General features: G+C 36.4%; 3 protein-coding genes across 3 annotated transcripts; all 3 read left to right on the top strand.

Annotated features, from left to right (window-relative positions):
- Positions 1-6,601: 6,601 nt before the first annotated feature.
- LOC113001426 (uncharacterized) lies at positions 6,602-29,085 on the top strand (the record flags this gene model as incomplete). The annotated part of the gene is made up of 4 exons (XM_026128127.1): positions 6,602-7,157; positions 7,320-7,399; positions 7,826-8,209; positions 29,026-29,085. Coding segments are annotated over 4 exons (1,080 nt in total), but the record flags the coding sequence as incomplete, so codon positions are not given.
- Positions 29,086-45,262: 16,177 nt separating this feature from the next.
- On the top strand, positions 45,263-59,188 carry LOC102669082 (transposon Ty3-G Gag-Pol polyprotein). Its single transcript, XM_041014669.1, has 6 exons — positions 45,263-45,805; positions 46,103-47,122; positions 47,261-48,839; positions 57,063-57,213; positions 57,908-57,989; positions 59,114-59,188. Exons 1-6 carry the CDS (start codon positions 45,263-45,265, stop codon positions 59,186-59,188), a joined length of 3,450 nt encoding a protein of 1,149 aa, XP_040870603.1.
- Positions 59,189-59,400: 212 nt separating this feature from the next.
- Positions 59,401-60,899, top strand: LOC121174737 (enolase-like). The gene is made up of 5 exons (XM_041014668.1): positions 59,401-59,496; positions 60,253-60,303; positions 60,373-60,453; positions 60,565-60,759; positions 60,843-60,899. Exons 1-5 carry the CDS (start codon positions 59,401-59,403, stop codon positions 60,897-60,899), a joined length of 480 nt encoding a protein of 159 aa, XP_040870602.1.
- Positions 60,900-64,311: the final 3,412 nt, after the last annotated feature.

Genomic DNA, 64,311 nt, shown 5'->3' with positions numbered 1-64,311 from the left:
GAGTGTGTGTGTGTGTGTGTTTCTCTGTGTGTGTGTGTGTGTGTGTGGGTGTGTGGCTGTGTATGTGTGTGTGTTTCTGTGTGTGTGTGTGAGTAGCTGTGTGTATGTGGGTGTGTGGTTGTGTATGTGTGTGTGTGTATGTGGCTGTGTGTGGGTGTGGCTGTGTGGCTGTGTGTGTGTGTGGTTGTGTGTGTGGGGGGGTGTGTGGCTGTGTATGTGTGTGTGTGTGCTTCTAGGGTGTGTGTGTGTGTGTGTGTTGAAGGTGCAGCCATATCTGGGCTGCAGAAAGGACTTAAAATAAATTATGGGAAGAGCAACTTTGGGGTGTTGGGCCAATCTGAACAATGGAAATTGCAGGCTGCCAGTTATCTGAATTGCAGAATCATGCCTCTGCCTTTCTCTTATTTGGGAATACCAATCGGGGCTAATCTAGAGGAGGTTCCTATGGGGTGGTGGCCTTGATCAGAAGAAAATTGCATGGGTTAAATGGGACTACTGGCTCATGGAACAGGAACCTTTAAGGGAGAAATATCCCAGATTGTATAACATATCCTGTCAACAGCAGAAGCTTATTCAGGATATGGGATGTCAGTCTGCAAATGTTTGGGAATGGAAGCTTGAATGGAGAAGACACCTTTTTGAATGGAGAAGCCAGTTTCTTTGTGTGTGTGCAGAAGCTTGAATCAAGAATCTGTTTAAGTTTAATGCAGCATCCCTAGGTTGCATTAAATCTCATTACAACAGCATCACTACATCCAACAGATGGGAAGTCACAAAGACAATGGGTGGGAGTGGAGCTTTATTTGGAGAAGGCCATTCTTTTGACAATGAAATTGATACGGCTGGTGTTTTTCTCAATGAGGTTCAGGATATGGCCATTCAACAACATGGACCTGATGTGTGGGAATGGACTGCTGACCCTACAGGTCAGTATACAGCAAACAATGCCTATAAGGTAATAATGGGAGGAGCAGCAGCAATAACCCAGGAGGAATGTTTTGTCAAATTATGGAGCATAAAGGTTCCAAGAAAAATAGCAATCTTTGCACGGAGACTAATTAGAAATAGACTTCCGATAAGACAGAGTTTGCAGCGGAGGCAAGTGCAGGTTGCTGACACGTCATGCCAATTTTGCAGGGACAGTGAGGAAGATGCAATTTTCATTCTTTGGACTTGGCTTAGGAACTTTGAGAAAGGCTTCACAGAACATTTTAATAACTGGTGCAGTAGTATTAGACAAGTTTTTCTATACTAGTAGAGGATACAATTTTGGCTACTAGTTTTGTACTTTTCTTAGGTTTCTATAGAGTGGTCCTCTAATCTGGCAGATGCCTTCATGTAATTAGAAAGGGAATGTGCTGGCTGAGACCTCTTCCAAGAGGTGCAACACATATGTACTTAAGTCAGGGGTTGTAACTGGTACTTAATTCATCTTGTGTACCAGCTATGTTCAAAATATATTTGTACTCACAGTACCTCTGGTACTCTTTCATCTATCTAATACATATCTACTTTTGCTGAGCAAAAAAAAAAATTATCTTTGCTGATAAAAAAAAAAACAAAAATAATTACACTGCCCCTAAAATACCAACATTATACTCACTACTGTTCAGCTTGCGATAATTTATATAAAAAACAATATAATCCTCATGCAAATACAATCATGCAAGCATATTTCAAAACTTAAAATAGGAATAAACAACTCTGAACAAATTAACTTATGTAGACTTGGCAAATTTGTTTTCACTAATATTAGTAGGTCATCACCTGATGCAATCCTCCCTAGGAAGGGACCAATCACAAGAACCATGAGCAAGAGGCTCCAAGAAGATTGGGCTAGAGCTGCTGAAGAAGGCCCTAGGGTTCTCATGAACCTTAGGGTAGATTTCTGAGCCCATGGGCCAAGGTTGGGTCCAATTATCTTTGTACATATTAGACTAGGATGTCATTATATTTGGTCCTTGTATATAGGGCTCCATATTGTAGGTAGGGTACCCTAGAAATATAGGATTTTTCAGCCCTTGTATTTTTGGGCACCTAGACTAGTTTTTGTATTAGGGGTAGTTTTGTAATTTCACATGCACTAAGTGGATATTTGATGTGTGTGGCTGGAAATAAATTTAATTGAATTGGTAGAAGCCCAATCCAATTAAATTTTAGAGGGGGAGGTGAGCATTTGCTTACTACACCCCATTGCCACATCATATAGTCACACTTTGTGCATGTCCTTCATGCTTTTCATGCCTCATGACACCTAAGCACACTTAGTGGAGAATCTTGGAATTGATCTTGGATTAGTGGGCTGAACCATAACTAAAATTCACTAATCATAATTAGTGAAATTTTGGCTCCAAAGTTTGGCTCCACAAATTCAATTTCAAATTCAAGTGAAATTTGAATTTCCCTCCAATTTTGTGTGACACTTAGGCTATAAATAGAGGTCATGTGTGTGTATTTTTTTCAACTTTGATCATTTGAATATTAAACTTCAGATTTCAAAGCTCATTTGGAGCACAAAATTTCGTGCTCTTCTCTCCCCCTCCCTTCATTCATCTCCTTCTTCCTCCAAGCTCTTATCCATGGCCTCCTATGGTGGTGAGCTTCTTCTAGACTCATCTTCTCCTTGAAGTGGCGTCTCCTCTCTCTCTTCCTTCTCCATTCCGCTGCCATTCATCTTCCAAGAAGCAAAGGAATCCATTGATGAAGAAGATCCTAGGCCTACAAGCTCCAATGGAGCTTGCATCATGTGGTATCAGAGCATCTTCATCTAGGTGATGTTCTTTTGCTTCCTCTATCTTTTTGTTCGGTGAATTCTCTTTAATTCCTTGTTCTTCATCTTATTCTCCATGTATATCCTCCATTGTCTTGTGGTTTGGTGCTGTTTAGAGTAGATTCAAAAAAAAATAAACCGATTAAATCTTAGATCTACACTTGTTCTTGCATTTCTATGGTTCAAATTTTGTAGATCTACTCTTGAATCTTGTTTTTGTGTTGATTTTAGGTTCTATCATTTTTCATTCATAATATTCTTGTGCTGAACCTTAGATCTAAATTTTCTTCCAAAATATTGATTAAAAAAAAACACAAAAATCTAAGTGTAAATCACTTAATCCATGTTGTCTTAGAGTCATGTTTAGTCATAGTAATTGTCACATTATGTTCTAAGTTTGTGTTGAATTTTATTTTGTTGATTGAATTCTAGATACATTTGTTCATGTATTCTTGTCATTATTAGCCTATCTTTTGAATTTTGAGTCTAATTCATGCATGTTATTTAGTTCATAACATGTTCTAAATCAATTCCTAGAAGTAGTCTTGTTCTTGAACTCTTTTTTGTTTTCTAAGATTCCTACATGATGCCTATGATGAAGTTGAGTTGTGGTGCTGAGTTGTGGCTGGATTTGTGAATCAAATAAGTCTTAAGCTCTCTTGAATTGTGTTATTCAAGATAATTGAGCATAAGCAAACACAAATTGTAACTATCCAAGCCTTAAGCAACATAAACACTACTCTTGATTTCTAGGTTGAAATCGCTGGTGCTGGCAGCTTGAACATACAAAATTGTATAAATTACTGGGAATTGGTCACAACGATTTTTGAGCTGAAAGTTTTACTGAATTTTCTAGACATCTGGAAAAAAATTATAGAAAAAGAACCAAGCGATTTGGATTAAAGGAAAAAATAATAAAAATCACACAAGTTGGCAGAAAAATCAGTGTCCAGAAAAAAAAAAGGAAAAGTGAAAGGAAAGTGTGCTTGCTATTTTGGCTCAAAATTTGTTCTATAATTGGTGCCTATTTTATACCAATCCTAGTTCTGAAATTTCAATTGAAAATTATTGTGAAAACAAGTGCCAAAACTAGAGGTTTCTTGAGTCTTTTTTTTTTTAGAGTTTTTCTACTCTACTCTAGAGCCATTCTAGGTTTCTCTTTGAGTCCTAGCTTGCTTTTTTGTGCTTTTCATTGCTTTAATTGTTGAATAATCTTTGGAAATTTGTCTTGTTAAAACTCTATTGGTTTAGCTTTCATTTCATTTTTTTTGGTCTTTGGTTATTGCTTGTCTCTTTGTTTCCTTGCTTGTGAGTTGCCATATAGGGAATTGGAAAGGAGGATTGGTGCCATATCTTGAAGAATTTGAGTCAAGAAGAAAGGGGCCAACCATATTAAGAGCTATTGGACTAAGAAGCACTACAAATTGAGTGAAATACTAAAGAGAGAATAGCCACCACAATTGAGGACTTTTTTTTTGTAATTTTGTAATTGGCAATTTGTTTTGCTTTCAAATTTTGTAACAAAAAGGCCTTTCATTGGAAGTAAGTTGGGAGCCTCCAATAGGTCACCCTACTTCCATTTGTGTGTAATAATTTTAGGCAATTTTCCCTTAGGATAGTGAGTGTTTTGTTGGGAACCTTAAATGAGGTCATCCAAACACTCTTAGGATCCGCCTAGTTTGCATTTCTTGCACTTTAATTTCTTGCTTACTTTCATAGCTTATTTCTTTTACCCTCCATTGTCAAACCACCTAGATAGCTTGCCTTTTACCAATTAGTTTTTACCTTATCTTTCACACCTCTTTTAGTGTTTATTTTGGCTAGTTTCAACCATAGTTTCTTTTACCTTTTGTTTTCAAACCCCCAACAAGAAAGAACCATAACTTAGGAACCAACATGAGTCTTCATTCTTCATCTAGTGTTAATGGTGAGGGTTCTACTCCTAAGGACCCCTTGTATAAGATATTAGATGAGTTGAGATCCCTTAAGTTGTGGAAAGAAAAACAAGAGAGAAAAGAAAAAGGTAAAAAAAAAGTGGAAGAAATATGTCAAGATGAAAGAGAGAAAATAAGAGAGGAAGAAAGAAGAAAAATAATGAAAGAAATGAAAAGAGAAAAACATGCCTCCTATAGTAGTCATGACTCTTGCAAGAGTTTAAGTGAAGAACTTAGCGACTATTATAGAGGGCGTCATAGTTCACATACTAAACATCACTCCCAAAGAAGAGAAAAGGATAGAAGGCCTCAAGAGGTTAACATTAGCCTCCCATATTTCCATGGAAAAGATAATGTTGAGGCCTACTTAGATTGGGAAATGAAGGTTGAACAACTCTTTGCTTGCCATCATATTAGCGAAGAGAGAAAAGTTCCATTGGCTACCCTTAGCTTTCAAGGGTATGCCCTCTATTGGTGGACTTCCCTTGTTAAAGAACGAAGGATTCATGGGGATCCTCCAGTAGAGTATTGGAATGATCTTAAGAGTTCCCTTAGGAAGAGGCACATTCCCTCCTACTATGAAAGGGAGCTTATGGACAAGCTCCAAAGGCTTAGACAAGGGAGTATGAGCGTTGAAGAATATAGACAACAAATGGAACTACTCCTTTTAAGAGCTGGACTTAGGGAGGAGGAAAGAACAAGCATAGCTAGGTTCCTTAGTGGGCTCAATATGGAAGTGAGGGACAAGGTTGAACTCCTTCCATATAGGGACCTAGATGAGCTAGTCCAACTTTGTATAAGAGTGGAGCAACAACTTAAAAGAAAGCCTTCTTCAAAATCTTATGGCTCTCACTCTTATCCAAGGAAGGACCAAGCCCATGGAATTTTAGGGGCTGCACCTTCAAAACCCAAGGAAGATAAGGGTAAGACCATAGAGAAATACACCCCTAAGACTAGTTCCCAAGAAAGGACTAGCAACATTAAATGTTTCAAATGTCTTGGGAGAGGTCACATTGCCTCTCAATGCCCCACAAAGAAAACCATGATCATGAGGGGTCAAGACATTTATAGTAGTCAAGAGGAGACTACTTCTTGCTCTTCCTCTAGTGGAAGTGAAGATGAAGTAAGGGGTGAAGAGTCTAGTGAGGAAGTCTACCCCCATGAAGAAGGTGACCTCTTAATGGTTAGAAGGCTCCTTGGAGGTCAATCTTGTGATCTATCTCAATCCCAAAGAGAGAACATCTTTCATACAAGATGCAAAATTTTAGATAAAACTTGTTCTCTCATTGTGGATAGTGGATCTTGTTGCAATTGTTGTAGCACAAGATTAGTTTCCAAGTTGAACCTCACTATCATTCCCCACCCAAAACCTTATAAACTTCAATGGCTCAATGAGCAAGGGGAAATGATAGTTAACCAACAAGTGAAGGTACCTTTCTCCATTGGGACATATAAGGATGAAGTTAATTGTGATATAGTTCCCATGGAGGCAAGACATATTCTTTTAGGAAGGCCGTGGCAATTTGATAGGAAGATCATTTATAATGGCCTAACTAATGAGATTACCCTCACCCATCTTGGCACTAAATTTGTGTTGCATCCTCAAACACCTTCACAGGTGGCCAAAGATCAACTAACTATGAAAGATAAGAGGGATGAGGAAGAAAAATTAGAAAAACAAAAGAAAAAGAAGGATAGTAAGGCCTTGTCTTCAAAGGCCAGGGGGAAGGAAAAAGAGGGAAAGGATTCCTCCAAGAAGATTGTTAAGAAGGAAAATCATTTTGCAACAAAAGGTGATATTAAAAGAGCACTCCTTCTTAAACAATCTTTCTACCTTCTCCTATCAAGGGAAACATCCCTTAGCACTGCCACAATTCCTACATTTGAGACCTTACCCCCAAAGGTCCAAGAACTCTTACATGAATTTGGTGATATATTTCCCAAAGAGATACCCCCTGGGCTACCTCCTTTAAGGGGAATAGAACACCAAATAGATTTAGTCCCAGGAGCAAGCCTTCCTAATAGGCCAGCCTATAGGACTAACCCTCAGGAGACTAAGGAGATAGAGTCTCAGGTTAAAGAATTGTTGGAGAAGGGCTGGGTCCAAGAGAGCCTAAGCCCATGTGCTGTGCCAGTGTTGTTGGTGCCCAAAAAGGATGGTACGTGGAGAATGTGTACAGATTGCAGGGCCATCAACAACATCACTGTAAAGTATAGGCACCCCATTCCTAGACTTGATGATTTGCTTGATGAGTTGCATGGTGCCAATATCTTTTCAAAAATTGATCTTAAAAGTGGTTATCACCAAATCAGGATGAAAAAGGGTGATGAGTGGAAAACTGCTTTCAAGACCAAGTTTGGTTTGTATGAATGGCTAGTGATGCCTTTTGGGCTCACTAATGCACCAAGCACCTTTATGAGGCTTATGCATCATGTCTTAAGGGATTTCATAGGTAGATTTGTAGTTGTTTATTTTGATGATATTTTAGTGTATAGTAGGAGGCTAGATGATCACTTAGGACATCTCAGACAAGTTCTTTCAGTCCTTAGGAAAAACACCCTCTATGCAAATATAGAGAAGTGTACCTTTTGTGTAGATAATATAGTTTTCTTAGGTTTTGTAGTTGGTAGAAATGGGGTCCAAGTGGACCCTGAGAAAATCAAGGCCATCCAAGAATGGCCCACCCCAAAAAGTGTGGGAGATATTAGGACCTTCCATGGGTTAGCAAGCTTCTATAGAAGGTTCGTTCCTAATTTCTCTACAATTGCATCACCTCTCAATGAGCTGGTGAAGAAGAATGTGGCATTTACCTGGGGTGAAAAACAAGAGCAAGCCTTTGCTTTGTTCAAAGAAAAGCTTACTAAGGCACCTGTTCTAGCTCTTCCTGACTTTTCTAAAACTTTTGAGCTAGAATGTGATGCCTCTGGAGTGGGAGTTGGAGCTGTATTGTTACAAGGTGGGCACCCTATTGCTTATTTTAGTGAAAAACTTCATAGTGCCACCCTCAACTACCCCACCTATGATAAAGAGCTTTATGCCTTAATAAGAGCCCTCCAAACTTGGGAACATTACCTTGTTTCCAAGGAATTTGTCATTCATAGTGATCATCAATCACTTAAGTACATTAGAGGGCAAAGCAAGTTAAACAAGAGGCATGCAAAATGGGTAGAGTACCTAGAGCAATTTCCATATGTTATCAAATACAAAAAGGGAAAAACAAATGTGGTAGCTGATGCCCTCTCTAGGAGACACACATTGTTTTGCTCCCTAGGAGCTCAAATTTTAGGATTTGATAATATTAGGGACTTGTATGCTTTAGATGAACATTTCTCTCCCATTTATGAGAGTTGTGGGAAAAAGGCCCAAGATGGATTCTATTTGGCTGAGGGGTATTTGTTCAAAGAGGGAAAGCTTTGCATACCCCAAGGATCCATTAGGAAATTACTTGTGAAAGAGAGCCATGAGGGTGGGCTCATGAGCCACTTTGGGATAGACAAGACCCTTGTCTTCCTCAAAGAAAAGTTTTATTGGCCCCATATGAAGAAAGATGTCCATAAGCATTGCACTAGGTGTGTGGCTTGTTTACAAGCCAAGTCTAGGGTGATGCCTCATGGGCTATACACACCCTTACCCATCCCATCTGCACCTTGGGTAGACATTAGTATGGACTTTGTCCTTGGGCTTCCTAGAACCCAAAGAGGTGTAGACTCTATCTTTGTGGTGGTGGATAGGTTTAGCAAGATGGCACACTTTATACCATGCCACAAGGTGGATGATGCTTCCCACATCTCAAAACTCTTTTTCAAGGAAGTTGTGAGACTCCATGGTTTGCCTAGGACCATTGTGTCAGATAGAGATGCTAAGTTCCTTAGCCACTTCTGGAAAACCTTATGGGCTAAGTTAGGAACTAAACTTCTTTTCTCTACCACTTGTCATCCACAAACTGATGGGCAAACAGAGGTAGTGAATAGGTCTTTATCCACCCTTTTAAGGGCTCTTCTGAAAGGCAACCATAAGTCTTGGGATGAATATCTTCCTCATGTAGAATTTGCCTACAACAGGGGGGTTCATAGAACCACCAAGCAGTCCCCTTTTGAGGTTGTCTATGGGTTCAATCCCCTAACACCGTTAGACCTCATTCCCCTCCCACTGGACACTTCTTTTATACATAAAGAAGGGGAATCTAGGTCAGAATTTGTAAAGAAGATGCATGAGAGGGTTAAGAACCAAATAGAGAACCAAACAAAGGTGTATTCAACTAAAGGCAATAGAGGAAGAAAAGAGCTAGTTCTTAATGAGGGTGACTGGGTTTGGCTCCATCTTAGGAAGGATAGATTCCCTACTAAAAGGAAATCCAAGCTTAGCCCTAGAGGGGATGGACCTTTTCAGGTTTTGGAGAGGATCAATAACAATGCCAATAGGTTGGACCTCCCAGAAAAGTATGGAGTCAGCACCACTTTTAACATTTCTGATTTAACTCCTTTTGCAGGTGGAGCTGATATTGAGGAGGAGGAACTAACAGATTTGAGGTCAAATCCTCTTCAAGGGGAAGGGGATGATGTAATCCTCCCTAGGAAGGGACCAATCACAAGAACCATGAGCAAGAGGCTCCAAGAAGATTGGGCTAGAGCTGCTGAAGAAGGCCCTAGGGTTCTCATGAACCTTAGGGTAGATTTCTGAGCCCATGGGCCAAGGTTGGGTCCAATTATCTTTGTACATATTAGACTAGGATGTCATTATATTTGGTCCTTGTATATAGGGCTCCATATTGTAGGTAGGGTACCCTAGAAATATAGGATTTTTCAGCCCTTGTATTTTTGGGCACCTAGACTAGTTTTTGTATTAGGGGTAGTTTTGTAATTTCACATGCACTAAGTGGATATTTGATGTGTGTGGCTGGAAATAAATTTAATTGAATTGGTAGAAGCCCAATCCAATTAAATTTTAGAGGGGGAGGTGAGCATTTGCTTACTACACCCTATTGCCACATCATATAGTCACACTTTGTGCATGTCCTTCATGCTTTTCATGCCTCATGACACCTAAGCACACTTAGTGGAGAATCTTGGAATTGATCTTGGATTAGTGGGCTGAACCATAACTAAAATTCACTAATCATAATTAGTGAAATTTTGGCTCCAAAGTTTGGCTCCACAAATTCAATTTCAAATTCAAGTGAAATTTGAATTTCCCTCCAATTTTGTGTGACACTTAGGCTATAAATAGAGGTCATGTGTGTGTATTTTTTTCAACTTTGATCATTTGAATATTAAACTTCATATTTCAAAGCTCATTTGGAGCACAAAATTTCGTGCTCTTCTCTCCCCCTCCCTTCATTCATCTCCTTCTTCCTCCAAGCTCTTATCCATGGCCTCCTATGGTGGTGAGCTTCTTCTAGACTCATCTTCTCCTTGAAGTGGCGTCTCCTCTCTCTCTTCCTTCTCCATTCCGCTGCCATTCATCTTCCAAGAAGCAAAGGAATCCATTGATGAAGAAGATCCTAGGCCTACAAGCTCCAATGGAGCTTGCATCATCACCACTGCAGTAGAATTTAAGTTAAATTTAGATAAGTACCTTATGAAGAGGCCAGCTACCTTGTCACACCTAATAAGTTATAATGGAAGAAATTTCTGCATGTATAATTGAACAAATTTGTTATCAAACTTCTGTGTGTGTGTGTGTGTGTGTGTGTGTGTGTGTTTGTATGATGAGTGTGTGTGTGTGTGTGTGTGTGTGTCATGAGTGTGTGTGTCTTTGTGTGTTATGTTTCTAATTTAAAGTTCTAAGCTATTTATTTTGTCTCAGGAAAGATATAAATACCTGACTTTGAGGCTTCAAAGATATAATCAAAGCGCTTCCACAACAACGCCAATTAGCAGTAGTAAATGATAGCCCTAAAAAAAACCATACAAAAATTAGCCACAGTGTATTTAAAGCCTTTTATCAACAATATGACTCTCACTTCATGGTGATACATTGACTCTCAAAAGACATTATACTGAGAGTGTATTTAAAGCCTTTTTCAGTCATTCTATCAAACAACTCATGGACAATTTTTTAAGAATACATATCATACTTCTATACAATCAAACTAAAGCAATAAATAATTAATTTAATTAAACAGGGACCAATTTAGATGTGAATCTTTAAAGGTAGATGATGGCATTCAAAGAATGATAGCGCCGGTTCAAATTTTAAGAAGAAAAAAAAAACAATTATACTATAGGAAGGGCTGAGGATGGAATTCCACTCAAAGATCAATTTCCAGATTTGTACTCAAAGATGCCTCAGCAATGTCTTTAGTATTTATTTAACACTATTAGGAAGGGCTGGTTTTATATGCTGTATTTTGTTGGGTGCCTATATGGCTATTTTCTGATGTAATGTCTCTTTGTAATCTGTAGTACCACTGGTACTTCTAATTATCAATATAAATTATCTTTGCAGTTAAAAAAAAATATTAAACAGAATAGTACCACAGGTACTGAAAATAAAAGATACAAGACACAAAAGTGCCACCTTCCAAAAAGCAAAACAAACCCAACAATAACCCAACACAAGGACCCCAATACATATAATCAGAAATTTAACCAAAGGCCATCATAAGATTGGTAGACCAATGGTTAAATGATGTATTGAAACCTTTCTCTCCACATTTTAGCCAGGACCAAGGTAGAATTAAGGCATCATCCAGCACCTTTTGAGGTTCAAAAGGAATGCCATGAAACAGCAAGGAATTCCTAAGCAATCAGCAGACCTTTCTATTTCTATTTTTTACACATTTAAAACTCAAACATATAAAATAAAATATATATAACAAACTAACAAAGATAAAGACAAAAAAAAAAGAAATATAAACTCACCTCAGTTGGTGCTGCTGCCCATCATTTCACTCTCACAACAAATAGGAATCATGTACCTGCATGGAAGAAATAATCACACAACACACAATGATCAGAATAAGAAAATGCATATAATTAAGCATGATACAATATCAATATTCATGGAAGTAACAATGACTTGTCAAAAATTTGGATGAAATTCAATATGTAAATCAAAGCTTTGTCCCTGAAACCCTCTATGTAAATTTGACAGCCTCATCTCTCCCTTCCTGAAAACCCACTAAAAACTGCCTAACCCCCCTGCTGTTACTCCATAATTTATTCTGCAATAACTGCTTAAGGCAGTTACATATGGTCCTAAATCACTACACATTCAGTTACGATTAACCCTTTGTGCCTAACTAGGGTTTCGAAACATCACAACAGAGACAGACCATTGAACAATGGATTTTCATCATTAACATACAACAGAGACATACCTTCGATGGAAGCGCAGACACGAACTCCACAAACGCGAACTCGGCAATGTGGTTGCAGTCACGGAAGCGCAGCCCAGTTTGCGACAAACACGAACTCAGGAAGAAGGAGAAACAACAATAACGCCCTGGGTTAAAACGACGAACGCCTAATGTTAAAACGAAAGGACATACCTCAATGGATAAGTGGCAAAGACGATCTCCACAAACACGATCTCCACAATGTGGTTGCAATCACGGAAGCGCAGGCGACTTTGACACAAGGAGAAAGAAGAAGAACGATAGGGTTCAAGCGCAAGGAGAAAGAAGAAGAACGATAGGGTTCAAGCGCGCGGGTTGTGCAATTTCAGAAGTTTAATATATAATGATAACAACATCGGTTTTTTTAAAATAACCGATGTTAACATCAACTACGTAACATTGGTTATAATAAAACCGATGTTAACATCGACTCGATAACATCGGTTTTTACAAAACCGATGTTAACAACGGCATACTAACATCGGTTTTTTCAAAACCGATGTTAACTAAGTCTACTTATTTACAAAAATGCCACTGCGCTTTCGTTAACATCGGTTTTAGCTATAATCGATGTTAATTGGGCGATGTAGAAAGTTGTTTTTTTAGTAGTGGCTTTTCATACATTCTGTCAAAGCATGTGGCTTGAGTTGAGTCAGCCATAAACACATATTTCCAAAAAGGAATGGGCTGGATACCCTGCAGTTTCAAAATGAATTGTAGGGTGTGCACTTATAATTTCTACCTGTTGGATCGAGTGGCCTCAGAATAATTAAGAAGGGGGATTGAATTAATTATTCCTAAAAATTTACCAATTAAAAAATTACTCTTTTAAGACTTTTACTTATGTTGTTAAGAGAATATGGAGTAGAAGAGAAACTTAACAGAAAGTAAAAGCGGAAATTAAATGCACAGCGGAAAGTAAAAGAGTAAGGAAGAAGGAAACAAACACACAAGGATTTTTATACTGGTTCAGCACAAACCCGTGCCTACCTCCAGTCCCCAAGCAACCAACGGTCCTTGGGATTTCTTTCAACCTTGTAAAAAACCTTTTACAAGCAAAGATCCACAAGGGATGTACCCTCCCTTGTTCTCTTTGAACCTAGTGGATGTACCCTCCACTAGAACTGATCCACAAGAGATGTACCCTTTCTTGTTCTCAATCAAACCCAAGTAGATGTACCCTCTACTTATGCCACAAAGGATGTACCCTCCAATGTGTTAAGACAAAGATCTCAGGCTATTACACCTTTGATACTTTGTGAATGGGGATACAAAAGAATTCTCAGGCGGTTAGACCTTTGAACGCTTTTGTATTAGGGAATGGGAAGAATCAAAAGAATTCTCAGACTGTGTCGTTTTGAATTCTTTGACAAGGGAGAAGGGAGACACAAAAGAATTCAGGCGGTTGGTCCTTCCTTCTTTTGGAAAAGAGAGAAGAGAGACACAAAAAGAATTCAGGCGATTAGTCCTTGGTGAATTCTTTTTGGCAAAGGGAGAAGAGAATGAAAAGGATGAATAGCACAAGTTTTCAAGGTTTAGAAAACCAGAAAACTTCAGAAAACTTTTGGTACAAAGAAGAAGAAGTTCAAAGAGACTCAAGGCTTGTAAAGGATTGTAAGAGATTGTTAGAAAGACTTGGAATAATTGATTTAATATGCAAAACAAAGCCTTGCTTTTATAGACTCTTCATGTCTGGTCAAGAAAGTCATTCAGACGAGTTATATCTTTTAGAAAAGCTTAAAACCCATTTGAAAGAGTCAAAACCTTTTTGAAGAGTTACATCTTTAGATTTTTCAGAAACAAACACTGGTAATCGATTACCAAATATGTGTAATCGATTACACAAAGCTTTTGAATGAAACAATGTGACTCTTCACATTTAAATTTGAATTTCAACGTTCAAGGACACTGGTAATCGATTACCAAAACATTGTAATCGATTACAACCTTTTGAAAATATTTGGAACGTTGTAAATTCAGTTGGAAAACATTTTCAAACTCATTTTGCTACTGGTAATCGATTACAACAATATGGTAATCGATTACCAGAGTGTAAAAACTCTTTGGTAAAGGTTTTGTCAAAAACTCATGTGCTATTCAAAGTTTTGAAAAACTTTTTATTACTTATCTTTATTGAGTCTTTTCTTCATTCTTGAATCTTGAGTCTTGAATCTTGATCTTGAGATCTTGAATCTCTTAAGTCTTGAATCTTGATCTTGATTCTTGAGATCTTGAATCTTGATTCTTGTTTGTAGGCTTTCTTCATGAGTCTTGAATCTTGATCTTGAGATGGATGTTCTTTGATTCACTTGAGCTTTTTGTTCATCATCTTTTGTTGTCATCATTGTTATCATCAAAACACCTTTGAATCATTGTTGATTCATCATGAAGCTTTGCTTCCACAATCTCCCCCTTTTTGATGATGACAATTTCTGAAATCAAGAAACACATACACACTTTTTCCTAGTCGATCACTCTCATAAATTCTCCCCCTTTGTTTTTGAATTTATGCTTATCTTAAAATTAAATTGATTACTCATGTGGGTTCTTGATTTAATCTCATTTCTCTCCCCCTTTGGCATCAACAAAAAGCCAAAGTGTGTATCAAAATTTAAGTATGCAAATATAACTAAACATTCATACAACCATGAAAAACCATCAATCATCAAATCATGAAGTAAGAACCATGAAGCAACAATCATAAATAGATTAATTATGAAATCCACATAGTTAAATAACATACTTGTTCAACCATACCATGCAAATAAGAAAATAGTAAATTGTTCAAATATCATAATAATATAGCCAAAATACATGAGAATAGAAAACAATCAAACAAGATATCATAACTATTCATCACACAAAATATAATACTTCATAGAATGTCATATAATCCAGAAAGTCATTCATAATATTCAAATAAAACATATATAAATAATTAAAAATATAAAACACAATATCAAATGTAAGTACATACCGCTAGTCATATATTATTAAAGTAATTAAGTTTGAAACACACAATCATAAACAACCAAGAGCAAGTCAATATAATAATCATGTTTAGTCATACTAAGCAAGTATTAAAAGAAATACTAAGTGTTCAAATGTCATAAAAAACATAGCCAAATACAAGGTTTAAAAAGACAAAATATAATTATAATCTAAATCTATTATCAGAGAATCAAAACTTAATTCTAAGTAACAAAAATTAGTTATGAACACATACATGGTAACTCATTACTTATCTCAATTATTTTAGCATATTAATATAATTTTGACAAAAATATAATCATGTCAAATTATATAAAAATGAATAAAACATACAATAAATGTATTCATACAAGAGAGAAAAACTTATAAAAATCAAACAAGATAATAAATCATCCTCACATTATAATAGAAGCATATGTGCATAAATAACAAATAAGTCATAAGTCATCAAAACACAAATCATTTGTCTAAGTCACTTGCATCTAGAAGTCCTAATTCTCTTCTAATGGTGTAGAAGAGTATTTGGTTAGTGGTTTTGTAAAGATGTCTGCAAGTTGGATTTTAGTGTCTATAAATTTTTTAAAACACAATCACCTTTTTCCTAAGACTAAGTGCTAATTGACTATCAACACTTACCATGATGAGTTTTTATTATCATAGAAGGTTTTATCATATCAAAATAATTTTATTTGAAATACGATATAATAATTTTGAAAAGCATAAAAAAAATATTTTGAACAATAAATCAAGTAATTCAAACATATCAAACAAGAATTATACAAGGATTGAAAGATTATAGATCACAGGCATTATCAAACATTCAGATTTGTTAAAGATAATTTAAAAACTTAGAAAGTTAAAAGAACTCAATCAATCATGTAATCATTATTTTTTTTTAACCTACATGCTTAATATCTTTATCATGCTCATGCTTGATAACACATTTTTTTTAATCAAAAAGATACTTTATATATGAAAATAAATAAATATAATATAATGGATTTTGAAAAACTTTATGAATGAACCTTAAGCATGTAATTGTCATGTCATATAAAAAAAAATGCAAGAATCATACAAGAGATATAAAACCATGCATAACCATTCATAAATGACTAATCACATATGTCATACCCTAATTTCGTCCGGGGATTATTACTTGATGACATGCAACCTTTGGTTAGCCGCTTTGAGATACTTGGCGTCCTTTGTTGCACAATAAATGAAGTCTCGAGACGTGTCAGAAATCAAAAGGAAGCACGCTAGCGCAATCCGTGAAATTCCGTGATGTGGCGGAAATTGAAAAAAGGTGCTTTTGCGTAATCCGTGAGTTTCCGTAACTCCTTCAAAAGCTAAAAAAGAGTAAATATATATTCCGTAAGGATTCGTAACCTTGCGGAAGGAAAATAAGTATCGTTACAAAATTCGTAAAGTTTCTTAACATTACGAAAAAAGAATTACAAAAAAAAATAGAATGGGGGTGCATTTAGTAAAAAAAAAAGGGGGTACAAATAGCAATCTGGCCCAGTTGGGCCTTCCAGATCCTTCCTCCACCAGAAGGCTGTTGCTTCTGGAGGAAGCAACCTTGCTCACCTGGACGAGCTGAGCTCACCTGGGCGAGCTGGGTGGCAAGCTCCTCCCCTATTTTGCTATAAATAGGAGGAGGAGTGAAGAAGAAAAGGGTTCAGCCTTCTTGGCATTTCGTATTCTCTTAAATTTGTTGAGGAAAATTGTTTCCATGAAGAAAATCCAAGCCGAGGCGCTTCCGTAACGTTTCCGTGAGAAATTACGCGAAGATTCTCGACCGTTCTTCAACATTCATCGTTCGTTCTTCGTTTTCTTCAGTCTTCAACGGGTAAGTACCTCAAACCGAGCTTTTCAATTCATTCTATGTACCCGTGGTGGTCCACATTTTGTTTCATGTATTTTTATTCTCGTTTTCATTCGCTTTTTATACCCCATTTTGACGTGCTTAAGCCATTTATTTAAGTCATTTTTTGCCTAATCTAAAAATAAAATAAATTTCCACCGATCGTTTGAATTGTATCATCCGTTAATTTCGGTTAAAATGAATTCCGACCGTTCGGTTGTGCCGTAACCACGTTGGAAATAAAAAAAAGAGGTAAAATAATAATATAATAATCAAAAATACCTTTTAGTAAAATAAAGCGAAAAATCAATCGGACGTTTTCTCTTTGGGATTTCTCATTCTTAATTGAATTGACTAATAACTAAAGCGAAACTAAGGCTAAAATCAACTCGCCTAGTCAAGCTCGTCCACAAAAATAGGGTTTTGAAAATTTATCATTTCAGTTTCTTACCAAGTAAAATGGATCATTTTTTAAGGTCCAACGCCTTAAAATGATCACCTTTCAAGTAAAAAGAATCACTTGATTCACGTATAAAAAAGAACTACGTAGGTCTGATTTCCTCTTCGATGGAGGGTATGTAGGAGCAAGAGCCCCGCTTTTTTCGACCTCAAAAAATAAAAAGAACTAAAAGTTAAGATAACACAATTTCCACAATTCTGAAAAATAGGCTGTTGTCCTTTGAGACAAACGTGAGAGGTGCTAATACCTTCCTCAAACGTAAATACAACTCCCGAACTTAGAATTTTCATTTTGACCGGTTTTCTTTGGTTTTCCCGACGTTTTCCACAAATAAACGTTGGTGGCGACTCCGTGCATCTTTCCTCCTTTGGAAAGCGCGCCCGTGAGCCTCGCCTTCGCTCGCCCGCAAAAGGGCACGTTGTGACAGTTGGCGACTCCACTTGGGAAATTTTTGTGAGTTAGGCCTATTTTAAGGAATTGTGGATTTGTGAAGCTTTGTGTGTGCATTTATTTGAACTATGTAAACTGTAAATAACTGTTATCTATTTTGCATTCTTTACACTGCATTCTAAGCACCCACGGGTTTGAGTAAAAAGGGGCCCTACACCCGGGTTCATGGGAACTTAAGGAGTGGAGGTGAATCTATCATCATGCTAGGTCTCCGACTTGCTTGATAATAGTGAAACCTCGTCTAGAGATTTCTCTCTTTATAATGTGTTGTCGCTGGTATTCCATACCGCCACAATATTATTATCTTGAGTGATGATACCTCTAGAAAACAGCCGTGTGAGTTATGAATTGTTGGGAGTAGTTATTAGAGACCCCTAGATATTGTCCTATAGGTCCCTAAAATAGGGGCACGGAGCAAACACGCTGCGCGCCATTTTTAACACTGCCATGCATGTAGACCTAAATGTCATGTACGCCTTTGTTGTACAATTATTTATGGATATTGTCGTACTCTGTGCATCCCCCTGTTGCGCTTTTGCGCATCTGCATCATGCCGTCACACATGCGTTGTATGTGGGTCTCGTCTTTTGTCGTGGGAAGTCGAAAGATCCATATCATCTTCTTAACTGCACACATGGGGCACTGCGCCCCCAAATGCGTAGTAAGGAGAGATGATTTTCCGAGCCCTCGTGTCCGTAAATGCATTCATATCATGCACCGCATAAACATCTCTTCAGCATCATAATAAACATATCGTTCCTGCATTTGTCCGTTATCACATTCCCATTTTGCATGAGTCATTGCATCATCATGCATATGCGTTCAACATACTTTTTGTTCTATATGTTTGCTCATACATGATCCTTGTATTTTCCTCTACAAAACAAAAAAAAAAAAAAGGGAAGCATGAAAATTCATGATGCATTCTTAGTTGCATGTGTTAGGTACCATGAGCCAACTATGTTGGGATCATAAACCCATTTCTAAAATTAAAAAAAAAAACACAAACAACAAAACAAAATGATTGAGCATGGTACCTAATGCGTGGTTAATTAAGAAATGATGTCTCTTCGGGCATCTCAACAACAACAACAACGCCTTATCCCACTAGGTGGGGTCGGCTACATGGATCAACTTCCGCCATAATGTTCTATCAAGTACCATACTTCTATCCAAACCATTAATTTCAAGATCCTTTTTTATAACCTCTCTTATAGTCTTTTTGGGTCTTCCTCTGCCTCGAATTGTTTGTCTTCTCTCCATCTGGTCTACTCTCCTCACTACAGAGTCTACCGGTCTTCTCTCTACATGCCCAAACCACCTAAGTCTATTTTCCACCATCTTCTCTACAATAGGCGCTACTCCAACCCTCTCTCTAATAGCTTCGTTTCTAATTTTATCCTGTCGAGTCTTACCACACATCCACCGCAACATCCTCATCTCCGCTACACCTACTTTATTCTCATGTTGGCTCTTGACCGCCCAACATTCTGTTCCGTACAAAATCGCCGGTCTTACCGCAGTCCGATAAAACTTTCCCTTTAGCTTGATCGGTAGCTTTGCATCACATAACACCCCCGATGCTTTTCTCCATTTCATCCATACTGCTTGAATGCGATGATTCACATCCCCTTCAATTTCCCCATCATCCTGTATTACCGACCCAAGATATTTAAACTGTGTGACTTGAGGGATAATATGGTCTCTTATTTTCACCTCTGAGTTAGAAACCCTCCTTCTTTTGTTGAACTTACATTCCATATACTCCGATTTGCTTCTGCTTAGGCGAAAGCCATGTGTTTCTAGAGCTCGTCTCCAAGTTTCCAACCTCTCATTCAACTCCTCCCTCGACTCTCCAAGGAGGACTATGTCATCTGCAAAAAGCATGCATCTCGGCGCTATCTCTTGGATTTGTTCCGTGAGGACATCCAGAATTAAGGTAAAAAGGTAGGGGCATCTCAATCTCATAATTACATTTTCCATGCATAGCATGCGTATTCTCGAGTCTTTCATCCCTATGAAATGTTGTTGAAGTATTGGCGATCAAAATTGCCATTCCTTGGGTTATGGGGTTGAACCAAGCTCGCGCTTTTTCGAAAAGGTTCATCGAGTCAAGTTGAAGCATGGAAGTAACCATCTTGCAAAAATTGGGGCAAAAGATGGATCGTGTTACATCATTGCTTCATCTACTGCCAAACACGTTTAGGATTATTGATATCCTTGTTACTTCCAGCTTCACTTTGACAAAGATGTCATTGACCATGTTGAAAATCTAAATTGATTCAATCCCATGTCTTGCGTAAAAATTCGCAATACTTCAACTATGCATCATTCGCGTACATCCATACTTTTCATTGGTTGCATTGCTCATTACATTCTTTCCTTGAAAAATAAAATAAAAAAAAGAACTTAATCATTGTTATAAAAAAAAAACATGCTTTACGGTGCCCTTACCGAACCCGTGCTAGAGCTAGAGTAATGGGTAAAGCGGAGGAGGTACAAGAGTAGATGGAGGCTGACATGGAGGCCATGAAAGAGCAAATGGCCGCAATGATGGAGGCCATGATGAGCGTGAAGAAGATAATGGAAGCCAATGCGGTTGCAATTGCTGCTACCAGCGTTGTTGCTAAGGTGAACCTGATGTCCCCATCCGGCATCAACCAAATGAATTATCCAACCTCAAATATGGTAGGCAAAGATTTGGGAAGTACGGGCGGCCCCCATGATGTGCAAATTCAAAACGAGCACGCCTTCCCGCCATATGGCTTGCCTCTCAACTATACGCCACCCAATGTGGCGTACACTCCCAATAAGAATGTCAATAACTCCACTCATATACCCATTGAGAGCCAACAACCCCGAACTGATCATGCACATGTCTCTTAAACCGTGGGGGAGACACATGAAATTCCCCATCACAATCTAGCCGACTTCGAGCCTTGGCTCGAATATGCCACTGAAGGGCAAGCAGCTGGTGGTATACCCCTTGAAAACACTTCGGAAGGCCCTCAGTATCACCCCCAGCTACACCTCTTGCATTCCACGACAAGTAAAAACCCTCATGCTATGGCAGAAATGGGAAAGTTGGATCATCTAGAGGAAAGGCTCAGGGCCATAGAAGGAGGTGAAGATTATGCCTTTGCTAACCTAGGAGAGTTGTTCCTAGTACCCAATATCATCACCCCTCCCAAGTTCAAGGTGCTGGACTTTGACAAGTACAAGGGGACTACTTGCCCCAAGAACCATCTAAAGATGCATTATCGGAAGATGGGGGCATACGCAAAAGATGAGGAATTGCTAATACATTCCTTCCAAGAAAGTCTTACTAGGGTAGCTGTTACCTGGGACACTAACTTGGAACCTTCCCGAGTCCATTCTTGGAAGGACCTAGTGGTTGCCTTTGTTAGGCAGTGTCAGTATAATGTCTTCGGATAGGATGCAACTACAGAACATGTACAAAAAGGGGGCACGAATCTTTCAAAAAAATACGCCCAAAGGTGGAGAGACCTGGTAGCTCAAGTGGCACTTCAATGATGGAGAAAAAAAATGATGACAATGATAGTAGACACATTACCAGTATTCTACTGTGAAAAGATGGTGGGTTACACACCTTCAAGCTTCGCTGATTTAGTTTTCATCGACGAAAGGATCAAAGCAAGTATGAAAAGAGGAAAATCTGATCATCATGCTTTGATAAATGCAAAAAAAAACTAGGGCAAGTGAAGAGGGTGAGAATGAGGGAGAAACCCGTGCTGTGACTACCATTCCTATACAACCAAGTTTCCCATCAACCCAACAATGTCATTACTCAGCCAATAAACAAACCTTCTCCTTACCCACCGCCCAGTTATCGACAAAGGCCATCCCTAAATCAACCACAAAGTATGTCCATCGCACTTCCAATGACGAACATCACCTTTAGCACAATCCAAAAACACCCGCCAAGAAATGAGTTTTGCAGCGGAAAAAAAAAACCTGTAGAATTCACCCAAATTCCGGTGTCCTATGTTGACTTGCTCCCATGTCCACTCAATAATGCAGTGGTAGTCATAAACCCTGCTAGGTTTCCTCAATCTCCATTTTTCGAGGATACGACTCAAACGCAACGTGTGCTTGTCACGGAGAAGCCCTGGGGCGTTCCATTGAGCATTGTAGGGCTCTGAAGCATAAGGTGCAAGGTCTAATTGATGCGGGCTGGCTGAAATTTGAGGAGAATCATGTGTAAATCCTGACATTGACAAGAGATGCCACACATGGGGCAATTTTGAAAGCTGTTGTTAGATGTCTCTAATGACTCATCAGGATTTTCAAGTTTGTACCATTATTGTAAACCACAGTTACAATGTTAAATGAAATGGATAAAGTTGATATCTTTGTCCCTCGTCCTCTCACAAACGCATCTTTGCTTATTCAACTTTCACCGGAATGTGGGTGCAAGCCATTGGTCTGTTTGCTCAAGCGACCTGTGCTCCTGAGTTTGGACTTCCAAGACCGTTCAATCAGAGATTACTCGTCTTGCACGTTGGTGGGGGTGCCGTAAAACAATGAGTAAAGTTCAAAACCAATAAGTTTCAAAATAAAAAAAAAGAGTTAAAAAAAAAAGCATTTGATTGGCTGTGTTTTCAAGACGTCCATGTGACCTCATTTTATCATTCCGGAAGGTTTGTCTTTTAGAGAGAAGTGAGTTATCAAGAATAGGATGTTGGAAAAATGGCCTCAGTTAACTTAAGAAAAATGAGGGCTGAATTAAGATATGAAGATTATTCCCTAATTAAACTTTCACTCTCTTTTCGGATTAACGATGCACACAGGGACAACCCTTCCCTTGTGTTCAAGAATCCCCTACAACAAGAGACCCACGGTCTCTTAATCCCTTTTCAGAAATAAGAAGAAGAGAAGGAGAAATCTCTCTTAAAAGAGGTAGATTGTACAATGAAGATCAATCAAAATTCCTTATTGAATATGCAAGTGGTTGACCAAGGAATCTTTTTGAGAGGATAAAACATTTCAGTTCAGAAAAACTCTTAATCTTTTGAGAGGATAAATTTTTTGGGCAATGAAAACTCCCTGTAAGTTCGTGTTTCCAAGTCACCTTTGATGGCCATTCATAAACCATTTGAATAGATGTGACTCTTGGGAATTATATTCTGAAAATCCCCTCTGGTAATCAATTACAAGACTGGTGTAATCGATTACAGGTTTTAAAAATTTGAATTAAAACATTTTCAACTGCTGGTAATCGATTACGAGAGAGCAAATCTCAATTTGAAATGATAGAATTCTTTGGTCAAACCTTTTGTTTGTTTTCAATTTGGAAACTTCTTCCTAAGATTCTAGAGATCAACTTGATCATATATCTTGATTTTCTTGGATTCTTGTCTTGAATGAAACTTAGAAGCACTTGATCCTTTAGCATCATCAAGACATCAAAACATCTTGCTTCTACATAGGAGTCATTTGACTTAAATCCATCAACTGAAAAATCCTTCAACTATTTCTCGTCCTTGGAAAATTCTTTTTGCAAGAATCAATTGCTTCTTTCATTCTTCCTCACTACGAGGTTGTGAAAACAAGACAACAATTGGTACCTCTAAGCCCTACACTGGGGCAATGAAAGGCACCATGCAAAAAACCTCAAGCGAACCTAGGGGCAGATTAGAAGTTTTCACCCAATAGGTTCCCAGCTACAAGGTCATGACGAAAGATAACAATTGGTACCTCAAAGCCTTACACTAGGGCAACGAGGAGCATCGTGCATGAGCCTCAAGTGAACATAGGGGCAGATCAAAAGTTCTCACCCGTCGATGTTTTTAAACAAGAAAAAAAAAGGGGACAAACCCTGGAATTTCAAATAGATTGATTAAACGTCAAACGACTCCATTGTCGTCACTCCAAAATGGTCAAGTGACTAAATCAAACAGAATATACACTTTGAGGGAGTTCCCGGAGAGATTTGCAAAAGATAGGATAAGGTTGCATGAATTATCACCTTTTTCAAAAGGACAGTCAATCTGTGTTTTTCAAAAAAAATAAATCAAAATCAAAATCACAAAATAGGGAAAGAATGTCATGAACATTGTACAAATTTCCATTGCATTGCATTGTTTCATATGAGGTCAGCGTTACCAAATTTCACAACAAAGGTTGCATGCGTCTGCAACCTTAAATATCATGTTAACTGCATAGATTTCCTACATCTCGTGTCCAATCTTGTTGGATGACTGGCCCCCTCGATGGGCCGATCGCTTGTTTTCTCATAAAGGTGGACCCTTGGGTACTAGTACCTATCACCTTTAGAGGACCATATGTCCTCGCCATTTAGAGGACTATATGTTCTCGCCTGCAGAGGGCTGCACGCCCTCGCCTTTAGAGGGCTACGCGTCCTCATTTTCAGTGTGCTCCATATCCATACCTTAGAAGAATATAAGGTTCTTTGCCCTTAGATGCTTAACCGAGACTTGCGCTCCCGGTTAAGGGGCCAGTAGTTTCCTTTTATCAATTCCTGGGCCACCCCCTGATATTGGAGGGCGACCAACTGTGCAAGCACATCCAGAGAGGGAGGCTATCATGCACCTATTATGCATACCGGGGCAAGATTTCCCCCGTGTCGCTGCAAAAAGACGAGTGCGGACCATGCGCACCAACATGACCACCCTTACGTGGATGACGTTGCTATTTAGCAACATTCTACCCAGCAACCATAATGCCAATCTCCCCCTGCAGATGTATCAGTTGGTCTGTGCCGTCATGACATAGGTAAGTATGCACATGACTCAATTGATTTCTGATGTCATCTATTGTTTGCTGGGATCGCGCCCACAAGACACCCAGTGGACCCGAAGAAGTCAAACAGGGCCCTGGGGTTTCCAGCTCTGGTTAGGGGCCTCTGTCAGTCCTACCGGGTGCTCGTTCCCCCAACAAGGTCATGCCATCGTGACATAGGTAAGTATACATATGGTTCAACTGATTTCTGATACCATCTATTGTTTACAGGAATGGCACCCACAAAGACACCCAATGGACCCGGAGAAGTCCAACAGGGCCCTGGGGTTTCCAGCTCTGGTTACGGGCCTCTGTAGTCCTACAGGGTGCCCGTTCCCCCCCGGCAAGGTCACGTCATCATAGGTAAGTATGCACATCGCTCAACTGATTTCTGATTTCATCTATTGTTTGCAGGGATCGCGCCTGCAAGACACCCAGTGGACCCGAAGAAGTCCAACAGGGTCTTGGAGTTGTCAAGCTCTAATTACGGGTCTCTGTCAGTTCTACGGAGTACCTGTCACCTCCAGCAAGGGCATCAGGCCCCTTACTAATCGAGCTTTCATCAAGAAGTACTGCATCTCCAGGCAGGCGCAGGGCGAAACACCACAACAGTCTGGGGATGGCCAGCAGCGGGCAACAAACGCACCGCCATCACCTCTAGAGTTCACCTCAGCTCATCCACAAAAAGGTTAGAGCGTTGCTTACGACCCATAGCCGAACAATAGGCGACCAAGTCCAAAGCCAAAGGTAAGCAAAGTACTAGGTCCGTGACCGACAAGCCATCACGCGTCCAGCTTAAGACGTTAAAGAAACGCTACTAGGAGGCAACCTAGTACCTTTTAAATCTCTGCTTGTTATTTGATCACCTTTGTTTCTCAAGTCATAGCAGGACACACCTAGTTGCTCATGATCCTAGGAATTTAAATAAAACAAGCACAAGCTCAGAAGGTAGTCATACCTCACAATATATATATATATATATATATATATATATATATATATATATATATATATATATATATATATATATATTGTTTAGGTAGCAAGATACCTTGGATATGCATGTATATAGCAAAAATATCTCACAAAACATATATATGTATGTTTAGGTAGCAAGATACCTTGGACACGCATGTATATCGCAAAATACCTCACAAAATATACATATGTTTAGGTAGCAAAATACCTCAAAAAAAAAAGAGAGAGAGCAAAAAGAGAGCGAGCAAGAAAAGAATAAGAAAAAAAATAATAATAAAATAATAATAATAAGAAGTTGTCTAGCTAAAAAACAACATGCTTGTGAAAAGAGATGACTTCCAACTTTTCTTTGAAAAAAAATTGCTGATCATAACTAGTTTTTGAAAGAATGTGTATACACCTGAAGGGTGAATGCTGTGAAAATTTTCCCGGACGCCCAAAATGGACTCGAATGAATGCACAAATTGATAAAAGAACGTATTTTGGAAATACTGGGTTGACTTAAAATAGGGAAAATGAATCCTGAGCCCTAGTGTCACATGACCATAAAAAACTTTATGCTTAAGTGTCCACATAGGTGCATGCATGACCAGTTTTGCATAAAATTTCCTAATCATCATTGTTGCATGTGTATCATGGAAATAATGTAGGACATTCCCTTTATCCCCGAACCGCTGGCCAAACCCTGACATATATCATGACCAGCCGTTCTACAAGCCTTGAGCCAAAATCCCAGCTTACCATAAACCTTGACCCAGGGTGAGAATGTCAATCCTTGCCCTCGGAAGAAAACACAAAGAGAAGGAAAATTCCCAATCCAAGAAAGGGAGAAGACACAAAAAGAAAAGAAAATTCCCAATCAAGAAAGGGAGAAGACATAAAATAGAAAGAAAATTCCCAATGAAAGAGAGGGAGAAGACACAAAATAGAAAGAAAATTCCCAATGAAAGAGTGGGAGAAAGCAAAAAAAAAAAAAGAGAAGAAAGAAAAATTCTCGATCAAGGATCGGAGGAAAACAGAGGAAATGTGCAGAAAGGTCGTTGGACCAGGCGATATCTGAACAGTACAGAATTGTCACCAAGTGAACAAGAAAAAGCAAACCACAACCTAAAGTGGTCTTCTCCCTTTGATTGCCAACAAAATCATGTGCGCTAGCGACTTTCTCGCCACGCACTAAACAAAAACAGAAAAGGAAAAGGCAGAAACACTCAAAGCCAAATTTCCCACCAAGAAAAACAAACCATTCCCAAGAAAAAGTCCTATTGACCCATGATCACGCACGTAATCTTTGATTTGATAGGAAATGATTTGCAAAATCAAGTCATGACATATCTATGGTTCGGAATTAGGATAAAACACTTACCTGTGTGAGATTGATACACTTTGAGTGATTTTCTCCTATCTTTGTTGGACCCAGTGTTTCCTCTAAATGGTCATTTAGAAACGAAATGCTAACATCCAAAATCTCATTTATGATTATGAGAAGATTTCATCAGTATACTCTCCTTCCCCGATAGACACATTGTTTTTCATCCAAAAAGCATATGTTGCTCTGATAAGTTAGAAGTTTTGTCTCTTTACTAAAGCATGTTCGCATTTTAGTGAAGAAAACACCGAGACTATTTTTAGTCTCACAGTTATCAAGAACTACGTAGGTCTGAGTTCCTCATCACAAATTGAGGATACGTAGGAGCAAAAGCCCTGCTTTTGTCGACCACCCCACTTTTTGTTACCGTGACCCAAGGGTCTAGTGGCATGCGGAGCCACATGACCGTGGGATCCCCAATTTGTTAACGTTTGTTTCATTTTCATTGACTTTTGTTTTGTACATACATATCGTTTGAGTCGTTACGTTAGTACTTGTTTCGTTGTTGTCAATAGTGTTTGTTGAAATTTCGGAACCGTGTAGAATTTTTCATTTAGGAACGTTGTCCTAAAAATAAAATGAACCAAAAATCATGATAAAAAAGAAAGAAGTGTTGTGAATAAAATGTCTGCGTATATAAAGAAAAAGGAAAATGTGCATAGAAGGGTTTTTATAAAAAAAATACGTGTAGAGAAATTCTTGTGTGTGTGAACAACGAGTGTATATAAAGAAACTTTTGTATGAACCATAGGTGTGTGTTGGAGAAAAACGAAAAAGATCTTTGAATGTAAATAGGGTTTGACCGTGTGACGTAAAGAAAGAGAGTTCCAATGCGTATACAGAAAAAGTTTGTCATGTATAAGAGTGTAGATATACAAAGAAAGATTTCTTCATAGAGGACCATAGGTGTATAATTTTGTGAATATATAAAAATGAAACAAAAAGGAAAAAGAAAGAAAGACCGCGAAGGTCGACATGTTATAGTTAAGAAGTATAAATCATTCGTAAAGAGCAAACATATCTTCTGGAAACAAGGGACTGATGCTAAGAGTTTATTTTCCGGAATGAACCGAGATAAGGATGGATGAATTCATTGAACTGATGAAAGAACATAACTTGGAAACGTTGGGTCTGTCTGTGTAAATTCCCAACCGTAGTATCACAATGCCATAAACGGGATGCTTGAGGGCCCACCTGGCTGTAGCCATGACTAATTTTGCACGTTGTTTTCAAATCATCATTGTCACGCGTGCCTTATGGAATAATATGGAAGTCCGGCCCGAAATCGACACCTTGACACCCAAATTTGTTTCGCCCCAGATATCAAGATTGGGGTTCCCACGATAAAAGACCCCATTGAGACACAACCTTAGACCTTTTTGAACCTTGGCCTATAAAAAAGGAATCCTCATCCTTTCCCCCGAAGCCAAGGACAGAGGAATCTCCTCAAGGGAGAGCAAATAGAATGCTAAAACCCGATTTCCCAAAGAAAGGGATGGGGAAGGAAAAGTGAAAAGAAAGAAAAGGAAGAAATGGAAAGAAAGAAAGAAAAAGATGAAAATAAAGAAAAGAACAGAAGAAAGGAAAGAAGGATTCCCGATCAAAGATCGAAAAGAAGTGAAAAGGGAAAAGAAGCAATTCTCGATCAATGAAAGAAAGAGGACAGAAATTCTTCAAGCCAAATTGCCACTCAAAATCATTCTCGACTGGCAATATCCCGCCCCACATGAACAAAGAGGAAAAGAACGAAACACCCAGCTTCCTCTCCAAAAACACCACCCTCGAGAAAATCATATTGGTCCGTGATCGTACGTTTGATCTTTGATTCGATAGGAAGTCGTGTGCAAAATAGAGTCATGGTGCAGTTATGGTTTGGGAATAGGATAAAACACTTGCCTTGTGAGTTTTATACACTATGAGTGATTTATTTTCAGCTTAGCCTGATGTTTCCCCTGCATGTTCATTTAAAAGCTAAAAGTTGACATCCTACCCTTCATTCTCGATTACAAGGAAGATTACCCTTAGCATAAGTATATTGTTTCTCTAAGATATGGTGCTCTCGCGAATGATTTATTTTTCTTTGCAAAAAGCATGTTTGCTTTTGTAGGTGGAAAGACCCGGTGGATCGTTCGGTCCTGCCGACCAACCCGTTTTCGGAGCCCCATGAATTGCGTTTTCGTTCATGTGTCCTCCACCTTCGAGTTTGGAGCTATGCGTAGTGATTGCTTAGTGCAATTCTCCATTCTCAACCTTTTTCGGAGCCCCATGAATTGCGTTTTCGTTCATGTGTCCTCCACCTTCGAGTTTGGAGCTATGCGTAGTGATTGCTTAGTGCAATTCTCCATTCTCAACCTTTTTCGGAGCCCCATGAATTGCGTTTTCGTTCATGTGTCCTCCACCTTCGAGTTTGGAGCTATGCATATTAGTGCAATTCTCCATTCTCAACCTTTTTTGGAGCCCCATGAATTGCGTTTTCGTTCATGTGTCCTCCACCTTCGAGTTTGGAGCTATGCGTAGTGATTACTTAGTGCAATTCTCCATTCTCAACCTTTTTCGGAGCCCCATGAATTGCTTTTTCGTTCATGTGTCTTCCACCTTCGAGTTTGGAGCTATGCGTAGTGATTGCTTAGAGCAATTCTCAATTCTCAACCTTTTTCGGAGCCTCGTGAATTGCATTTTCGTTCATGTGTCCTCCACCTTCGAGTTTGGAGCTATGCGTAGTGATTGCTTAGTGCAGTTCTCCATTCTCAACCTTTTTCGGAGCCCCATGAATTGCGTTTTCGTTCATGTGTCCTCCACCTTCGAGTTTGGAGCTATGCGTAGTGATTGCTTAGTGCAATTCTCCATTCTCAACCTTTTTCGGAGCCCCGTGAATTGCGTTTTCGTTCATGTGTCCTCCACCTTCGAGTTTGGAGCTATGCGTAGTGATTGCTTAGTGCAATTCTCCATTCTCAACCTTTTTGGGAGCCCCATGAATTGCGTTTTCGTTCATGTGTCCTCGACCTTCGAGTTTGGAGCTATGCGTAGTCATTGCTTAGTGTCATTGCTTAGTGCAATTCTCCATTCTCAACCTTTTTCGGAGCCCCATGAAATGCGTTTTCGTTCATGTGTCCTCCACCTTCGAGTTTGGAGCTATGCGTAGTGATTGCTTAGTGCAATTCTCCATTCTCAACCCCTTTTTCGGAGCCCCATGAATTGCGTTTTCGTTCATGTGTCCTCCACCTTCGAGTTTGGAGCCATGCGTAGTGATTGCTTAGTGCAATTCTCCATTCTCAACCTTTTTGGGAGCCCCATGAATTGCGTTTTCGTTCATGTGTCCTCCACCTTCGAGTTTGGAGCTATGCGTAGTGATTGCTTAGTGCAATTCTCCATTCTCAACCTTTTTCGGAGCCCCATGAATTGTGTTTTCGTTCATGTGTCCTCTACCTTCGAGTTTGGAGCCATGCGTAGTGATTGCTTAGTGCAATTCTCCATTCTCAACCTTTTTCGGAGCCCCACGAATTGCATTTTCGTTCATGTGTCCTCCACCTTCGAGTTTGGAGCTATGCGTAGTGATTGCTTAGTGCAATTCTCCGTTCTCAACCTTTTTTGGAGCCTCGTGAATTTCGTTTTCGTTCATGTGTCCTCCACCTTCGAGTTTGGAGCTATGCGTAGTGATTGCTTAGTGCAATTCTCCATTCTCAACCTTTTTCGGAGCCCCATGAATTGCATTTTCATTCATGTGTCCTCCACCTTCGAGTTTGGAGCTATGCGTAGTGATTGCTTAGTGCAATTCTCCATTCTCAACCTTTTTCGGAGCCCCGTGAGTTGCGTTTTGGTTCATGTGTCCTCCACCTTCGAGTTTGGAGCTATGCGTATTGATTGCTTAGTGCAATTCTCCATTCTCAACCTTTTTCGGAGCCCCATGAATTGTGTTTTCGTTCATGTGTCCTCCACCTTCGAGTTTGGAGCTATGCGTAGTGATTGCTTAGTGCAATTCTCCATTCTCAACCTTTTTTGGAGCCACGTGAATTGCGTTTTTGTTCATGTGTCCTCGACCTTCGAGTTTGGAGCTATGCGTAGTGATTTCTTAGTGCAATTCTCCATTCTCAACCTTTTTCGGAGCCCCGTGAATTGCGTTTTCGTTCATGTGTCCTCCACCTTCGAGTTTGGAGTTATGCGTAGTGATTGCTTAGTGCAATTCTCCATTCTCAACCTTTTTCGGAGCCCCATGAATTGCGTTTTCGCTCATGTGTCCTCCACCTTCGAGTTTGGAGCTATGCGTAGTGATTGCTTAGTGCAATTCTCCATTCTCAACCTTTTTCGGAGCCCCATGAATTGCATTTTCGTTCATGTGTCCTCCACCTTCTAGTTTGGAGCTATGCGTAGTGATTGCTTAGTGCAATTCTCCATTCTCAATCTTTTTCGGAGCCCCATGAATTGCGTTTTTGTTCATGCGTCCTCCACCCAAGAGTTTGGAGCTATGCTTCATGATTGACTAGTGAGGACCCTCTAGTGCAATCCTCCATTGTCGAGAGTTTTTCATCGTCAAGGGCGGATCCTCTTGACTGGGAAATGTGATCTTTGTTATGTTCCCGATTGTTTCCTTTCATAAATGTGTATATGTATAGTTTGTTGTTCTTGTTGTTGTTTGTATTTTGTTTTGTGTTGTGCAGAAAAGAAGAAGGAGTAGAGACGAGAGTCGTCATCACGGAAAGGGCAGGATGGACGAAATCAGTGTCTTATCTTTGCTTTCCTCTTATCTCCGATAAAAGGTAAGTAAAGAGGGGCAACTGTCATACCCTAATTTCGTCCGGGGATTATTACTTGATGACATGCAACCTTTGGTTAGCCGCTTTGAGATACTTGGCGTCCTTTGTTGCACAATAAATGAAGTCCCGAGACGATTCAGAAATCAAAAGGAAGCAGGCTAGCGCAATCCGTGAAATTTCGTGATGTGGCGGAAATTGAAAAGAGGTGCTTTTGAGTAATCCTTGAGTTTCCGCAACTCCTTCAAAAGCTAAAAAAGAGTAAATATATATTCCGTAAGGATTCGTAACCTTGCGGAAGGAAAATAAGTATCCTTACGAAATTCGTAAAGTTTCGTAACATTACGAAAAAAGAATTACAAAAAAAAATAGAAGAGGGGTGCATTTAGTAAAAAAGGGGTACAAATAGCAATCTGGCCCACTTGGGCCTTCCAGATCCTTCCTCCAGAAGGTTGTTGCTTCTGGAGGAAGCAACCTTGCTCGCCTGGGCGAGCTGGGTGGCAAGCTCCTCCCCTATTTTGCTATAAATAGGAGGAGAAGTGAAGAAGAAAAGGGTTCAGCCTTCTTGGCATTTCGTATTCTCTTAAATTTGCTGAGGAAAATTGTTTTCGTGAAGAAAATCCAAGCCGAGGCGCTTTCGTAACGTTTCCGTAACGTTTCCGTGAGAAATTACTCGAAGATTCTCGATCGTTCTTCAACATTCATCGTTCGTTCTTCGTTTTCTTCAGTCTTCAACGGGTAAGTACCTCAAACCGAGCTTTTCAATTCATTCTATGTACCCGTGGTGGTCCACATTTTGTTTCATGTATTTTTATTCTCGTTTTCATTCGCTTTTTATACCCCCTTTTGACGTGCTTAAGTCATTTATTTAAGTCATTTTTTGCCTAATCTAAAAATAAAATAAATTTCCACCGATCGTTTGAATTGTATCATCCGTTAATTTCGGTTAAAATGAATTCCGACCGTTCGGTTGTGCCGTAACCACGTTGGAAATAAAAAAAAGAGGTAAAATAATAATATAATAATCAAAAATACCTTTTAGTAAAATAAAGCGAAAAATCAATCGGACGTTTTCTCTTTGGGATTTCTCATTCTTAATTGAATTGACTAATAACTAAAGCGAAACTAAGGCTAAAATCAACTCGCCTAGTCAAGCTCGTCCACAAAAATAGGGTTTTGAAAATTTATCATTTCAGTTTCTTACCAAGTAAAATGGATCATTTTTTAAGGTCCAACGCCTTAAAATGATCACCTTTCAAGTAAAAAGAATCACTTGATTCACGTATAAAAAAGAACTACGTAGGTCTGATTTCCTCTTCGATGGAGGGTACCTAGGAGCAAGAGCCCCACTTTTGTCGACCTCAAAAAATAAAAAGAACTAAAAGTTAAGATAACACAATTTCCACAATTCTGAAAAATAGGCTGTTGTCCTTTGAGACAAACGTGAGAGGTGCTAATACCTTCCTCAAACGTAAATACAACTCCCGAACTTAGAATTTTCATTTTGACCGGTTTCCTTCGATTTTCCCGACGTTTTTCACAAATAAACGTTGGTGGCGACTCCGCGCATCTTTCCTCCTTTGGAAAGCGCACCCGTGAGCCTCGCCTTCGCTCGCCCGCAAAAGGGCACGTTGCGACAACATATTACATCAAAAATCATGCATAATTATTTTAAAAATATATATTATCAAAATAATCAACATAATTTTTTTTAAAAAAAAATCATAATAACTCTCAAACACAATCAATCATCAAACATTTCAAATTAATTAAATTTAATTAATAATCAACTAACTGTGCACAATACTTTTTTTAAAAAAATTCAAATATAAAAAAAATTAAATTTAAATTTCAAATTTCAAATTTTAAATTTTAAATTTTAAATTTTAAATTTTAAATTTTAAATTTCAAATTTCAACTTCCAGTAACTTCCTTTTTTAACTTTCAACTTCCAATAACTTCCACTTTCATTTTCAACTTTCAACTTCTAATAACTTCCAAATTTTAAATTTAAAACTTCCAATAACTTCCAAATTTTTAATTTTCAAACTTCCAACTACTTGGACACAATTACCAAAGACAAAAAATCAATCATGTATATTGAAATTATTTAAACTAAATATAGTTAATTAATCATAATAAATTTTAACATAATCAAATAATTTTGAACTTATTTTCAATTTATAGAACTAAGTCTATTCTATTGTAATCGATTACACATAGTGGTAATCGATTACCAGAGAATTAAACACTGAAATTTAAGTATCAAATAACAATTATCAACACATATTATGACAATTATTTACTTAATTCAATTATCCTATCATGTCAAAACAAACAAAACATAAGCAATTCAAGCATTAAACAAAATTCAATTATTCATATATATTCAAAATTAAAACTAAATATAGTTAATTAAACATTGTAAACACAATCAAGCAATTTCAACAATTATTTTCTATTAGCCATAAAAATAAATTAACTGAAAATACTACTCATACCTTAATTTATAGAGATGGCTTAGATGTTACCTCTTTTGAGATTTTACTAATATTGTTGTCGCCGTATGTAACATGTCCACTTTTCTTGGGAGAAATAGTTGTGAATTTGGATACATCACCCGTCATGTGCTTGGAACATCCACTGTCTATGTAACATTTCTTCCTTACAGAATCTTCTTTGTTATTCTCATCAGATTTTGTCATGAGACACAAATTGACTTGGTCTTCATCATGATCTTGGAATAACCTGTTCCTGAAAATACTTTTGAAATACAAAGAATCTAAAGAGGCCATTAATCTTGAAGTTGTTAGACTTTCTACAAGAAACCTGCTCTGATACCACTTGTTGGATCGAGTGGCCTCAGAATAATTAAGAAGGGGGGTTGAATTAATTATTCCTAAAACTTTACCAATTAAAAAATTACTCTTTTAAGGCTTTTACTTATGTTGTTAAGAGAATATGGAGTAGAAGAGAAACTTAACAGAAAGTAAAAGTGGAAATTAAATGCACAGCGGAAAGTAAAAGAGTAGGGAAGAAGGAAACAAACACACAAGGATTTTTATACTGGTTCAGCACAAACCCGTGCCTACCTCCAGTCCCCAAGCAACCTGCGGTCCTTGGGATTTCTTTCAACCTTGTAAAAAAACCTTTTACAAGCAAAGATCCACAAGGGATGTACCCTCCCTTATTCTCTTTGAACCTAATGGATGTACCCTCCACTAGAACTGATCCACAAGAAATGTACCCTCTCTTGTTCTCAGTCAAACCCAAGTAGATGTACCCTCTACTTGTGCCACAAAGGATGTACCCTCCAATGTGTTAAGACAAAGATCTCAGGCTGTTACACCTTTGATACTTTGTGAATGGGGATACAAAAGAATTCTCAGGCGGTTAGACCTTTGAACGCTTTTGTATTAGGGAATGGGAAGAATCAAAAGAATTCTCAGACTGTGTCGTTTTGAATTCTTTGACAAGGGAGAAGGGAGACACAAAAGAATTCAGGCGGTTAGTCCTTCCTTCTTTTGGAAAAGAGAGAAGAGAGACACAAAAAGAATTCAGGCGATTAGTCCTTGGTGAATTCTTTTTGGCAAAGGAAGAAGAGAATGAAAAGGATGAATAGCACAAGTTTTCAAGGTTTAGAAAACCAGAAAACTTCAGAAAACTTTTGATACAAAGAAGAAGTTCAAAGAGACTCAAGGCTTGTAAAGGATTGTAAGAGATTGTTAGAAAGACTTGGAATAATTGATTTAAAATGCAAAACAAAGCCTTGCTTTTATAGACTCTTCATGTCTGGTCAAGAAAGCCATTCAGAAGAGTTATATCTTTTAGAAAAGCTTAAAACCCATTTAATAGAGTCAAAACCTTTTTGAAGAGTTACATCTTTAGATTTTTTCAGAAACAAACACTGGTAATCGATTACCAAATATGTGTAATCGATTACACAAAGCTTTTGAATGAAACAATGTGACTCTTCACATTTAAATTTGAATTTCAACGCTCAAGGACACTGGTAATCAATTACCAAAACATTGTAATCGATTACAACCTTTTGAAAATATTTGGAACGTTGTAAATTCAGTTGGAAAACATTTTCAAACTCATTTTACTACTGGTAATCGATTACAACAATATGGTAATCGATTACTAGAGAGTAAAAACTCTTTGGTAAAGGTTTTGTCAAAAACTAATGTGCTATTCAAAGTTTTGAAAAACTTTTTAATACTTATCTTGATTGAGTTTTTTCTTCATTCTTGAATCTTGAGTCTTGAATCTTGATCTTGAGATCTTGAATCTCTTAAGTCTTGAATCTTGATCTTGATTCTTGAGATCTTGAATCTTGATTCTTGTTTGTAGGCTTTCTTCATGAGTCTTGAATCTTGATCTTGAGATGGATGTTCTTTGATTCACTTGAGCTTTTTGTTCATCATCTTTTGTTGTCATCATTGTTATCATCAAAACACCTTTGAATCATTGTTGATTCATCATGAAGCTTTGCTTCCACACTACCATATATAAAAAATTATATTAAATATAATTTAAAGAGATAAATTTATTATTTGATAAAAAAAATCAAAGAATGCAATTCATTTCAAAACCTGTTTAAGCTTGTTTGTATATCATGCATGTTTGAGGATGAGATTAGAATTTTTTGGTCATATCACTGAAAATTGTAGATTGGAGAAAATTCTAATCTCATCGTCAAGCTTAAACATGTGGTTGGCAGAAATAACTAGTTGTATGACTGTTGCCTCACATTACTTCATTTGTATAGGCACAATAAGATGCATATGAAAACGAATAAAGTAAGTATGGATCTTCAAGGATCAACTCAAACCAAGAACATATTTTTTTTATTTAGCAAATTGTTAGAACCAACTTGAATCGGTGGTTATTAATAATCTTATTCACTTTTACAGAGGACAACAGGTAATGGGTATTTAGTTGGGCCCTACCATCTTTTCTGCTTTAGTTGGCCCTACAACAAAGCTTACCAAAAAAACTTATTCATTGACTATGTAGCTTACCAAAAAAACTTATTCATTGACTATGTTATTATTTGGTTGGGATTTACCAATTGTATATTAAGATATAAGGTAAATAGTCATTTTTGTCCCTTAATGTGTAATTCGCTGACAAATACGTCCCTGAAAGATGAAAATACAAAATTTAGTCATCGAAAGTATAAAAAGTGCAACAAATATATCCAGACATTAATAATGAATTGTATAGGAGAGAGAAGCTAGGGAAATATGGATTAAAAATACAGTAAAATACAACTTAAGATTTGAACTCTTATACTTTAATTATCTATCTATTTATCCATCTATCAAATTGTTAATTAATTTTTTAATTAATCAATATAACTACTTATTTTCCAAAATATAATAAATTTCTTTAGTTTTATGATATAAAAAAATTGAGTTACCATTTAAAAAAATGAAAGTCTTTTATTTCTTAATTTTTTTTTTGTTTCTTCAATTAATTAATAATTTTTATCACATACTCTGCCACATCATGCCAAATGGAATGCAAGGTTGTTTCAGTCCCTAAATTAGCGACAGACACAACTCTACGTACCAAAGGCAAAGAATAAACCTTTGTATTAGTTTTTTTTTTGTTTTTTCTTAAGTTAACCTCTTTATTAATTTGAGCATTATTTTATTTTTTATTTAAATTTATTTGGGTTTTTTATTTGTTAGTAACTGTTTTAACTTCATTCATATTATGTATAATAAGTGTTGTCTCGAGTGAAAGCACATAAGGTTTATCCAATGGATTCTTTCATATTTGAGGTATATATATACATTTTATTGATTAAGAAAAAAGACTTATAATTCCACTTTAGTTTTATCTAGTTTAAATTTTGTGAGACATTTTTTTTAAGAAAAATAGTTGATTAAATTCTTTTTTTAAAATAAATAAATTTGATCCCTTAGCCGGTTGTGTTTTTTCTACTCAAAACTCTCGACATATTATTTTCAATCTAAGTATAAGGATACTTAAGTTAGAATTAGGAAATGGAATAATTTTAAAGATTAAATGTGAGGAAATTAGTAGAAATTTGATAAAATTATAAGATATAAGATAAAGTTTTTTTAAACAGCAAAGATTAAGATTTTACAAGAAAATCAAAATAATAAAAATATATATATTAAAAGGAAATTTAAAAAATATATTGCATAAGTACTAAATGAATAGGAGTAATAAATTATAAACACATAATAATAATAATAATAATAATAATAATAATAATAATAATAATAATAATAATAATAATAATAATAATAATAATAATAATAATAATTAATCACAATCTATTATTAAAGTCCGGATATATTTCTTGCACTTTTTATACTTTCGGGGACTAAATTTTACATTTTTATCTGTCAGGGACGCATTTGTCAGACGAGTGGAAAGACAAAAAGTCAAAAAAATATTATGACAAATAAAATATTAAAAAGTAAATTTGTACTATTTATTTTAATCTTGTAATAAGTATCCTTAATGCATTTATTGTAAAAAGTGCGACAAATATATCCGGCCGTTAACTTTCGTTCATTATCGTTAATAAAATAGTCTATGTGACACAGAAAGACAAATTTATCACTGAAATGATTATTAACATGGATTGCCAGCATAAGGACATAATATTAATATTATTATTTATTTGAAACTTTTAGTGTCAAAGCTACACTAAATTTTAACTAGTCTAGTTGAGACAAATATATCAATTTATTGAAAATAAGAGAGAACACTTTTTCGGTGTTTATAGAATATAAGTTTAGTAGGAAGTACATAAATAATTTTTTAGATGTGAACAAGAAATTTTGAAGGCATAAATGGAAAAGGCATCAAATGATGGAAGGAAAGAGAGAGGAATTTTTTTTTATTTCCAATAAATATTTTCTAATTAAATAATTTTTTAAAATAAAAAAAATGGTAGATTAGCATATATTTAATGCACTAATATTTTATTTTTATAAATGTTATTGAACTCTCTTTAGTTAAAATTGTCCTCCCTTTTAAAACACACTCTCCAACATATCATCATTTTGAGAAATTACACTCTCATCACTTGAGTAATTAATATGTGCTACACTTGGTCAATTTTTATGTGAACCTTAAGAGCAGTTTTTCTCTCTTGTTGATTCTTAGCATCAACAACAGCTAGTTTCAAGCTTCACTGTTGACTTTGAAATTTTAGAAGATGAAATGAAGATCAAAGATGAAGCACCAAAATTGATAATAACTTAGTAAGAGTGTTCAAATTTTTATTTCATCTTTTTATAGTTCCAAAACTATTCAAAGTTACTTTAGAACTTACAGGCAAAGCATATACAATTTTCACTTGAGAGGATGTTTAAGACTAAAGGGGACACAAGTAACACACCTGGAACTAAAGGGGCACCTACTCGTAAAGGTATCTCACTCTTGACAAGTGAATAATTATATTCTAATTTATTATTATTTCTATAACTGTAAATTTTCAAGATATAATTGCCTAAGTTGGATCATATACAAGGTGTACGTGAACTAAACTAAAATGTTGAATATTTATGATTCAAAGGAGTGAAAAATGAAAAACAAGCTATAAAATAAAATCCAGTCTCCGATAAATTAATCAAGAAAAATAAGAAAGTAACAAACTTATAGTTGCATCCAACATTTGCTCCTTCTCAGGTGACATAGATATATAATGAAGGAAATCAATTCTTAAAAGAAATAAAATTCTATCCTCCGTGTGTACCTGTTGATGCTGCAGTTTTATCAGTCGTGTTCTTAGGCTTGGAAGCTTTCTCATCAACTTTTTTCACAGCAGATTTATCAGCCCTCGGGATACGTCCTTAGGCTGTGAAGCTTTAGTGGCAGGGACCTGTGAGCTTATGTTTTTCAGAAAGTTAAAAGTAAGGAAACAAAAACTAGAATAACATGATGATGAAGGAACTCAAGGGATCTAGAAAAACTACTAATTCTCAGAAGGACCTACATGTTGTGAGATCTCCACATAACGTATAAACTAAGCTAATGAATATCTAAAAGTATCATGTTAAAGAATTAATGAATAAAAAAATTAATTAAAAATCACGCTGGAAATGCATTGAAAATCATAAGTAATATGTATTAATAATACTTTTAAAATAAAAACATTTCATTTTTAATTCCTTAACATGGCCCTAACATTTGCCATAAGTTTATGGCCGTATGAAACTACCAAAAGATACTACACAATATCTGCATAATGGTGAAGAATGGATATTTAACATACCTCTACAATAATTGGACAAAGCTGGGGTGTGATTTGCCTCCAATTTGGAAGTCTTGTGTTCCTAGACATGTATGCTCATATATTAGTCCAAAATTTCATAAATGACAGAAAGCGCTGATAGTCTCTAGAATATCAAAATGATATGCTAAAAGCTATAGCATTTGAAGAGGCACAGCTAAATGAAAATGAAATGTATCATCAAAGAGCTTAGAATGAGTTATCTCACCTCAGAATTTTCTTTCTCTTCCTCACCTTGTGACACTTTTTTTTTTTTTAACATTTGTGATCACCATTCTAAACCATCTACATTTGCATAACAGTAAGTTTAGGAATCCGGATCCATACATGGTACATGAATTATCAACTAAAGTTCTAAGTTGAGAAACAAGAGAGAAAACGCAAAATAAAATGGATTGCAGGCCTATCTTCATAATTTCTGCATCCTTCCAAGGGCTCTTATCAAAGCGCATATGACCTCCTTGATTGGCACATTTACAAGTACCTCCTAAAAATTCAGGCAACTCACTGGCAAAGTAAAACCAAGAACCTTCTCAATAACCTTTTGTCAGTTTTATATGAAGACTTTAACATGGAGAATGAAATCAGAGGAAATGAGGGCTAAAAAAGGGATAAAAAATTGCTTGAAAGCTCTAGTTAAATTGGTCAGTTCTAAGATAGCTACAACTAAAAGAAAAAACAAATCTCCTCCAGCAAGTCATGAATTCACTATATAGTATACTGATTAGTGTCTCACTGTCATGTACTCACATTACCAGGTAAAAGCCAATATATTGTTAAATCATTTAAAGAGAGAGATAAGAGAGAAAATTAGAAAAAGAAACAACTATCTCAATTCTCAAAGTCACAAAAATTGGAGAATATACCAGTAGTACTGCCAAGAGTATGATATCCCGGTCCTCTGTCTCCTCCATTGTTGCGAGAGAATATTTGCATATTTCACCGGTGGCTACATGCATCATATATGTTCATAAGCCATTTGTTTTAGAAACACTTAAACTTTAGAATTAGGAAATGTAAGAAACAAGAAAATTGATATAACTCCTTACCCACATGTTTCATGGCATTATTTTCTTCAGTTATGACAGCTGGAGCACCAAAACAGGTAAAGCACAAAACCAAAAATATTGAAACAAATTAGAACACACTTAATAGAACTTGAACTAACAAAACAAAACACAGAATAGTAATTTAGATCACACAAGTTCATAAAAAATAACTTTTATAGCAAATCACCATAACCATAAAATTCAAAATCAAAATGTTTTGAAAGACATATAATCGCAAAACCATAAGTTAACAAAATCAAATTAATGCCAAAAACTTAAAATCACAACCATAGTTCTCTTACTAAATTTAGAAATTACTTCATGCTCATGCTATTTTATCAGTGTATAATCAAACAAGAAATTGTTTCCCTTGTATTTTGTATTATAGTTCCCTCCTCCAATGAGATAAAAATGTTCTATAGTTAGTTTATTTTAAAGTAAATAAATCTATAAGAGGTGATGAGCATCTATAAGCGACCCTCCTAGGAATATTTTTCCTCTCTCTACGCCTCTAAGTATCACTTTCCGTACAAAATTATTCAAAGGGTAAACTATCAAATACAATATTATCATTAATCCTTCTACCACAAAATACTCATTTGTTACTTACAAATTCATAGAATTTATTATGGCATGGTTATTTCCCTGTCAAATTTATGATTTCAAATTTGAATCATATTATCATCAATTTTTTCTATAAAAAAAATATGTAAAGTAAAGTGTGAGGTTGAATATATGGAAATTCAAAACCTGGAAAAGAGAGTACAGATCAAAATTTCAACCAACAATTAAAAATGAAGCATATATTATTTTCTACCTTCTCATGCTTTGGTTGCACAGGCAAGTATAAAGTGACCATATTATCCATCTACTCACTTTTTTTCAGGCTCAACCAAGCACACTCCTACAAGAAAGATGAAAATTTACTAAATGTTGCCACTTTCCAAATTATTAGTAGTTTAGTAAGAGTTAATCACAATTTTCTTTGCATGAATGTTCTCTGTATTTGTGTATAAAGTGTTGGCTTCCCTACACCTGTCCACTTCATCCATAGCTCCTGCTGCACCTCTCGCTTCAGCCAATATGATTCTAACAATCCAGTCAATGAGATCAAAACACATAACTAACAAAGAAGATTGAAAGTGAAGAAAGCATAAGAAGTAGTCAATATTGGCATCGAGAGTAGTGGTTCCATCACCAGTAGTGTACTTGGCCGATTCATGGAGCGACCTCATTTTCTGTTCTATTTTGTCCAAGTTGTAAGCTGCATATTTCATTCCAACAACAAAAAAAAGGCTTCAACTAACATCATTTCCATATCAAAATGATTCAATAACAACCCTAACATATCAAAGTGACAACACCGAATTAAAGGAGAAAAAAAACATATAAATGTCACTTGACTCTATCGATCAACCTTAAATGGAAATGAATAATAAAATGGAAACAAAGGAAACGAACTGTAACAGGCGTAACCGGCAAAGGCAATGCCTCCGGTGAGAGCGTCAACGAGGGCGTATTTGAGGAAGTTCCTGTGGCTGGGAGAGGCGGCGAAAGGACGAAGGGTAACAAAAGCGGAAGCGACATTTGATGAGGACACAACTAAGGGCAATGACCATGAAGCACTTGAAGGGCCCATGACCAGAGGCATCCTTAAAAAGGCCCAACACAGTGATGAGGACACAACTAAGGACAAGGACCATGAAGCACTTGAAGGGCCCATGACCAGAGGCATACTTAAAAGGGCCCAGCACAGTGATGAGGACACAACTAAGGGCAAGGACCATAAATCACTTGAAGGGCCCATGACCAGAGGTAGACTTAAACAGGCCTAACACGTCACAGAGACAAGGCTGGTTATTTGTATAGCTGCCATTGATGATGATTGAAGGCCCATGTTTCCATTATTTTTATTTTTATTTTATTATTTAATTATTGCAATTAAATAAATAATTTGGTGGTTGTGGCTGAAACCTATGCCTTTTCAACTGCACCAATTTATTTCATTTTTAGGGTTTGGTGAACTATATATATTTTCGTCAAAATGAATGAAGGCACTTTTGGCATTCTTTTCAAATACGTGAGAAAGTTTCTCTCAGGGTTCCTGTTGAACCAAATTCTAACTTATCAAGGTTGATTCCTTGTGGCGTCACCGTGACTTATCTTCCATCTCTGGAAGTGGCATCCCTCTCCGTCAACAATCCTGTATCAAACGTTCCACCTCGTAAGATTCACGTCATCTGGTATCAGAGCTTCGGCTCTTGATACAGGTTCTGTTGTCTTTTTCATTGGTTGTCAATTTCATTTATTTTCGTTGATTGTCAAGTTCATTTTGTCGTTGCTACTCTGTTCGTATTTCGTTTGTACTCTTTTCATTTTGTTCTATTCTCACTGTTTTCATTTTGTCTTCTGTTCATTGCTTTCATTTTCGTATTGTATTCTCTTGTGATTGCCTATTCGAATTCTATTTGTGCCTGTCAAATTGTTTCAGCCTATTCGAATTCTGTTTGGGTAAAAATTGACTAATTTCCAAATTGCTAAATTGTCAAATTGCCTAATGCTGATTGCCTATTGACCTATTGAATGAATTCTAATATTCGAACGACTGTTAAAAAAAACAGTTGCAAAAAAAAAAACAAAAAAAAATTGGAAGAAATTTGGGTGTTTGATCTTTGAACACAAAATTAAGCCAGTTAGAGGCATTTTTTTGGGAAAATTGTGGCACCAAATCTCCTTTTGGGATTTTCTTAGGGATTCTCCTCTCAATTCTGAGCATTTTGATATATAGTGGGCCTCAAACGAACGTCTGTAGCAAAAGTTATGGTCATTTGAAATTTGCATGTCAATTTTGCTAATTCTGTGTCTTCTTCTCTGTTGATTGCATAGTTTCCTTGTTTTCAATCCTATCTGTTTATGTTCTGTTTATGTCCTTGAACTTCTATTTATGTCTTTGCCCAAGTTTGCCAAGTCTGCGTGCGGTTTAGTTTAGGATAGTCACTGTTAATTGTGTTAAGTTCTGGAGCATCACTTCTTCGTGCGTCTAATCATTGCTGCAACCTTCTTGTGAGTCCAATTTGGTCCATCCAGGAACTTAAGAGGGAACACGAGTGGTAAGAGGCAAGAGGGAATACATTACACAAAAGTCTATTGAGAGCATCAAACACGAGTGTACTACCATCTAAGAGATAAGCACGTGAGTAGAGTGTGGTGAGGTCCTGAAACCTTAATATTTTTTACTGCAAACTTTTCTGTTGAATCATGGCAGGAGCAGGAGAATGTGGTAGTGGTGGTAATGAGTATCATCAGTTGGACGGAGCTCAGCGTATGTTACTGGACGCGATGAACACACAGATGCAACATTTGCTGGATCGTAACAATCATGAGGTCTTTGAACGACTAGAATTATCGGAGAACCAAGCGAATCAGAATGCTAGATGAACTACAGGTGGGAACAGAGGTAATAATGGTGGTAATGACAGACCGAGGCAAAACCGGGTTGAGGGAGTAAAGCTCAATGTTCCTCCCTTCAAAGGCAAAAGTGATCCAGATGCCTACCTGGACTGGGAAATGAAGATTGAACATGTATTTGCCTACAATGACTACACTGAAGAGCAGAAAATCAAGCTAGCAATAGCTAAATTCTCTGACTATGCCCTTGTTTGGTGGCATAAAAACCAGAGAGAAATGCAGAGAAAGGGAGGGCGAGAGGTAGGTACATGGACTGAAATGAAAAGGGTGATGAGAAAAAGGTATGTGCCCACTAGCTATAATAGAACCATGCGACAGAAACTCCAAAGGTTGTCCCAAGGGAATTTAACTGTGGAAGAGTACTATAAAGAGATGGAAATGGCGTTAGTAAGGGCCAACATCGAAGAGGAATCCGAAGACATAATGGCTCGTTTTCTGAATGGTCTAAACCCTGAAATCAGAGATGTTGTTGAATTACAGGAGTATGTGGAGTTGGATGAACTGCTACATAAGGCACTACGAGATGAACAACAAATTAAAAGAAAAAGTGCAGTAAGGAGGAACTCACCCAATACTTACAACCAAAATTGGGCCAACAGATCCAAGAAGGAGGGAGGTAATTCGTCCAGCCCAGCAGCAACATCCCCACGTGGAAAGTCAGCAGCGTCCAATGTTGGTGGAAGCAAACATAACACTTCCACTTCCTCATCCGATACTGGAACCAGAAACATAAAATGCTTCAAATGCTTAGGTAGAGGACGTATTGCTTCTGAATGTCCAACCAGGAGGACCATGATCATGAAGGCTAATGGAGAAGTCACTAGTGAGTCTGAAATCAGTGAAGAAGAAGTAGAAGAAGAAGAGTATGAGGAGGAAGCTATGCAGGGTGATATGCTGATGGTGAGAAGGTTGTTGGGAAATCAGATGCTGCCATTGGATGACAACCAAAGAGAAAATATTTTCCACACCAAGTGTGTCATTAATGGTAAGTTGTGCTCTTTAATTGTCGATGGAGGAAATTGTACCAATGTTGCAAGTTCCAGGTTAGTGACCAAACTGAATTTGGAAACTAAACCCCATCCTAGGCCATACAAACTTCAATGGCTTAGTGAAGATGAAGAGATAAAAGTGACTCAACAGGTTGAGGTGTGTCTCACCATTGGGAGATATAATGATAGGGTGTGGTGTGATGTGGTCCCAATGGACGCGACCCATGTGTTGTTAGGAAGACCGTGGCAGTATGATACCAAGGCAGTGTATGATGGCTTCATCAACAAAATCTCTTTCAAGCAAGATGACAAGAAAATTGTTCTCAAACCATTATCTCCTAGAGAGGTTTGTGAGGATCAGATAAAAATGAGAGAAAAGAAAAAAAGTGAGACACTTGAGAGGAAAAAGAGTGAAACACTTAAGAAGGAAAAGAGGGGAAAGAAAAAGAGTGAAACACTTGAGAGGGAAAAGAGAGTAAACAAAAAAAGTGAAACACTTGAGGGCAAACAGCTTTGTTTAGCAACAAAAAGGGAGGTAAGGAGGGTGCTTTGCGCGAGACAACCCTTCTATTTATTGTTTTGTCAACGTCAAATGTTGCATGCTAACCAACTTGATGAATTTAAATTGCCTTCTGGTATTGAGTCTCTTCTGGAGGATTTTGATGATGTGTTTCCAGCAAGTGTACTGGATGGTTTGCCACCATTGAGGGGAATTGAGCATCACATTGATCTCATTCCAGGAGCATCCTTGCCCAATCGGGCAACTTATAGGTGCAACCCACAAGAAACTAAGGAGATCGAAAGGCAAGTGTTCGAACTCCTGAGCAAAGGTTGGGTGAGAGATAGTATGAGTCCATGCGCTGTACCTGTCATTCTAGTACCCAAGAAGGACGGCTCATGGAGGATGTGTTCTGATTGTAGAGCCATAAACAACATCACCATCAAGTATAGGCATCCAATCCCCAGGTTAGATGATCTTCTTGATGAACTGTATGGTGCATGTGTGTTTTCTAAAATTGATTTGAAAAGTGGCTATAATCAGATTAGGATCAGAGAGGGAGATGAATGGAAAACTGCCTTTAAAACAAAATATGGTTTGTATGAGTGGATGGTTATGCCATTTGGTTTGACTAATGCACCTAGTACTTTCATGAGATTGATGAACCATGTTTTAAGGGAGTTTATTGGAAAATTTGTGGTAGTGTACTTTGATGATATTATTATCTATAGCACTAGTCTTGATTTGCATGTTGAACATTTGCAATCTGTTTTAAGTGTGCTTAGGAAAGAAAAATTGTATGCCAACCTAGAAAAGTGCTCCTTTTGTACTGATCATGTGGTGTTTCTGGGTTTTGTTGTTAGTGTTGAGGGAGTACGGGTGGATGTGGAAAAGGTTAAGGCCATCCAAGAATGGCCAACACCTAAGACCGTGAGTGAGGTGAGGGGATTTCATGGTTTAGCAAGTTTCTATAGGAGATTTGTTAAGGATTTTAGTACATTGGTTGCACCTCTAACTGAAGTTGTTAAGAAGAATGTGGGTTTCAAATGGGGTAAGAAACAAGAACAGGCCTTTGCTGCCCTCAAACATAGGTTAACTAATGCACTCATTCTTGTTATGCCTAATTTTGCAAAATCATTTGAAATTGAGTGTGATGAGTCAAATGTGGGTATTGGGGATGTTTTGTTGCAAGAGGGACATCCGATAGCTTATTTTAGTGAAAAGTTAGGAGCCGCTGCCCTTAACTATTCAACTTATGATAAGGAATTATATGTTTTGGTTAGAGCTTTGCAAACTTGGCAGCATTACCTGTTACCCAAAGAGTTTGTCATCCATAGTGATCACGAGTCCTTAAAGTACTTAAAAGGACAAGGAAAGCTTAATAAGAGGCATGCTAAGTGGGTAGAGTTTTTAGAGCAATTTCCATATGTCATCAAACATAAAAAGGGAAAAGGGAATGTAGTGGCTGATGTGTTGTCTAGGAGACATGCTTTACTTGCTATGCTTGAAACTAAACTGTTTGGTCTCGAGTCTTTGAGAGACATGTATGAGCATGATGTGGACTTTGCTGAAATTTTTGCTGCATGTGAAAAGTTTTCTGAAAATGGTTACTATAGGCATAATGGATTCTTGTTTAAAGCAAATAAATTATGTGTGCCTAAGTGTTCCATTAGAGAGTTGCTTGTGAGTGAATCACATAAGGGGGGTTTGATGGGTCACTTTGGGGTTCAAAAGACCCTAGAAATTTTGCAAGAGCATTTCTTTTGGCCTCATATGAAGCGTGATGTGCATAAGTTTTGTGATCATTGCATTGTGTGTAAAAAGGCTAAATTTAAGGTTAAACCTCATGGATTGTATACTCCTTTGATTGTTCCTGAATATCCTTGGACTGACATATCTATGGACTTTGTTTTGGGGCTGCCCAAAACCATAAATAGAAAGAATTCTGTGTTTGTTGTTGTTGACAGGTTTTCTAAGATGGCACACTTCATACCTTGCAAAAAAGTGGATGATGCTTGTCATGTGGCTGATTTGTTTTTCAAAGAAATAGTGCGGCTTCATGGATTACCGAGAAACATTGTCAGTGATAGGGATGCAAAATTCCTTAGTCATTTTTGGAGGACCTTGTGGGGTAAGATTGGTACTAAATTGTTGTTTTCTACTACTTGTTACCCACAAACTGATGGTCAAACTGAAGTAGTCAATAGGACTTTAGGCACACTGCTTAGAACTGTCTTAAAGAAAAATCTTAAATCTTGGGAAGCATGTTTGCCTCATGTTGAGTTTGCCTATAATCGGGTTGTCCATAGCACAACTAATTGTTCACCATTTGAGATATTGTATGGATTTAATCCTTTGACTCCTCTTGATTTGTTGCCTATGCTTAACATTGCTATGTTTAAGCATAAGGACGCACAGGCTAAAGCTGAGTATGTGAAGAAGCTGCATGAGCAAGTGAAGGCTCAAATTGAAAAGAAAAATGCGAGCTATGCAAGGCAAGCCAACAAAAGCAGAAAGAAAGTTGTGCTAGAACCAAGTGATTGGGTTTGGGTACACCTGAGGAAGGAGAGGTTCCCAGAACACAGGAAGTCCAAGCTTCAACCTAGAGGAGACGAACCATTCCAAGTGTTGGAGAAGATCAACGACAATGCCTACAAGATTGACTTGCCTAGTGAGTATAATGTAAGTGCCACTTTCAATGTGTCTAATTTATCTCTTATTGATGCAGATGGAGGAGCCTTGGATTTGAAGACAAATCCATTTCAAGAAGGAGGGAGTGATGAAGACACAACTAAGGGAAAGGACCATGAAGCACTTGAAGGGCCCATGACAAGAGGCATACTTAAAAGGGCCCATCACAGTGATGATGACACAATTAAGGGCAAGGACCATGAAGCACTTGAAGGGTCCATGACCAGAGGCAGACTTAAACAGGCCTAACACGTCACAGAGACAAGGTTGGTTATTTGTATAGCTGCCATTGATGATGATTGAAGGCCCATGTTTCCATTATTTTTATTTTTATTTTATTATTTAATTATTGCAATTAAATAAATAATTTGGTGGTTGTGGCTAAAACCTATGCCTTTTCAGCTGCACCAATTTATTTAGTTTTTAGGGTTTGGTGAACTATATATATTTTCGTCAAAATGAATGAAGGCACTTTTGGCATTCTTTTCAAATACGTGAGAAAGCTTCTCTCAGGGTTCCTGTTGAACCAAATTTTGACTTATCAAGGTTGATTCCTTGTGGCGTCACCATGACTTATCTTCCATCTCTGGAAGTGGCGTCATTCTCTGTCAACAATCCTGTATCAAACGTTCTGCCTCGTAAGATTCACATCAACATTGGTGAAGATGAATGGAGAAGAGGGCACACACACTAGGGATTTAAAAGGGGACACGGTGGCTGTAGAAGCAAGCTTCATGATGATGAACCAAGCAATTTTGATGATGCCAAAAGCCCAAGTGATTGATTCAAGACTTCAAGATCAAGCATCAAGAATTCAATCCAAGATTCAAGATTCAAGAGAAGAAATCAAGAAGCAACAAGTCGAGACTTCATATAGGATAAGTATTAAAAGAATTTCTCAAAAACCAAATAGCACAGTTTTGTTTTACAAAAGAATTTTCTCAAATTTTCAAAGTTACCAGAGTGATTACTCTCTGGTAATCGATTACCAGTTATCAGTAATCGATTACCAGTGACCAGTTTGGTTTTCAAAATGTTTTCAAATGTTTTATAACGTTCCAAAATGATTTTCAAATAGTGTAATCGATTACACTATATTAGTAATTGATTACAAGGGAATCTGAATGTTGGAATTCAAATCCAATTGTGAAGAGTCACAACTTTTCGTAAAACACATTGTGTAATCGATTACACCTTTGTGGTAATCGATTACCATTGAACAGTTTTGAAGAAAAAGTTAAGAGTTATAACTCTTAACATGGTTTTCTCAAAAGTCATAACTCTTCCAATGGTTTCTTTGACCAGACATGAAGAGTCTATAAAAGCATGACTTTGGCACACGTTCAAAGTGTGTGAGTGATATTCTTCCAAACAATCCTTTTTCACAATCTTTCTCTAACCATTGCCCATTTCTTTTTCTTGCCAAAAAGCTTTCTAAACTTTGTTTCAAAACTTTGTTTTTCTGCAAGTGGAAATTCTGTAGAAAACAAAAGTGTGCTATCTTTTCTTCCTTCTCCCTCTTGCCAGAAGAATTCAAAGGACTAACCGCCTGAGAATTCTTTTGATTCTTCCTTCTCCCTCTTGCCAAAAGATTTAAAGGACTAACCACCTGAGAATTCTTTTGATTCTTCCTTCTCCCTCTTGCCAAAATATTCAAAGGACTAGCCGCCTAAGAATTCTTTTTATTCTTCCTCTTCCCTTTAAACAAAAGATTTCAAATGACTAACCGCCTGAGATATCTTTTGTTTCCCCTTACAAAGATTCAAGGGACTAACCACCTGAGAATTCTTTGTCTTAACACATTGGAGGGTACATCCTTTGTGGTACAAGTAGAGGGTACATCTACTTGGGTTGTAATAATGAGAACAAGAGAGGGTACATCTCTTGTGGATCAGTTCAAGTGGAGGGTACATCCACTTGGTTGTTCAAAGAGAACAAGGGAGGGTACATCTCTTGTGGATCTTTGCTTGTAAAGGATTTTACAAGGTTATTGGAAATCTCAAGAACCTATGGTTGCTTGGGGACTGGATGTAGGCACAGGTTATGGTCGAACCAGTATAAATCTTGTGTTTGTCTTCTTCTTCCCTACACTCTTTACTTTTTCGCTGTGTACTTTTATTTTCGCTTTACTTTTTTCTAAGTTATTGTTTTCGTTCTTTACTTTCTCATAACTTAGTATTAAAGCCTAATTGATTCTAGTAACATTAAGAAGGATAAATTTTTAATTAGTCAAGACACGTTCATAATTAATTCAACCCCCCCCCCCCTTCTTAATTATTCCGAGGCCACTTGATCCAACAAGTGGTATCAGAGCAGGTTTCTTGAGAAAAGTTTTACAACTTCAAGATTCGTGGCCTCCTCAAATTCTCTGTTTCCCGAAGGAAACTCCATCCATAGGCCACCTATCTTTAATGGTGAGGGTTATCACTATTGAAAAATCTGAATGCAAATCTTTATTGAAGCCATAGATTTAAACATTTGGGAAGCAATAGAAATAGGACCTTATGTACCCACCATAGTAGATGCAAGCACAAGCACAACAACAGAAAAACCTAGAGATAAATGGTCTGAAGAAGATAGAAGAAGAGTCCAATATAATCTTAAAGCCAAAAACATTATTACTTCTACCCTAGGAATAGATGAATATTTTAGAGTGTCAAACTATTCAAATGCAAAGGAGATGTGGGATACTTTCCAACTTACACATGAAGGCACCACTGATGTGAAAAGATCTAGAGTCAACACCCTTACACATGAATATGAATTATTTAGGATGAACACTAATGAGAACATCCAAAGCATGTAGAAAAGATTCACACACATAGTTAATCACCTTGCCTTCTTAGGAAAAACCTTTCCTAATGAAGATTTAATTAATAAAGTTTTGAGAAGCTTAAGTAGGGAATGACAGCCCAAGGTAACTGCCATTTCTGAAAGTAAAGATCTTTCTTCTATTTCTCTTGCCACACTTTTTGGCAAATTACAGGAACAAGAGATGGAACTCCAACAACTAAATCAAAATGAAGAAACCGACAAGAGGAAACGAAGCATAGCACTAAAAGTATCCTCATCAATGCAAGAGGAAAGTGAAGATGAAGAATCAAAAGATGAAGAAGACTTCTCACTCTTTGTGAAGAAGTTTCACAAATTCTTCAAGAAGAGAAGAATCGAGAGGCATCAAAATTTCAACCATGGAAAAAGATTCCAAGAAGACTCTCCAACTCTTAGATGCTACAAGTGCAACCAACTTGGTCACATCAAAGCAAATTGTCCCTGAAACGAGCAATGGCCTGAGAAGAATGAGAAAAAAAAGTCATGAAGAAAGAAGATCCAAGAAAACGTATATTGCATGGGATGACAATGACTCATCCGATGGTTCGGAGAAGGAGATCAACCTTCTATCCAAGGACTATGAGAGAGATGAGAACATCTCTCAAGAAGATTAAGCAAAAAGCAAAAGTCTGACTTCCATCTTTGAAGATCTAGGCACTTAAATCATGAAAAAGGTAACATCAAAACCATTCTCTTTTAAATTAAGTGGGTTGAAACTTTATTCTAAATTAACTTGATATATGATGACTAACAAAATTTTATTTGTTTGTCTTGATTGTTTGCTATTGTGAATATCTGCTTATATGTTTGATTGAGTTTTTTTTTCCAAAGCATGAAGTTTATTTTTTTAAACAAATATTTAATGATGTCTATGATTCTTGCATGACTTTTTGTATGATATGTGAATTACTTGCTTAAAAAGTCATTCATAAAGTTTTTCAAAAATCTATTATGTTATATATATTTATTTTCATATAAGAGTTTTTATATATAAAGTATTTTGACCCCTTTTCAAATCCTTTCACCCTAAGAATTCATTCAGCACTTAGTTCTACTAAAATGCTCTCTGGTAATCAATTACCACAATGTGTAATCGATTACAACGAGGCAGGCTAAGTGTAATCGATTACCAAAAGATGTAATTAATTACAATGCGTCCCTGCTGCTTATAAATTCAAATTTCAGAATTCACGAAACTACAACTTTGTCTCTCTCGCGAAACCCTCATTCCCAAATTTTCTTTCTGCCATAACTTACTCATTTCTTATCCAAATCACGTCCCACAAAGCCCAAAATTCATCTTTTTTCATCCTCTTTCATTTCAACCGATTGAAATTTCAAATAAGTCTCTTAAATGGCGGAACCATCAAAGAAGCGCAAGGGTTCTTCGAGTAGAAGCCAACGACACTCTGAGGCTTAGGATACTCCAATCCCTTTCTCCATTTCCTCCTCCTCATTGTTCTCATCAGAAGAACAATGTACACGGTACACAAACCTCTTCTCCTCTCTCATTTTATCATTGACCGTAAGTTCATAGATATGGATTTCTTTTCTGATGAGAGTTTCGAATGCATTCAAGCATTTCATAACTCAAATCTCATTCCCTTTATGTCTTTAAAACTGCCTGTGTATTCTGAATTGGTAAAAGCCTTTTATTCTAACCTTGAAATTCAAGAAAGTACCTTGATTTCTGAGGTCTATGGGATAAAGATGGTCATTGACCAATCCCTCTTCTATGATTTGACCCAATTGTCTAGTGACGGTGTACCATTTGAAGGTGCACTGGATGATGATTGGAAGTTTGATTTTTCTATGCATGATGGCCATCGGTTGGTTTGCACCAACCAAGCGGATATGACCGGAAGGCTGCTTACCGGTTCATTGGCTCTTGAAAGCCGCATCCTCCATTATCTAATTATATGTATCTTACTCCCCAGATCTTCAAACCATGCACAGGTTTCTGAAGAACATCTAATAGTCATGTGGGCCTTTAATACCGGCCAACAAATTGATTGGGCACATCTATTCCGGTATCGCATGCATAAGGCATTGCGATTAAATGCTCCTTTGCCCTATCCTCACTTAGTTACCTTGTTCCTTCAACATTTTAACATCCCTCTTGATTTTGAACCATATGTTCCAATCAAGAGATCTTTCTTGATCGGTGATACTGTGGTTGCCTCTTTGGGTTACCGCAAAGAGTGTGATGGCTCTTGGGTAAAAAATGGTGTTCAACCAAATGATGATGAGGGACACTTACCGATTGAGGGGGACTCTTCTCTCCTTCAGAGTATTTTGGACAAGTTTGATGGACTTCAAACCTATGTTGGTGAGAGGTTTGACTCCTCGGAATGTCAAGTGGACACACGATTCAAGGAGATGAACTCAAGGATTGCAAAGGTTGAAGAAGATGTCACCATTATTCATGACTAGTTTGATTTACCTCCACCACCACCATCAGTTTAGACATTCCTATTATTATTAGTATATTGATTTCTAGCCGTGTATTTGGCTATGTTTTGAAACACTTATTAGTATGTTAATTTCTAATTTAGTTGTTTTAATTTGGTTATCTTGGATGACTCTCTAAATTATCTGACATTATATTATAGTTTATGAATGAATTATTATAATACTTGCTTAGTTTATGTATGCATTATTGTCTTCCTTGTTTGCATGATTATGAGTGAATGTATGATTTTATGTCTCTATACGCACTTTGGCTTTTTGTTGATGCCAAAGGGGGAGAAAAAGTTGGGATTAAATCAAGAACTCATATAATTAAATAACTTAATTTCAAGTGAAGCTTAAACTCAAAAATAAAGGGGGAGAATTAAGTGAGTCATCGATTAGAAGATAGAGCTTGTATGCGTTTCTTGATTTCAGGTTTGTCATCATCAAAAAGGGGGAGATTGTCGAAGCAAGCTTCATGATGATGAACCAAGCAATTTTGATGATGCCAAAAGCCCAAGTGATTGATTCAAGACTTCAAGATCAAGCATCAAGAATTCAATCCAAGATTCAAGATTCAAGAGAAGAAATCATGAAGCAACAAGTCAAGACTTCATATAGGATAAGTATTAAAAGAATTTCTCAAAAACCAAATAGCACAGTTTTGTTTTACAAAAGAATTTTCTCAAATTTTCAAAGTTACCAAAGTGATTACTCTCTGGTAACCGATTACTAGTTATTCAGTAATCGATTACCAGTGACTAGTTTGATTTTCAAAATGTTTTCAAATTTTTTATAATGTTCCAAATTGATTTTCAAATAGTGTAATTGATTACACTATATTAGTAATTGATTACAAGTGAATCTGAACATTGGAATTCAAATCCAATTGTGAAGAGTCACAAATTTTCATAAAACACATTGTGTAATCGATTACACCTTTGTGGTAATCGATTACCATTGAACAGTTTTGAAGAAAAAGTTAAGAGTTATAACTCTTAACATGGTTTTCTCAAAAGTCATAACTCTTCCAATGGTTTCTTTGACCGGACATGAAGAGTCTATAAAAGCATGACTTTGGCACACGTTAAAAGTGTGTGTGTGATATTCTTCCAAACAATCCTTTTTCACAATCTTTCTTTAACCATTGTCCATTGCTTTTTCTTGCCAAAAAGCTTTCTAAACTTTGTTTCAAAACTTTGTTTTTCTGCAAGTGGAAATTTTGTAGAAAACAAAAGTGTGCTATCTTTTCTTCCTTCTCCCTCTTGCCAGAAGAATTCAAAGGACTAACTGCCTGAGAATTCTTTTGATTCTTCCTTCTCCCTCTTGCCAAAAGATTCAAAGGACTAACCGCCTGAGAATTCTTTTGATTCTTCCTCTTCCCTTTAAATAAAAGATTTCAAAGGACTAACCTCCTGAAATATCTTTTGTTTCCCCTTACAAAGATTCAAGGGACTAACCGCCTGAGAATTCTTTGTCTTAACACATTGGAGGGTACATCCTTTGTGGTATAAGTAGAGGGTACATCTACTTGGGTTGTAATGCAGAGAACAAGAGAGGGTACATCTCTTGTGGATCAGTTCAAGTGGAGGGTACATTCATTTGGTTGTTCAATGAGAATAAGGGAGGGTACATCCCTTGTGGATATTTGCTTGTAAAGGATTTTACAAGGTTATTGAAAATCTCAAGAACCTGTGATTTCTTAGGGACTGGATGTAGGCACAGGTTGTGACCGAACTAGTATAAATCTTGTGTTTGTCTTCTTCTTCCCTACACTTTTTACTTTTCCATTATGTACTTTTATTTCCGCTTTACTTTTGTCTCAGTTATTGTTTTCGTTCTTTACTTTCTCATAACTTAGTAGTAAAGTCGAATTGATTCTAGTAACATTAAGAAGGATAAATTTTTAATTAGTCAAGACACGTTCATAATTAATTCAACCCCCCCTTCTTAATTATTCTGAGGCCACTTGATCCAACAGTGGCAATTTTGTAATTAGAGAAAATTAAAACTAAGACGGTTTTACATAAAACCCTCATAGTTTTAATTTCCCCTAATTACAAAATTGTAGTTGCATCACATTCTAAGATGGTTCCTCATAACCGTCTTAGAAAGTGTGTCGTAAAAAATAAGTTTTTTAGTATTGTCAGTGTTTATAGATAGAGAGATCTTCTAGCCTTTGTCTTTTCTGAATGTGTGTGAATCAATAGAGCATCATATGCTTTTTATAGGAAAGGCAAGAGATCCTTCTCAAAACCCAAAACGTATTGCTTTATTATTTGGCTCCTCCATCAAAAGCCAATAATAGAAAATAAAAACCTTGTAATAACTACTTAAATTCTATTTATGAGCCATGTGACGGTTTTATGCTAACAAGAAAATCATAAGGAAACTTTTTGTCCCAGATACAAAGGATTAGAAAGACATCTATGTCTCTAATTATATTTGTTTAATAATAAAAAAATAGTAATTAATCAAAGTAATCATTTTAAAAAGGAAATAATGGATTTTTTATTCTAATTTCTCTCTATTTTATTTCGGTAAACTTATTAAATTTAATATCAATTATATTAAGATAATGAATGTTATGTATTTTAGTAAATTTTATATTATTTTACTTGTGTTGCTCATTATTCGTCAAACAATATACAAGATAAAATATTATCCTATAACTTGCCTTTTTATCCTGTCCTGCTCTTCTTGTCTAATCCAGTACCATAATTTTAACAAATCAAACGGACCATACTCTTCGCACATATTCCATTTTTCAAATTTTTTGTCTTCCACAATTTATTGTGATTTAGGTGATGGTTAGGTGTTGGTAACCTTTCATTTATTTTTTAGTCTTTGCATTCTATTTTTCAATGTTTTCAATTCTTCTTTTTTAAGAGTAATCACTACTAAAAAAGCATTTTCTACGACAACAAAACGACATCGATTCATCAAGAACTATCTTAGTATATAAGGCTGTGACAATTTTGTAAATATGGGTTTTTCAACAAAGACGGTTTTATGAAAACCGTCTTAGAAGACTATCATTCTAAGATGATTTTCACAAAACTATCTTAGAATGTTTTTCTCTTTTTTTAATATCTAGCTCTTGTTATTCTTTGTCGCTCTCTATTCTTAGTCTCTTTCTCACTCTCAATCCCCTCTAGGGTTCCCAAGCCATCACGAGAAGGACTAAGGCCACCTCGTCGTCAGCACCTCCAAGACCAGATCCACCATGATGACGTGCTCGTGCTTACCTTGCACCATGCTGTGAAATCCTCCAAGACCCTGTAACTTCCTTTTCTCTCTCTTAAAGGGTTTCAGTTTTTTTTTCTTCGCTTATGTGTTTCATTTTGGTTATTGTGGCAGGTTTCGAATGATTCTCCGAGAGTGATGAGAAGAAGGAAAGGAGATTTGAAAATAAGAGAGTGGGGGGAAACCTACAAAAAGAAAACACCAAAATGTTTCTTTTGGAGCAAGAAAAGATCCGAAAATGAATTTGATTTGTAAAGTTAATTTCTTTTCGACAATCAAAGAGTTTCCAACTTGTTGGGGGTTGCCATGGTCGACGCTCTCTCATTGATTCCAACAGTTGTGCTTTGTAACCTTGCTGACAAGCTTTATGAGAAGCACAAATATGTTGCTCTTGATGTTTTTCCTCTGCCCCTTTTCATTTTGTTTTTGTAATTCGCTCAATTTTGGGTTTTAGGGTTTTTGGTCTTTGATTATTGGTGTCTGTAGATTGAAGGGATAGTGAAGCAACTAGCTACTGCAAGGGATCATGATAAAATATATGATCAATTTTTTGACTACGGAATTTACTTACTGACCACAAGCCAACCATCGGAAGGTACTTTTTTTATAAATAAATTTGGCTTCAATATATTGGAATGCTTTAGCTACTTTATGTTTCACTAATTGTTTCTACCTCATTGCTGATATTTCCTGAAGGGAAGTAATACTTTTAAACATTTATGCTTGCAGTCAGGTTTACATGGATAGAGAGATTAAATCTGGAGAAATTGTTGCCCTGAAGAAAATACGAATGGACAATGAGAGAGAAGGGGTATATCTTTGACCTTATTGTTGAATGTTTCATGATATATATATATGTGTGTGTGTGTGTGTGTGTGTGTGTGTGTGTGTGTGTGTGTGTGTGTGTGTGTGTGTGTATGGAGAGAGAGAGAGAGATTTGGAAGCATAACTCATAAGTTAATGCTCCTGGTTTGATGCTTCATCTGTGATATCCTTTGTGCTTCTTTGCTTCATTTTCAAACATTTGATTGTGCATTTCAGTTTATCAAAATTTAAAGTTGCAATAGCTATATGTTGTTGTGTCTCTGATATGAGTCTCCCTTCTGAATCGTACTGTAAATTTTGTCATTGAAGTTTCCTATAACTGTTATACGTGAAATTAAAATTCTAAAGAAATTGCACCATCAAAATGTAATCAACTTGAAAGAAATTGTGACTTCTACAGGTATATTTTCCAATGATCTAAATGTTTTGTTACCAATATAATGTAGGCTTCAATTTATGAATTTCTAAAATTTGTTTTTTTTACTGGCCTTGAGAAAGATGGATAAGGGAGGCCAGGCAAGTTATTCATTTTCATGATAATAGTCAATTACTTCATTTTCAATTAGATAGCACTATTTTGACTATATGAACATATCCACAATCTCCCTTTGGATCTTGTTATTTTTCATATTTCCTATTATATCTTTCATTTTGTGTTTTAACTTTCAAATACCTTGTATTCCTCTTTTTCTTACCTTACCCTGTCTCTTTCAATTTAATATTGTTAATTACATTCTTTAATACTATTTTTATAGTTATCTAACTTATATTGAAAAATAGCCTTTTGAGCTTATGACACAAATGGTATCGTTTGGTTTTGGTATTGAGTGGCTTGTGTTTTGTGATCAAAATGGTGAAAATAAAAATAAAAAAAAAACTACAATGGCATAGTGCTGGTTTGGGACAACTAAAGACGTAATATACTTATGCATGTTGCTACCTCCAATCCTTTTTAACTAGAATATTTTATGAATTTAATATGCACTAGACTTTTATATATTTACCAAATAATCATCTATTTGCTACTAACTTTCAAATTATTCATACAGTGCCATATCCAATTCTGTAGATGTTTTTACCATTATTTTTATTTTTTTGCAATTTGTCCAGATTGAGAGTAACATTGTTCAATGTCCAAACCCGAAGTATCCAAAGAAGATGATATCTACAATTGATGTTGTGTAAGTGAGAGGTGATTCTTGTTGAGGAGATTCGAGGGGTAAGGTTTATGGGTCTTCTCCCCACTTATATGGTGCTCAACCTTTCCACTTCTACCCGATGTGGGACTTCACCTCACACTTGTAACCCAACACATCTCCCCCTCAAGTGTGAGTCTCTTCCACATGGTAGTCTTCTCCTCGAGCGGAAGTCTTCCACGAGTATAGCCATGGCCATCTATGGTACTTGCCCTGCCCGCTAGCCATTCTGGCCACCCCGCTTCACCTGCGAGGCATGCTGTAGTCATTCTGGCCACCTACGGTACTTGCATACTCGTCTGAGCCAGTCACCAACTTGAACCATCAGCTCTGATACCAATTGTTGGGGAGATTCGAGGGGTACACCTGTGGACCACGAGCCACCACATAAGGAAGCCTGACACCACACTCTAACCCAAAACCTTAAGGCTCAGGTTTATAGGTCTTCTCCCCACTTATATGGTGCTCAACCTTTCCACTTCTACCCGATGTGGGACTTCACCTCACACTTGTAACCCAACTGATTATGTTGGTAGTGTTGTGACATGCATTGTGAAGAACTGTCCATGAGTAAGTCATTCCATATGTCTCTATTAAGCACAAATAATTGGGCAAGATAACAAGTACAGTGTAGGTTGCAAATTAAATTATAAAAGTGATAACTACTGCAAGGGCTTTTATTAGGAAACTCAACTATCACATGGCTAGTTGGCTTTAAATAGAAATACAATTATAGTGGAAACAATTCAAAAACCAAAATTTAAAAAAAAATAAATTAAATCTCCTGTAATTATGGGTGAGGTAAGTGTATCCCTCCTCCAATTTCCAAAAAAAATATAATTTTTACATGTATTTTAATATATTGGTTTGGTCCCCCTAAACATTATTTTTTTTTTTGCTTAATATGTTTTTTGTCCCTAAAAAAACAAAGAAGGTCTTGAGCTTCTGAAGATTGCCATTGCTAAAGCTGGTTACATTGGAAAGGTTGAATCTTTGTCTATTGAATCTAATTTAGTATCTTGACATATGGCTTATTAGTTTCTATTCTTATAGGTTGTAATTGGGATGGATATTGCCATTGCTAAAGCTGGTTACACTGGAAAGGTTGAATCTTTGTCTACTGAATCTAATTTAGTATCTTGACATATGGCTGATTAGTTTCTATTCTTACAGGTTGTAGTTGGGATGGATGTTGCTGCTTCAAAATTTTATGATGACAAGGACAAAACCTATCACTTGAATTTTAAGGAAGAGGTTGACAAATTCGAAACATTTTCCCTTTTTCTTTTGAATTTTCATTTTGCTCAGTTAAGATATATTTCTTTTTCAAATGCTTTAACTAGATAACTGACTACCTTATTGTAGAATAATGATGAATCACAGAAAATCTTAGGAGACAACTTAAAGAATGTGTACAAATCATATGTGGCAGATTATCCAATTGTGTCCATTGAGGATCCATTTGATCAGGATGATTGGGAGCACCATGTGAAATTAATAGTTGAAGTTGGCCAACAAGTCCATATTGTTAGTGATGATCTCCTCTTCACCAACCCGAAGGTATGCTATATTAACAGTAAATCTGAGATATGTTTTGCAAATATGTATCATTGACAATGTTCTGTCTATTATCAACTTTGTAGCGTGTGGACAAAGCAATCAAGGAGAAGGTTTGTAATGCCCTTCTGTTGAAGGTATAAATTTTATCATTAATTGTATCATTACTCTATGATTTTTATTATTATTATTATTTGTTATGCATGCCTATTGATAGAAACATACATACCCAAATCATTTCTTACACATTGAAGTTTCGCAATATTGAAAATTGTCAAGGAATAGTCTATTGATATTCTTATTAGACTTAATAAGAAGGCCCCTGTTGGACCATTTTTTTTGTGCCAACTCAATGGTTTTTATAGGATTAGGACGTGATATTGGCGTTGTCATCAAATTAATTGTTGATCAAGATGCTACAGAGCGTGCCTATATCCAAGAGGCATACAAAACATAGTTTCTTCATACTTTAAGGGATGCTTGGTTTGAGAAGAATGTTTCTTATTTTCATTTTCTGCTTTCACTTTTAATTACAAAATTAACACCTTGTTTCTTATTTTCAAAAGTTTGTATAGGAAAGTGGAAACAACTTTTATTGTTATCCTTAATATTTTTCCCTTTATATTTCTTTCTCTCATTGTGCTTCTTCCACCCTCCCAGGAAATTGCACTTTTGAGTCAATTTGAACATGAGAATATAATTCAATAGATTGGCACTGAAATGGTACTTTTCTTGTCTTTTCCTTTACCCTTTATGTTCAGTTTGATATTTTCTTGTCATGTATCATTGTTGAATCTATGCTGATAGTTTCCATTGGTCTTAAGACTCTTCACACATCTAAAATGTTTTATTGGGTTCTTTTTTGTATAGTGGACAAATTGTAGCTTGAGCCAAGATTAGAATTATATGCTTGACGATGCCTACCCCTCTAAATGAAAAATGAGAGAGTATTTATGTGGCATTTTAGATTTAAATGATGTCATCGTAAGCCAAAAAATGTATTATATTTATATCAAGGAGGATCCGCAAAACTTTAATAACTAAGAATGTAAAAAATAAGACCACCTGGAAGTTAGGAAGTAAATCATTTTTGTAATATTGTGGGTTTCTCCAATGATAAAATGAAGATGATTCTAATCTTTTTATTCTAGGTGAGTGAGGTTCATTATCTATATTTTTTCATCCAACGGAGTAGAGCATTTAATTCAAACTGAGATCACTTTTCCTGCATTTGGTTCAACTGCCAGGGTGTTATGGGCTTGAGTGCAATACAAAGGGTCAAATAAGTGAACATTATGTGGAGTTTGGGATAGGAACTAGTTTTCAAATTATTTATTTTATAAAAAATTAGGAACCAACATTATATTTTATGTTGCAAGTCAAAAACTTTGGATACCGTGGGGTCCCATCAATTATTCTCGTTAGTTATACTACAATATTTTGGCTATGCTCATATTTTGTCAGCTATAAAAAAGTTAGCTTCCATCAATCTTTTTGTTTTGTAAGGCTTGTAATTTCATAGAATAAATGGAGCCTTGTGAGAAACTATATTTTATAATTTACATTATGCATGTTGTTTATTGCATGATGCATCAAATTTATATATCTATATTGAGCTTGTAACCAAAGGTAGATTTGAATATTGTTTTGATTTAAAAGGAAATTAAATATGATATTCATAGATAAATTGAATACAGTCATGATACTATTGTGAATCCATTTACATATTTGAGCAAGTTTAAATATGTAAACGCATATCCATTATAAAAAGCAATGTATATTGGCAAAGCTCTAAGACATTATTTTAATTTTTTTTTTTAATGTATTCTAAGATGGTTATTTGAAAAATCGTCTTAGAAGGATACCATTTTAAGATGGTTCTAGATTAGAACCATCTTAGAATGGTAAAAACCATCTTAAAATGGTACCCTTCTAAGACGATTTTTTAGAGAACCGTCTTAGAAATATAACATTCTAAGACGGTTTTTAACTAACAACTGTCTTAGAAGAATATCCTTTTCTAAGATGATTTTTGTTGGAATTGTCATCGAAAATTTTGACTTTTGACAACATTAGTTACAAAGACGGTTCAAAATCGTCTTTGAATGTCTTATACAACCGTTGTTGTATGTGTCTTTTCTAGTAGTGAATGCTTTCATTTCTAAGCTTGCGAAATGTTATTATAATTCCATAGAAAATCTTAAGGTCCTGTAGCCTATGATGATGTACAAGTCTCAATAATGTTTTGATTATTCATCTCTTTATATAATCCACAAGTTTTTTTAATCATGATACTAACAATCGTCTTAAAAGAGTATCATTTTCTAAGACGGTTTTTGTTAGAATCATCATCAAAAGTTTTGACTTTCGACAATGTTAATTACAAAGACAGTTTTAAACTTTCTTTGAATGTTTTATACAACCGTCATGTGCTTTTTCTACTAGTGATTAATGCTTTCAATTCTAAGCTTGTGAAATGTTATTATAATTTCATAGAAAATCTTAAGGTCCTGTGGTCTATGATGATATACAAGTCTGAATAATGTTATGATGATTCATCTCTTTATATAATCCACAACTTTTTTTAATCATTTGTATTCTATTGTTGCACAAGAATCTTTAGTGATCTACTGATGATCTGGTGCGTAAGGTATTTGGGCTAATATTAATAACCTTCAAGACACTTATAATTTTTAATAATAATTTCACTTATTTGTTTCTCATACTTTTTTATTTTCATGCAAATTCAAAATGGCTTCGAAAATTATTGTGACTGCAAAGATTGAATAGAAGATAGTAGATGTTTGTGTTTTTGGAAAGTTCTTGACTAATAATTAAACAAACAATATCAAATTGCTTTTACTCGATGAAAATATTTATTGCTTATTAAAGTTGTCATTGAGAACAATTTTTTCTTTCATTGCATTTTACAACATCTGTAATTATTGTAGGGTTCAATTTGAGGATATATACGGGCTACTATTTATAAAAAAACTCTTATCTAAAAATATGAAAGTTTGGTTGAAGAAAGATCTTCATACATCATAAAAAAATTATTGGTCTCATTGAATAATACATAGTAGAAGACACAATTTGTATTAAGAATGATGCAGCGAAAATACCTACAAGTTTACAAGGAAGTCTTTTAAAATTTAATATAGGTAGCTTATTCTTAATATGCTATATGTCTTTTGGGGGGTTGGCATCATCTCACATTCTTATTAAATCATTTAATTGTTTACAAATTGGCATTTGTTTTTTTCCTTCTTATATTTGGTATTTTTTTATATTTTCAGTGATAACATTAACCAAAATAAAGATATAGGATATCCACTTCAGCAATAAGTGGGTCGAGCCAAATATTGAGTTTCTTCCGTTGAGACGTTGATTATGAAAACTTGCTATATAGGTAAAATTGGTGTGATATTGTTATAATAGCATTATTTCATATTGTTGTTAATGTTATGTTTTAAAATTGGTGTTGTAATAGGACATTAAGTTTGAAAGAGGTATTTTCCTTAAAATGCATCGGACTATGTTGGTTGAATCAAATAA

Source organism: Glycine max, chromosome 4, assembly GCF_000004515.6.
Source record: "Glycine max cultivar Williams 82 chromosome 4, Glycine_max_v4.0, whole genome shotgun sequence".
In the NCBI taxonomy this organism is placed as follows: domain Eukaryota; kingdom Viridiplantae; phylum Streptophyta; class Magnoliopsida; order Fabales; family Fabaceae; genus Glycine; species Glycine max.
The sequence above is the reverse complement of the archived record's forward strand: the minus strand, read 5'-3'. Positions and strand labels throughout refer to the sequence as shown.

Bases quoted from the DNA above. Each gene is read 5' to 3' on its own strand.
- LOC121174737 (XM_041014668.1), top strand. From the start codon at position 59,401: ATGGTACTTGCCCTGCCCGCTAGCCATTCTGGCCACCCCGCTTCACCT. The intron at 60,304-60,372 runs GTTGAATCTTTG...CTATTCTTACAG, and splicing joins AAGCTGGTTACACTGGAAAG to GTTGTAGTTGGGATGGATGT. The intron at 60,454-60,564 runs GTTGACAAATTC...ACCTTATTGTAG, and splicing joins ACTTGAATTTTAAGGAAGAG to AATAATGATGAATCACAGAA.
- LOC102669082 (XM_041014669.1), top strand. From the start codon at position 45,263: ATGATCATGAAGGCTAATGGAGAAGTCACTAGTGAGTCTGAAATCAGT. The intron at 45,806-46,102 runs GTTTGTGAGGAT...TCTGGTATTGAG, and splicing joins AACCATTATCTCCTAGAGAG to TCTCTTCTGGAGGATTTTGA. The intron at 57,214-57,907 runs GTAACTTCCTTT...TTATGCTTGCAG, and splicing joins GTGAAATCCTCCAAGACCCT to TCAGGTTTACATGGATAGAG.